The following is a 55,283-nucleotide window of genomic DNA, read 5'->3' on the forward strand; positions in this document are numbered from 1 at the left end:
CGGTTTTATGTATTAATATTTTATTTTATTTTGAACAGTGAAACTAAATATGCCAAAAATATGTCAAAAATCTCATTGTTTTATGCAATACTAGTTATTGTGATACTGAGGATAAATTAACACTTTGGTCCCGGATGTCGGGTTCGTGAGGTGATTTGAAAATATCCCTCACAGATTTATCTTTAACAAGTACTTTCTACAGGAACCATTGTCCAGTAATAAAACATAAAAAAATGTATTAAACTAGACTTAGATTGTGTATTTTAGTGGTAAGTTAATAATTGAGGCTAGTAACATTTATTTTCCCACTTCCTATTTCCTGAACTTACTACTCAGCATCCCGCCATAAATTAGTTCCGCTATGTCAAATTTCAATTTTATTTGTGAAGTTGTGAACTTCAACAAGTTCAACAGCCGTCAACTGTCAAGACAATGAGTGCTAGCCTACAAAAGTCAAAACAAAACAAATGAAAGTTAAAACTAAACACTATATAGCTAAAGTTCGATAGGATAAATATTGTTTAAACACAAAAAGTTACTATACATAAACTAAAGATAAAACTTGTTAACAAAGCCTACATGAATAAATTAAAAGTATGCTATATTTGGGACGAAAACCTTATTCAGCATTGCGATCGTTTACCTGCAGTTGTAGGTCGCGTAAGTAGATAAGAGTTAAATAAATAAAATCGTTAAATAAATTTCATATTTAAGTCTATCTTCTTATTAACAGGCCTCAATGGTGCACAATTTGATAACCGTTTATGGTCTTCTGAAGAACGTTCAAGTTGTTCGATCATCACCAGCTACTTACAATGACTTGAAAAGTTTTCACTCTGAATTATATTTGGATCACTTGAAGAAACTTACTGATGTTGACGATGACTACATTCCGGACTCTCAGGATGAGGAATATGGTATTGGTTAGTGATTTTATGAGTATTAATGTGGTGGTTGGCAATTTTCATTATTAAAATTCTCATGTACAAATATAATAGACTTATTGTTAAAGTTTAGTATTTTAATTTTTTATTATATAGATGGAGTAGATGAGCTTGTATTCCACCTGATGTTAAGTAGCTAAAGCCACCGATGGATATCTATAATCAGTCCCAGATAAGATTAGATTCCTACCTGAGGTTGGCTACAGAAAGTATGTCTCCTTTACCACACTAAATTATTTGTAAGAATCTTTTTTATGATTGCAGTTTATGACTGTCCACCAGTTTCTGATATGTACCAGCTAGTTACAACAATTGCAGGTGGTTCTATCACAGCAGCTAAGTGCCTGCTACTGGGTATTGCAGATGTAGCTATCAATTGGTGTGGGGGCTGGCATCATGCACAAAGGTATAACATGTATAGATTTATAATACTCTCTTCTGATATATCATACTATTTTATAATAAACATTTCTGTAAACTCTTATAAGTATAGTATTTTAAGTTGTTTTCTTCTATATATTGAACAAGTAGTGTTCAGAAGAAACTTAATTTTAGAAATGTATTATTATTATCCAGATCACAATTCATAATACACAAATGTAAGAGTCATGTTTGTAGTGCTTGTTAAAAAAGATGTTTATGTTTTAAGCCTAATTTTATTTGAGGAACTTTTATATTGGTTTTTTTATTTACTGTTACGTCTACTTACAGTTTACAACGACCAAATATGATAACGTCAAAGAATTATTATTTTCTCATGAGTGTATTTTTTTTAGATTTGGTGCAGAAGGGTTTTGTTATGTGAACGATATAGTATTAGCAATTGAAAAGTTAAGACAAAAGTTCCCTAAGGTGCTTTATATAGACCTAGATGTTCACCATGGTAGGAAGTTCTTATTTTATTTTTATTTACCTAATAGATATGATGATTTTCATGTAATCTTATAGTGTCCGAGCTTTTGCCCACGGCTTCACTCACATTACGAAGTAATATTTTCATCCCCTATTTTATCCCCTTGTGGGTAGAATTTATCAAAATCTTTTCTTAGCTGATGCCTACGTCATAACATCTACCTGCATGCCAAATTTCAGCCCGATCCGTCCAGTGGTTTGGGCTGTGCGTTGAGAGATCACTATGTCAGTCAGTCACCTTTGAGTTATATATATTTAGATAGCTTTAATATATCATAAAATAAATAGTCTTGTATAAAACATTCTCTAAATTTTGTTCTTCCAAATAATCATTTCGATTTTTGGTCACATAAATTTCATACGAATGAAAATTCAGAGTGATAAATGAGACAAGGATGATATTCCCTTCTTTTTCATTCAACAATATGCCCTGTAATAATATTGTTGAATATTACATCTGCAGTTCAATACTAGAGTATACTAATCTAATTTACATGTATATGTGCAGGAAATGGTGTTCAAGATGCATATAATTTGAGTAAATCTGTGTTTACTCTGTCATTCCACAAGCATGAACCAGGTTTTTATCCTGGAACTGGGTCAATTGAAGACACTGGCAGTTTATCTGGTAAAGGGTACAGCTGTAACTTCCCTCTTAAGAGTGGATACTCAGATACAACACTACAGTATGTTTTTGAAAAGTAAGTTCTAATATTTTTTTTAAAGTAAAGTAGCATGTTTACTCATATATCTTTATAATTGATGAATGATTTATTGATAAGATTCATTCATACATACATACATTACTCTTTTACCAAATAAACTGATTATATTGTGTAACAATGTTTTCTTACTACTAACTTATTTTTAGGACGTTTCCAATGATTTACTCCAAGTTTTTGCCTGATGCAATTGTAGTGCAATGTGGCGCTGATGCACTGGCGCACGATCCTCATGGCGGCGCTAGTATGACTACAGATGGTTATTGCAAATGTTTAAAACATGTACTTGATAAAAGAAAACCTACTATATTGTTGGGTGGTGGTAAGTTTTAAGTAACCTACATTACAGATATTTCAGAAATAACTTCCGTGCAGAAAAAAATGTAGTCTTTGTTATAAAACCATATTATTACCTTTTCATAGTAGACCTTTCAGAAGCATCTCATCAGTTTTCAAGAGTAATTTAAACAGAGATTGAATTGTAAAAAATGATCAAATTGTATCTTTATTTAAATTGCCATTTTAAACAAGAACACACTTGTATAGCTATATAGTACCTAATTCAGAACAGTTTTAAATTTATCATATCAATGATTGTCCTCTGGCCATTAATAGAACTCAAAACTATATTCAGTCATATAATAGTTGTATAACAATTATAAAAATTAAAAATAAAAGGGGGCTATAAGCACACAAATGCTGCACGCCTTTGGACTACACTTCTGGCGCTAGTGACAGGAGATGAATTAGATGAAAATATACCGGAACATGACCAGTGGCCAAGTTATGGACCAGACTATTCACTGGTTGTAGAACCTACACTCGCCAAAGATACGAACTCGAAGGAATACCTAGATAAATACATTGCAATTATAGAATGTGAGTAATACCAAAGAAACTTATCATTTTTATATGTATATTGTACGTATAATTGTATGTGTAATTGCAATTTCTTATGAATCAGCTCAAGTAGAGTGTATACAAAGATGTACAACTGTATTTAGTAACAATTTGTTTGTTTTACTGTGATTATATTCTCAATGATAAATTTACAAGATGTATTTTTTTTACAGCTAATTTAAACTGTATTAAGGGTGAATTTAACAATGAACCGTTAATAAAGAGACAGAAAATGGAAGATAAGAAATACTTCAGTTCTGAAAGTGATACTACTAAAGTCAATACAAATGACACTAAACACAATGAAGAAATGAAAAGGTCAGAAAAGGATGGATTTGCAGAAAACTGTAGTCTGCTTGGGCAAAGGATGTTTAGGGGTTCATACTCAAAATGTATTGAAACTCCTCAATTAGAAGATTTAAAAGATGTATATGAGTTTGTGGACTAAAATGTAATCTAATTAAAAATGTATTAAATCTATTTTTCATGTCTTTTGTTTTGTTCTTTGATCATAAATTCAAATGATGTTATAAATCTTTTGTTTAATACTTAAATGGTTTTGTGATTATTCTTGCAAGCATGTACTCAACACTTAAAATTTACAAAAAAAAAAATAAACCATTAAATTGGAAAAAAATATATATTCTCTCACTGAATTAACACACAGTAAGTTACCAAGTAACACATTTAACTTATAGAGGGAAATTAAATAATGTAGTTGGGAAAATTAAAGTAGTGGCACTCCAATTACCAAATCTGCATAGTGACAATTTAAATAGGGGATGACATAATTCAAACTAGCTACTACAGTTTAACAGTACCTGGTCAGTAACATAATAATTATAAACACTGAACATATGGTCTGGTTAAACGATACAAATGAATAGAAATAACGAAATGTGACAATCCCTTTGCAATAATGTGATTCATCAACATTCCATTATGTTCAGTTGACACTCATTTACATTACACCATCAATAATATTTTACTGTTTTCCATTACAATACTAATGCAGCTTAATTTTTTACATCATTTGATTCATCTACATTTTTAAATAGGTACTTGATCAGCTAAATTAATTAGATTCCAAAATCATAAATTACTTTAACATCTTAGTGGTATATAAAGTGTGAATCTTTACTTGAAACCCAACATAGATTCTAATAAAAAATAAGCATAAAATTTAAGCAGTTTGCATTTGCCAATTCCTAATTAACTATAACCCATGTTTGTCAACAGTGCATTTAGATTTGCAAGCAAAGTGGCTTATGAAATAATAATGTAATAATTTATTTAGTTTTGGATTTATTTTGAATCTACAGCAATATCAAAAATTTGAGTCCAGACTCATATGACTAGTGCACTCATATTAAATGTCTTGCAAATACTTATGTACTCTAGTATTGTACCAGCTTAAAATAGTATTTAAATGCAAAAAAATAGATGAGGTTGGAGGCCGTGCATCAATACAAGCAGTCTAGTCACATTTGTGTTAGACATCTCTGCTGTAAATTCAATGGTTGCATTGCCTAACTTAGTCTGTAGGCCGTTTTTCACTGTGCTTTTTAGTAAAGTCTTCTGCATTCTTTGTGAACTTTTTTCTATCCTTGAGAAACTCCTCAGCTAGTTCAGCACGTAATGGATGTTCTGGTTCAGGATCATTGACGAGAGCAACTAGAGCTTGAATAACTGAAAAGGGCAATGGAAATCTATAAAAATGTATAAAGAAACCATGGAAAAAAGACAGCATTTATGATTTAAACTTATGAGCTTTGAGAAAAGCATTCTTTTTTATCAGACAAGTCTCGTCAAATAATTATATTTTAAATTTAGTTAAGACTTCAGTCTTCGCATCAACGTCGTCTTCATCAGTTCCCTGCTGCATGTTATTTTATTTGGTATGAAAATGTTGACAATTTTGTAACTCAATAAATATGGATTGGGGAAACAATAGCAATACATATATACAGAGAGACAGCTTAATAATTAGGTTTTTAATTCAATTGATTTTTTTTTGTTTATACTCATGATCTGATTATTTGAATTGGCTCATAGCAATAGCAGATTCCTTATTGGGAATAAGTGTTTAATTATTTCATACCTTGATCAGTCTTAGTGGCAGGTTTCCAGTTTTCAGCACTGATGATGGGCAGGCACACCTGACCCTTCTCATCAATATTGGGGTGATAGATTTTAGTCTTGAAGCTTATCTTAGGCGGTTTGAATGGGTATTCAGCTGGGAAATTGATCTCAATGCGAAATGCTCCCTTATTGTAGGGAGGATTATCCTGGAAGATATAAGTGAGTATAAATTATATTCTTATTATGAGTTGCCATTATAGTCCTGTCATAATCACAATCACAGTTCTAACTACTTCTCTACAGTACAATCTTATTTTCAAGATTAGTTCTTAATACTGAGTTTGCAACATACTTTATTAGAATCACAATATATTACTTTTTGTCAAGCTATTCCAAACTTATTTCTAATATGGAGGTAACATAATATTGAAAAAAAATGTCAATGTATGAGTGATTCACTCCAAATGTTCTGAATTTAAAGTAGATTATGACCTACGTATTCAATTGGATATTATTCCAAGTTGGGAGAATTTAAATAACTAAAAAAAATATGTCACTACTAAATTATTGATTATTTGTGAAATGGGTGGCTGTGTATAAGGTATATGCACTTACAGGAACAATCAATCCTTGCCATGTTAAGATATTGGATTCATCCACTTGGATATCTCTGAAAGATTTAAGTCCAGATTGCCGAATGTCATGTAGTTCCTGAAAAAAGTGCACAATTAAAATTAAATCAGCGTTGATCAATTGCAAAGATTACGAAAGTATATAAATGTTATGTTGAAAAGCATAATATAACGCATTGCAGTGCAATAAAATGTATTATCTTCATAATCAACTGTCTCGCTTTTGATTTGATATAGTTATGACCAAATCCTTTATAAATATCGCTGATTTCCTTACTTTCTGAAGTCTTCTCGTCGCAGCCATTGTTATGAAATTCTGGTGAAATATAATACCCTACGTGTTTCGGAGTGTGAAATTCTTTGATATACCACTTATATGGATGCCCACAATAATATCATAATTCGAAGGAATCTTAGCACAAGGAATATGACTCAGTAAAACGTCAACGATACGTCGGTCCACCTGCAAAATCGGTGACCGCCATTACAATACAAATAGGGGTGTCGCACTACGGAACATCAGGGACATATGAAATGTACTGAGCACGAAATGTTCCTCCTTGTCTATGAAATATAGTTGCGACGTAAACGCAGTTGATACATGGTCTAAAAGCGTATAAATATCTAAACATGATTAGATCGCCAATTTATTCGCGTGAGAATTCATAATTTTCGTAAAACAATTTTTAGTATTTCCAAATCCACACAATAGCTATCTTAACGTTTATTTTAAAATTTTCCAGAGTGCAGTTTTAGAAACAAATAACCATAGACGAAAGTGATAAAATTAATTCAAGAATCAAGATTAGTCTCAGAGAATGGAGATTACTGTCATTAGGTTAAAATTACTTCCACTTTGTAATGTAATATTGTTTTCTCGAAAGCGTACCTTAACTCATACATATAATATTTTTAAAAATATATTATGTAAGAAATAAATGAAAACTTTTGTGACAATTTATTTATTGAAAAAGTTTGTCATTTAATATGACTGAAATTGATAAAACTACAAATCGAAACCGGTTTTCTTTTAATTACTTGGAAACCCATGAGTCTATATAAACTTTATATAAATATGTGAAAATTTCCTAATAATAGTTTGTTTACAATATTGCTTCCTATATATTGAAAAATAGCGAAATATACAAAATTAATTGTTTTAGAAAGAAATACCTATTGCTGTTGAAATAAAATCCTATACAAAAAGATATAAAAAAAGTTGGATATAATATATTATGTATCATGTATTTTTTCATAATAGGCTCCATAAAAATTACAATAATTATGTAAAATGATATTTGTTACAGTATGTATAAAGTTTCTGTACATTTTTTATTATGTAGCTACAATAGTTCACAATATACTATATATTATTTAAAATGTAGCAGAAACAATACAAAAAATTGAAGTTTTAGGGCCATGGCATGATAATATGAATAGTAGTATCGGCATTTTGACCTATTTACTGTAGACCTAACAGACATGCTGGACACATTGTTTTTTAGGAATATTTTTTTAGCAATTTGGAATCGATAATGAATTTTGCAGCCTGCGTCGAACACTGATTGGGGCATGTCGTAATTTAAGTTTTAAAAATAAAAATACAAAATAACTATTTTATTACAATAATAACACAGTATAGAACGGATGTCGAAAGTTTAAACGTGGCCATTGCTACGAAGGACTTTTTTATTACTTTTCAATATAAATCTATTTTTGTTTCTAATATGGTATGATATAGTGTAGTTGACAGACTCAAAATACAGAAATCCTATCCAACGCACAACGCAGGCCGCGAGCCGCTCTGAAGGCACACGCATAGAGATATCTGGTGTATGTTTGTCCGCACATCGTCCGTTGGGTGTACTGTAAGCCTTAGTCGTCGTGGCCGCGCTCGTCGTCGCGGCGGCGGTTCCGCTGGCGGCGGCCCCAGCCCTCGCGCGGGCGCTCGCGCTGCCGGCCTTCGCCGCGAGGCGCTCCGCCCCGCTGGAAGAACGAGCCCTGCTTCTCGAAGATGCGCTCGTTCGAGTCCACTAGGTTGCCCACCTGTTAAATTTTAATTTGACTTGTAATAATGTTGGCAACTAAAAGGGTAAAATTCAAAAGATGTGTGAAGATTTAGGTTTTAGAAGGAATTCATCAATCTCAGTAAAAATACATACTATGCATACAACATATGAACAGGAAAAATAAAATATATTTGTAAATGTTATTGCCGATCGAAAATAAAAAACTAAGATTATAATTTTGAGTTTCAAGTGGTTTAATTCAGCGGGGAACAAAGATCAGAAGGTGTCATATGTGTGCGTAGAATGTGTATCCTCACCTTATCCGCAAGTTGGAGCGCCAGCGCCTGCATGCGGGTGGGTTCAGAGCGGTGGAGGATGGCGCACTCGCTGGGATCGTCCAGCGACGCCAGCAGCTCCTCGTTTATGATCATCTTGGAGACGAGCGAGTGCACACGCTGACGGGGCAGCTCGAACATGTCGGCCAACGAGCGCAGGGACAGCGAGGCGTAAACGTGCGCGTACGTAAACAGGTAGGTACGGAGGGACTCCTCGCGAATCAGCCGACCCAGCATTGCGCGTACATTTTCTGCTCCGACCATAAGATCCCATACCTGAATAGAATGAATCAATAAATACATTGTAAGAATGGAAAATTAAAATAAAAGAAAGTACAGCAATTACTTAAGTCAAATCTGATAAAATCATCATTTGCTTATTTTTGTATCAGACTAGGACTAAAATATCACAAAAACTACGAAACAACACAAGAAAATTGTAAAAATAGGAATCTGAAATTATTGAAATCCCACATTTGGCACCTATCCTTTGTTATCTAGAAAGAAAGAAAATAGAATAGTAAAATGACTTAAGTTACCTTAGCATTCATCTTCTCATTGACAATAAAGTTAAGGCAGGCGCGCCAGTCGCCGCGGCGCATGGCTCTCGCGGCCGCTACGGCATGCTCTCGCATAGACTCTGGCGGCCCGACTAGCGCCTGCCGCTCGCTCGCACGCAGATTCTGGTAGAACGTCTTGCTAATCATGCGACGACGCGCGTCGAACTCGTGAGCCGCCATGTACGGTATCTCGATCAACATCGCGGACACCAGGTACACACATTCGAGCAGCTCCAAGTTAATGTGCATATGGAATGGCATCTGACGCTGCTTCTCAATCTTTTCTTGCTCCTTTGACCGTTCGTGTTGCCGCTGCGGCAGGAGACCTTGAGCCAGCAACTCCTTGGGTTTGCCAGTCATCATGAGCTCGGCCAAGCAGCCGTGGGCTTCCTTGACGTTGCCACGGCGGAACGCGCACAGTCCCAAGTTAGCCATAGTACGATTGTACAAAATTTGCGTGCTCGGGTCGGAGTGTTGAACGTTTTCTTGCAGGTGAGACATGAGAAGCAGGTCGCGTGCTTGGAACCAATTGTCGTGTAATGCGTGATGGTAAATATGCGAAAGAATAGCGCGCGTTCTGAGACGATCTGTGTCGTCGTTAGCATAAATGAATTTGCAGAAGCGCTCCATCTTTTTAATAGTTGTTTCTTCTCCTGGCGGAAGATCTTTCTTCACTGCACGCGGATCGAACTTATAGTAAAGATGATCGATCTTCCGAAGATAAGCACGGCATATTTCTTGCGGTGTACCGTCACGTTCGACAACTTGGCACACGCGGTCTATGAGAGCGGAGACCCTCACCTCATCCTTTAGTCTTTCCACATACTCATTAGAGTGAGGATCGCATTCCTTTAGCAATTTAGTAAATTCATCATCAAGTCTTTCCAGGGATGTCAATACACAACCGCGAACTTTGTACGGCGGTGTTACAAGTTGTTCATTTTCCTCTGTGATCGTTTCACTTAGAACCATGTCTTCATGGGCTAGTAGGATGGTTACCATCTGATCCACATTCTCTACTAGACGTGACCAGTACTCTGGTTTCATGGCATCAGATACCTTCGGGTTGTAATCGAACAGAGCGGCAACAGTTGCGGCGCGCAATTTAAGTTGTAAGGCGTCGCCAAGATTGTGTTGCTGAGCGACTGTACGTAATTCGTGTAGGAGTTCTAATTGCGCGCGACGATCCGTACGCTTGCGGCCACGTGCAGCGCTGATTTCACCGAGTTTTTTCACAACAAGAGCTGCATCAATATCACTGTCCTGTAACAATTACGATTACGTTATAAATGATAATAACAAATAAGTGGAACATTTGGAATTTTAATATCAGTAATACTGCTTTTATGACTTTTGTATCACTATTAATTCTGCTGTTCTAATTCGAATGATGTGGAAATGCAGAATTACTTATACATAATTAGTTACACTTAACACTTATGTACATATTATATTAGATCCCATCATTACTTCGATTGACTTAAATAGGTCAAAGAGTTCTATTTGTAGCTGACAACACCTGCAAAATTGTATAGAATTAAATGATAATATTCCTTCTATAAAAAGGAAAATAAGACATTTTTAGTACACAACAACGTCATAAGAAAACGTACCTTAGCAAACATTTTCGGCTTGTCGGACGTAGCAGCGCCTTTCCGTACTGTCTCCCATTCGCCGCCATCATCAGCTTGGTCTCTCTTGCTGATTTTTCCGGCTCTCTCCCGGCGCTCCCGTCTAGCCCTACGTCTGTCCCGTTCTTCGTCGTCATCTCTCTCAGTGGTTCGCTTCAAGAACCTCTCACGGATGGTCGCGGCGCCGCGGGCTTCGTCGTCGGAGCTTGAGCTGGAGTCAGAAGAGCTTGAGCCCCAATCCATAGAGTCCGAAGACTCGTCGTCTTGAGGCGGCGGGCGACGTGGCGGCTCGGGTGAACGACGCGCTTTCGGTTTCTCCTTAACTCTATCCTCGGATTCATCTGACGATGACGTGTCTATACATGGAATTATAAACATAATGAAAAAAATTATGTTTGAATTTGACAAAAAATATACAAAATGTAATATTGTAAGTTTAAAAAATTAGGTAAATTAAAATAAATACATTGCAAATTCAATTTACTTTCACATTTTTAATTGTTGGAACCATGTTTTACAAAAATTGTAGATGAAATTGTGCTAAAGCAGGTCAAATATAGCATGATTTCATATAAAATAAATAATGGATATTGTGATTCTTATCCAGTGTGTATTTAAAAAAAACAAGTCTAAGTAATGTCAAGTGTGCCATGGTAACACCTACCTTTTCTCTCATCATCATCTACAGGCTGATCAGGGTTCTCCCTAAACGATGAAATATCCGATTCAAACTCTTTAGTGTACTTCCTGAGTTTCTGTCTCAAGGATGTAAGGGCTTTGCTGTTGCCCTTAGACAGAGTCTTTCTGGCATCACGGTCATTCCAAGCCCCCACAACCCAATCATCCAATTCCGTCAAGGCCTTTATGAAGAACCTCGGAGCTACCCCATTCTCTTCCTTTAATACAACAGGAGCAGCTCTAGTGTACGCCTTCTGTAGCTCTTCAAAAGATGCGAGCGCTGACGAGAAGTCTTTAATCTTACGGTGGTTACGTAACGAGTGGATGATTCCCTCTAATTCCTCATATCTCTTCTCTTTCATAGAGCGCACCACACGCCTTGTTTCTTCCTCATCATCACTGAACTGTAAAAAAATAATATAATAACATTATGCAAAGGTAGTACATAATATTAAAGTTTGATCAAAAATGTAACAGATGTAACAAGTTTTGTTTTATTTATAAGTGTTATTGAGATATAAACATTTTTAAAATTCTTATTTTGTTCACATCTGTTATAAGATAAAGATTGATTTAATATGTGGTGATGTAAACACTCAATTTGATATTTATTTCCAAAATGTTTTCAGTTAAATTGTGTCTCCATTGGATAGCGAGTTAAGTGACCTATTACAGTTGGTATTTAAATATTTTTTTAAGTGATGGATGCTGATATTCATGAGCGGAAGTGACCATTTAACATCAGGAATACTACATGCTTGTTTGTCACTCTAAAATTGCAAAATCTTTTATAAATTGTTGTCAGAGATCACTAATATTGTGAAGGATAACTATTATTTAGTAGTATCTACAAATGTATGATGATGTATTGTGCAATTTATATACTTATTGTACACATAATAAATTTCAAGACATGACTATATTTTTTACACTAAAATGTTCTTACATTAATATATAACGACAATGCTAAATAGGAATACTAATAAACACCTTATAGGACTACAAACTTTTTAATATTATAGTGTCAACTTTGCTTGCGTTCTTCAGTACTTGGGATGAATAAAAGGTTATAGAAAGTTGATGATAGATTGCAATTAAAGATTAAAGATAGATGTATGTTTTCTCACCGTGTAGACGGGCGCTGGTGCACGGACTACCTGTTCCTCCTCACTCGAGCTCTCGGACTCGGAGTCCGTGCCCGTTGCAAAGAATCGACTCATTTTGCCAACGACTCACCAAGTCACCTGCAAACAATGCTCATAACACTAAAACACTCAATATGCTAACACTTATACATGATAAATACTTGTTATATTCACGGAAAATAGCAAAATGTGTTATCGTAAGCAACGTTTAGGTTAGAACTGTAACATTCTTCGACTGTAATTACTTTGATACCTTATTACTCTAATTCGAACTGCAGTTTTATTAATAACGATTAATAACAGTTGCTTCATGAAACTAATATGAATTTCATTAAATTCAGGGAAAGCCTACTCGCCCACGAAGCACTCCACACGTCAAAGAAATTAAGAAAGGCCGCAGCCCGCAAGTCAAACTAGAGTAGAGTTGATAGTTTATGGTATGCCGGAATTCCGAATGGCACACATTCGATTTCACGGATACGTATCGGAACTGGACCTAGTGGTACGATCCAAAGATTACAGTATAGTATACAGTTCTGAGTTAATGATTCCAATGTTCAAAATAAAAGCAAAGCTGTTGAAAAAGCGTTTGAGTCGAATTAATTAATTAACTTATCAGGTCCGATATGGACCGGATGTAGGACCGCGGCTCCGGCTGTACCCATCACTATTGTTCTGACGGGAAACAATGCGTTTGGCTTAGGCCGAAAGGACAGAATCCAAGGCTGTGTTACCATCAAACACACATAAAAAAGGGAATTTATGTGTGAACTGTGAAATGGCGAAAGAGAAGCAAATGAAGCAAATACGAAATGTATGACGATTCTTTATGGCTAAGGAATCTGAGATACCTTAAGTAGGGGGTATGGTGTGCCAGAGAGGAAATGGAATTAATTGCAGACATTGCAGCGGAGTGTTTGGATAGAGATCATAATGGAGTTTGATAATCTAATTTTACCGTTGACGAAAAATATATGTCGCACTTGCCTCGTCGAGTCGGATTTGTCAATGTTTATGAATATACAGGACCTAATTGAACATGAGATGATTAAGGTTAAACTTATAGACATATTGATCTTTCTGAATTGTTTTGAGGTAAGATTGTGTTGTGTGACACCTGTTTTATACATAAACAACATTTTGATGATTATTCATAGTTAAATCTTACTAATTCCAGAATAACGATGAAGAGAACTGGCCTCAAGGAATATGTGCGTCGTGTGTATCGACAGCGCTAGTAGCGTATAACTTCAAGCTGAATTGCCTGAAAGCTAACTGCACCCTCTCCCAAATATTAACTGTACAGTCATCGCCTTCCAACTTGCAAAGATCAGATATAGATTCGATTGATATAAATGTTGTATATCAGGACCATGAGTACGATGTTCCTTTCTTCAGTAATCAGCCTGCTTTAGATTTCGATTCTAGCTTATCAACCAATAAAGAGCTAACCCCTTTACCCCCAGTAACAGAGATTACTTCAACTGAACGCCCACCGCGGAAAGAAGGAGAGAAGAGATATTCCTGTACCTTGTGTTCCAAGTCATTCACTAGGATATATGGCCTTCGCTGTCACATGGCGAAGCATAGTAATTTTCGCAAGTTCTTATGTTACAAATGTGGAAAGAGTTTTCATAATTCCAATGGTTTGAGACAACATTTGATTTCACATAAAGATGTTGCTCAGTTCAAGTGTGGTTTTTGTAACAAAACATATAAATCTAGGCAGTCTCTGAAGGAACACTTCCGTGTTGCACATTCAAGTAATAGAATGCTGTTTGTGTGTGTAACATGTGGAAAAAGTTTTACAGCCAAATCTACACTGATGATGCATATGAAAACTCACAGCGGACAGAAAGAGTTTGCATGCGCTCATTGTCCTAAATCTTATACCAGGGCTTCCTATTTAAGAGTTCATAGCTTAGTTCATCTGGGCCAAGAGAGACCAAAACCTTTTGTATGCAACTATCAAGACTGTGATAGAAGTTTTTCAACCAAACATTCCTTATCCATTCATATTGCACATTCTCATACTCTGGAGAGACCTTATAAATGTGATATTTGTTCAAAAGGCTTTGCTACGACACCTGGTTTGAAAAATCATAGAGAATCTCACATTACAAAGGATATCCCTTGTAACATTTGCAACAAGAAATTAGCAAACAAGAGGATATTACAGAAACACATGAAAGTTCATGAAGTGGACGATAAGACCATCTTGAAACAGTAGAAGACAATGTAATTTTTTTATTGAAGTATGTTTGACAATTTGTCATTAATTTGTGATAATAAACTTTTGGTTGGTTTAAACGGTGTATTACTTTACGTCCACAATGAGTATGAAATTAAACAAATATATTGCAATTACAACCAAAATCATGAAATTAAATTATATATTATGCGAGTGGAATTTGTTTACAGTTATTCCTATATAAGTTAACTGGTCTAATAAAATAAAATATTAAAACTAATTGTCAGGAGTGAATACTATGATGAAATATAATGTAACAGTTATTTCAATTAAAAGGATTATATTATAGCAATTTGCATTGAGTGAATAAGTTAGAAATGTTAATCCTTATCAGTTCTTTAATTTTATAATTTCTTGTTAAGTTAATTCATAATTCATACTTAAATGAAACTGGAGGTAATCAGGAGAATTTGCAATAATAAGAGACCTATGAATTTATTTATTAACATACATATAAATACAAAATAATACAAAGCATTTTTACACATTACAGTATGTTATATTGATAAGCATGTGTTTGAATAACTAATTACTACTTATATAGTATTATATACAGATAAAATTTATCCTTGAACCATTTCACATAGTTTTTAATTACTAACTGGATAAACATTAGGATATTATCATAAAAATTTGTTTACTCACTAAAACTTTTAAAAATAATTAAAACATAACTCTATTTATATGTAATTGGGATATATTATAAAACAGTATAAATGTACCACTTGGGACTTGTTTATACAAAAAATATTTTGCAGCATGTAAAATGGTTACATACATTTTCCAAATACACTCTTGCACTGCTCATAATTATAACGAATGTGCATAGAACAGTGGTCATTTACAGTATTTATAAAGAAAATTTGAAATAGTTTTGCAAAAAATGGTGTTGATTATTTTCTGATAGAAAAGCTAAAAGTCTAAAATGCAAAGGGGGCACTTTGTATTTTAGACTTTTAGCCTTTCCAGTGACAATATAATGTACAAAATCATGTGACATTTTGGAAATTTTTAAATAATATTCTACACTAAGTAACACTGTGAGCGCTATTATATACAATATCATTGAAATGCTCTACACCCAACAATTAAATCTATTTAACAAAAAAACTATAAAATTTAACTATTTCCCAAGTATTTTGTTCATCTGTTTATTCTGTTTACCAATTTTGATGTCTGCCACCTCAACTTTATCCTGCAAGTTGTCTATGAGATGGTTCTGTGCATCAATTTCTTCACCGAGAGCTGTGCCTAGACCTTTCAACCGCGATATGTGGTGCACCATTTCTCCCAGGTTGGCATCTAACATATCATTCATACGCTGGCTATCTGAAATTGGCTCAACAGTGGCGGCTTCATCCAGGCCGCGCAAACGTGTCGACGGGTGATAATTGTAGCGCTCCTCAGCACTAAACGATGGTGAATTACTTATAGTGTCCTCCAATCTACTGCTTGTACCAGCTTTCATACGACTGTCTGGAGATGCTTGGCTTCGAGGCGGCGTCGGATCAGATTTACCAGATATGTAGTTTTTTATGCCGTAAAATACAGATTTGATGCCATTCAGATGTTTTTGACTGTAGTTCAGATTCGTGTTAATTTCGTCGAGCCTCCTGTTAGTGCTTTCCAGTTGTTCACGTTGCCGAACCAATTCTTCGGCCGTGGCGATACCAATCTGCTCAGACTCGCGCAACAGACCTATGCTTCTCGCTGACGAGTCTAAGGTACGTTGTTCTATTTCTCTTTGTTTTTGCAACATAACTTGCCTTTGTCTTTCGAGTTCTCCAATGTGTCCCCCATAGCTTGGAGCAGTAGGTTTTGGTTGAGGCGGAGGGATCCTTGACCTGAAGCTGTTAACAAAGGTATCGTCGTCGACATCGTCATCACTAAACAAAGCACTGGAGTTCGTTAAATATGTGTGTCCCGACATTTTAAAACCACTGAATAAAGTATTTGTAAGTCAACCTTGGAGATACTGACACCAATAACTAATTAGATAAGGAATTTCCACTTTGTTCTCGTAGTCTTATTTAATTGCACAGGAAATGAGGAAACTGGGTGGCGCTGACGATTGGTGATTGTTGGGTGGATTTCCCTTTTATTTGACAATGACAACAGCGAAATGACTGAGATGGAAAATAAAAGTATATTGCAACTCGTCCGTAAATCGGACCTAGGAAAATAAATATAATTAGAAAATAAAAATCATTTATCTCATATACTATATACGAATCCTGCATAGTTCACATCTATTATTAAATGAAAATCACTATTAAATTAATTAGTTTTTTTTAATATATATAATCTGCGGCCACATTGACATTGACATTTTATGAAGTTAAAGTTTGTTGTTGATTTATGTTGTCAATGGAGTTGGAGTGTTCTTTTATATCTGAGTTCGCATTATTTCATTTATTATAATAAAATCGGTACCTGCACTTTAAGCTTAGGCTTTGAAAATAAAACAAAATCTTTATTATAGTTCGATTATAAATACAGTTCTTATTCAAGATGATGGCAGGAAAAGGTATTTAGAAACTTAATGTAGTAGTAGTACATAATTCTCAGACGAAAAAACTAGTTCTTTCTTTCATTTTCAGTTATGACGGAAACTGATGAACAGAGCAGGATAAGGTTCCAAGTGGAACTGGAATTTGTCCAGTGCTTGGCTAACCCTAATTATATTCATTGTAAGTTAATTCCCTTACTTTTAGCATAACTGAACATTAACATAACATTATTGAAATGCACGAAAAGACGGAAATAAAAAGCTGTTGTTGTGTGTAGTAAGGTAAAATTTGGAAAATTAATTTCACATATTAACTATCTAATGGTGTAAATGGTGTATCGAAGGTGGTAGAACGCTTTGTGGCTCGACTCCGTCGGCACCACCGCCACACCTATTTCTACCTAATAACAGCAGTGTTAGGCGCTGCTGTGTTCCGGTTTGAAGGGTGTGGTAAGGGAGACAGACTTTTCCGAGGCGTTCCAGCTTAGCCCTCAGGGGTAGCGGCGCATCTGTGGCCGACCTCGGGTAGGAACATCTAATCCTATCTGGGGTTGATTACAGATGTCCATGGGCGGCAGTAGCCACTTACCATCAGGTGGACTGCATGCTCGTCTGCTACTCTTATATTATAAAAAAAAAAAATAAGTTTGAAATCTACTGATCTATAAAATAACTAAGCATGGTAGATTGGATTTGGTTTGATGCATTAACATTTTTTATCCCTTCATCGGTCGGTGATCTGAATGAGGTGGCTTGTTACTATGGCATTTGGATAGATAGATAGATTTACTAATAGATTTATATTGAGACCTGAAGTGTAATAATAGTGAGCGACCAATGGGTTTATATCATTTTAAATTTTGAGTAGAATTTGACATCCATTCCATTCCATTTGACTAATATATTAATATTTATTCCAGTTTTAGCACAACGAGGCTACCTTAAAGAGCAGACATTTGTAAATTATTTAAAATACCTACAGTACTGGAGGGAGCCTAAGTATGCACGGTACCTTAAATATCCAATGTGTCTGCATTTCCTAGAACTACTGCAACATGAGGCTTTTAGAAGAGAGTGTGTTTCAGCACAAGTAAGTATTGTTTTATAAGTAGTTCTTTATAAGTAGAAGTATTCTATTAACATTAGGACTATCAATGGAAGATACATTTGCTGGTCATAGTTGTCATGAGTGAAGCTGCAAATAAAACTGTATAATAACTCAAGGAAATATAACATAACTAAAGGTCTGTGAAAAATCCGTGACATTATTTTTGTCATTCAACTTATCAGATTTTGGACGGTAAATAGACTTACTATAAAGTCTATACTATCTATATATCTACTACTACTACTACTTATGTCATATTGACAATGACCAGTGATGTAAATCACCCGAAGTTTAAAGGAATAATGGGAAATTTCATATGTTAATGACAAATATTAAAGAGGTTCTTAGTTTGCAATAGCTATAAACAATTTACTCAAATTGTACTAAAAACAACTTCCAACTCTAAAAATTTCACAATTTATTATGACTTAATTAAATGTTTACTTATTTAATATAGTACAAATTACTCATGATTGTAATAAACACAACTTCCAACTCTAAATTGTAGGAGAAATTTATTACAACTTTACTTAAATGCTTACTTATTTAAAATAGAACAATTCTCTCATAATTGTAATAAAAACAACATCCAACTCTAAATTGCAAGAGTAATTTATTACAACTCTAATTAGATATTTACTTACTTAACATAGAACAATTTACTCATAATTGTCATAAAAGCAACATCTGATTTTAGACTAAAATTATCCCGAAATTGAGACATTTTATTTTTGAAATTATTACAATTATTTTATTTTTGTTTTTAAATTAAAAAACGCATATCGTGAGTACCCGTTACATAATAAAATACAACATCCTACTCTAAAATGCAAGAGCAATTTATTCCAACTCAACTTAAATGTTTCCAGGTGTGCAAGTTCATGGACGACCAGGCGATCCTGCTGTGGCAGCACTACACGCGGCGGCGCACGCGCACGCTGCAGCCGCCGGACGCACCCGCGCCCCCCGCACCACCTGCACCCCCCACACAGGCCCCCAGGCAACAGTCATGAAATAATATTTAAAAATTCCTTAGTGTTAGTTCTCTAGCGGCTTAAGGGGCGCGGAAGGGGTGAACCGCCCCGGGCCTCCGATCCTGGGGGGCCTCCAAACACAGTTGTTAAAATAAGGTCGTCAAAACCAAACAATATATGAAATGTGTATCACTCAGAAAACAAGGTAACCAAATCACAAGCGAATTCAAGTAAACTTTTTACACTTTTGGTGGCCTCCATTCAACTATCCACCCCAGGCCTCCAACGACCATAGTCCGCAACTGGTTATGTTGTAATGATTATTGTAAATTAGAAATAATAATGTAAATCAAACATTTCTTAAAGGATATAAGAATAGACTTTTAATCTATCAGCATTAGTTATGTAGTACTATTTACTGTAAGCTAATGAATAATACTGTTAGGCAAACATTTCTTTAACAATATAGGACTTTGATTATTGTGCCAGTTCTCATTAGGTTGGACCGATTTAGTATCATTATATGAAAAGCAAATTCTGACAGTTGGCATACTGTTAAACTGTGAGCTTATATTAACAGAATCCACACATATTGCTTTATGTGAACGGGAAGATCCTGCATTCGGCAAACAGTAAAATGTTGCCACATAGACAATAAGGGTCATTCCTACTGCAATATGCTAAATTGCCCCTGCGGCAGGTGTGTGAGTAGCCTGTTTAAAATTAAAAGGCCAACCCCATGTTAATTGCCACATTGTCAGAAGTTATAGAATAAATAATACCTTTATGTGAAGTATTATTCTTTTTACAAATATCATAATAGTAGAGTTTGTTAAAAGAGGTAATCTGAAAAACTAATGGACTGACTCATTTTTTTTTTCTTATTAGAAAGTTGCGTTAATTTAGATATAATAAAAAGGTTATGACAATATTGTTGTTTATAATAATCCCTTGTTTTCTAAAAGGTTGAAATTTTGTATAATAACGTGAAAATCTATATGATATTTAATGTATTGAATCCCTCATCAGAATACCAATGGGCATGATGACAAATTTTGAAGTCCCCTTTTATAATGTAGGCACATGTCTACTGATTCCAAAAATCGTATTATTTCGGCTATAAATTCAGTATTAACGGAAATATTACCATTTTTAAAACAAATTTTGAATGAAGCGCGAAAACGCTCACGGGTGTCATGGCGTCCGCGAGTGACGTCACGCTTCAATATCCCATAGAAAAGTTCAAGCAATACGGTGACACGCCAAAAAAATGATGACGTCATTTCGCCCCGATTAGCGTTTTAGACAAGATGGCCGACTCCATTATTTTATACTTTTATTTTATTGAAAATGTAATGAATCCTAAAGTTTTTGTTAAAACTGGGCTATTTTTAGTTTTTTTTATTTTTAAATAATTTATTCTTCGATTTTTACCCGACTGCCAAGGAAGGGTTATTCAATACTGTCATCATGCCCATTGTCAGTGTAATTGAAATAGTTTTATGACTGCTTCTTTATTCTGTAAAAAATATGATTAGTAGTAATATTGTGATATTTTAAAGTATATTAAAATTGGCTATCATACTTTGACTATTATTTAAATTCACAAATGTCTGGTAACTTTAACTCAAGCGGGGTCTATAAATTTCGTTTTTCTACTACTACTCCATGATTTTTATGTATGAAAACAATTATTGTTTGTAAATATGTGTTTCTACTTACGATTACTTAAGGAATGGGCGTGTAGAACGTCCCCTTCTCAAAGAGCATAAGGCTCGTAGGGTGAGATAGTAGAACAGCTCTACCGCACTCATCACACTGAATCCCATGCAAAGGCCAAGTAAACCACCGGTGTTCGCTGTAGACATATTTTCGACCAATTACATTTGTTGTGGACACCTATTTTTATTATAAATTTAAACAGAATTATTAGCTTTTTACGGATAAAAATGCAGCCATCATCGCCTTTCAGAAAAGATTTAAATTATCACCAAAATTATAGTGGAAGTTTTTTAACATGTAACAATTGAAAAACTAGAAATAATATGTATAGACCATAGATTAGTAGTATAGATTAGAATTTTAAATAGAAAAATGAAATGCGCAAGAGTTCTAAGTGGGTACTTACAAAGAAATTCGGTGAGGCCAAATATTTCACCTTTTGTTAATCTCATAAATGCATTGTCTTCGAAGTAAAAATGTATAACTAACATATTGTTTCTGCAAAATTTGAAAGTATGGATTAAGTTTTAATATCTTAAGACTACTTATAATCAGGCGCTTCATGTTTATTGGGTGCTTCAATGTTATAAAAAATTAGAAAGGACATTTATGGTACTCCTAAATTTAAGAATTACCTACAGGTAGGTAGGTACAAAATATATATTTTTTTGCTGTAGGTTCTTATTTAGGTCCATTCAATTTGAAATTATTATAAAAGTTGATTCTTATTTAGAAAGAAATATTAAATTTCAAGTAAATTACGACTTTCTCTGCGGGAAAACTAGCTACTTTATTCTAAAAACATTACGCATACGGACAACGGCAACACTAAATTATCATCATCATCGAAGTTATTAGGCAATAATTTCCTTACACAAAATACTCCGGTGTCTTGTTGGTAAGGTATTGCGCGTATTGTCCGAAAAGCGCCTTGTTGAGTGGAGCCGAGCTTAATCGCTCTACGTATGAAATCTCTGTGCACGCGGGCAGACATTCCTCGCACGCGCGCGCACGGCCTGCGTATTTCATGTATTTTTATGGGTAATCGTTTAAACATCATCATAAAGTCATTAAATAACCATTGAGATTTTGCCTGGTCGGGAATCGAACCTAGTATCTGTAGTACACCTACTGCTAGTTACACAAACGTGGCATGTAGATTTATAGCTTATGTATGTAGGTATCTTAGTGGTAGGAAACTGAACTGACTTAGGATTTGTTTACTTTAGGATTGTGTTGCCATTTCGTGCTTACTGACCTTCCGGCATATATTTTCTCAAGTTATTGTAACATTTGGCGTCCGCTTTTCCACATACACGTGTGGTTTTGTTTTCTGAAAGATAAGATTTCTTACTATTTGCAAGTTCGAAGTAGGATTCATGATATGTATGTAAGGGTTTATTAAGTGCTTACTTGGCATATAATACAGAACGCATTTGCACAAATCCAGCATAATTCGTGCTTCGCATTCCATTTCACAGTTTTTTAATGTGTACGTTCTGTAGAAGAAATTAGTATAATTCGTTTACTTATATTATATTGTTTCTAGTTAGTTTTATTAAGTACTAGGTAGGCACTACCGTTACTACATGCATTTTCTAAAAAAATACCTACCAATCCACGAACTAGCTTTACGTAGGTACTTACTTGTGTTTATTAGCAACTTAATGCTTTTTTTAATATTTAAATGTTCCTATCAAGTTAGTTATCAAACTTTACCTATAGAATACTAAATCTATTTCGCTAGAGAACAGACAGAGTCGTTTGTCGATGTCGATGTATCGGAGCGCGGGCTGGGCGTCCAGGATCCTCGGCTGGATGGCGGCGCGAGCTTCGATGCCGGGACCGTAGATCTCGCCAAGTTTCGCTATCTTTGGGGTTTCGGTGGGATTGTGCAAAAGTATCTGAAATGTTTGGCATGAAACATTTAATGCAACGTTGGTATTGGTAATTTAAATAGGTCCAACGAATTTTCCAGTTACCTATCTACCTATTTAAGAGTACTATGCTTAATCGTGTATTTCAAGAAAATCTTTAAAATTATCAGTAAATCGGAGAACATTTTCTAAATAATAAATTTTAATAGAATTGAAAAACAAGAATATTGATTTGCAAATTAAAATGCTTTCTAAATATATAAACCTACCTTGAAGCCTGTACTTTTGGTTGAAGCACAGTAGTATTCAGCAATATTAGCATCCAACACAAGCGTCAAGCCATGATCAGTGCCTACACCTTGATTGCATGAAATAAAGATTTTTTCAATTATTTTTATTAATCCAATTTATTCCAATTGATTAATCCGAATGCATCCAATTTTATAGACATTATAATGGCTGGTAATGAGTACTTGCATAGGGTTACCTTTCGGTTTCCATGGAAATCCATCAGAAGGAGCATCATCTGGGTAACCGTGTTCAGCGGTCCAGTCTACCGCGGGAGACGGGAAGGTTAGATTAAGATCATTTAAATCTTTTCTAAAAAATATACAATGCTCTGTCAGGAATAATATTAAAAACAAGTTTAGAATTTGTGACGGACTACTATGAATCAGGACCTAGATGGTTTTTAGGTAGCCCCAGTTACACATGTATGAAATGTAGAGTCCGAGAGGACTAAACCACTTGCCTTATTATTTAAAATTAGAGATATAAAGGTTTAGAGAGGAACGGAAGCTTGAGTCGACGAAGTGGCAGTAAATTACTATTATCAACGGTACTTACGGGTTGTGGAACATCATTTCGCGGTGAACTACATTGAAAGTGCAGCAGAGACCTTCGTCCGTGAGCTGGGCGTTGAATAGATCCTGGCAACTCATTTCTACAGAATCCCAGAAACACCTAGCTAACATCTCGTTACACGGTTGGGTTATCTATAAACATTTGATAGTATTATCATCACTGCTACGTCATTTTTCTAGTTCTAGATATTGGTAAAAATAAATATTGGTGGAAGTAATAAAATTTGTTTCATCTATTAGTCTACCGGAATACGTCCGCGTCTATTAATGATTTACCTACCTTACAATTAATTTTTAGTAGGTATTAAGTACGAGGATAAACTTAAATAAATATTATAACATCCATGGAAATTTAGCTTGGTTTTATGGGATCTATGTGGTGGGATGTCAATTATATACTAACATTAATGAGAAATGACCGTGTGTGGTCCCAGTCAGCACTTTCGGCTAGTTCATCTTCAAAAAGGTCAACATCAGCCTGACTCGAACATAAACTCTCCAGCAGCTTCTTATCCACTGATGATCTACAAATATAATAAATACAGTAATGCGATTTGTCCCAATACCAGGTACACCTTCCACCAACATGTTACGTGAGATTTTATTAGTATGTGCAAATATCTATTATTCCCATCTCAATTTCTATGTTATGAATAAGAATATCCTCGACGATTTCAAAAACACTGTATACCTATAAAATAATTTTAAATTTCCATTATGCTTCAAGTGCCATAAAAACTCTCTGGTGCGGGTAAGGCAGCTAGATAATGATATAGGTATCATGGATTTTAATTTTAGTCTCCAGGGTTAGCACCACTATTCAGCGATACTGAGTCTAAATGTTATCCGAGTGGTCTGTTTAACATAGGTATTGTGTAAACGACCCGGCTATTTTCTCTACGTACCCGTAATGTCTGTAACGTTCTGCTACTGATTTCTTGGCCTGGTTTATGTTACAGATGGTTAACGCTGGAAAAGGCAAGTCCTTGAGCGGCATGTTCTCAGGATTGATGCTCACTATCATCGGCGTCATGCGCCATTTTGCGTATACGTTCAGGATGAAAAAAGCCGCACAAAATAATGAACTGCCGAATGCAACCAGCCAGAAAAATCTGCAAATATTTGACAAATAAGGACAGAGGATATGCATGTTATTTATAAGTTAAGATTTTTCGAATTATGCTCGTATCTACATCAGAAAGTGTAGCCCATTCGGTAAACTACTTCGTCTGCTGAGGGTCTGTTGATTGTCAGCGTTGGTTAAGATTAAAGTCTATTGCCATCTATTGCGAACGACTTCGGTAACCAACTTGCATATGCTTGCTACTCGGACATAACGTTCGAGTCAGGAACAAAATTTCTTGATCAATTTCCTCTCCGGACTACTCATAAAAAGGATGCTTTTTAATGAAGCCTTGCGATATAACGAGGTGTGAGTAGCCTTGATCGTGATTATTACTATTATTAAAACGACTAGGTTGATACGCGCTTTCGGGAAAGCAAATTTACCTCACGACCTGGTGTAAATGAATATGTAAAATGTATGCGGTCGGCACGGGTCTCATCTCGTAATATGGACAAGTCTGAAGTATATCGGTTGTGGTTCAACAGTCCTCCAGGAGTATGTGTATCGTGAGCTTTAACTTAACATGTGACTGCACTCCAAATACTTCCAATATATTTTCTAGAAGTTTTGTTAATACTATTAACTTACCTTTCAAACCAGGTCAACTTCTTTTCCCCAACATATCGAAGACCGTGCAAAGTGGAAGTGCTTAAATACTCCCGTAAATCGTTGTTAAAAGTTTCGTATCCTGGGAAGGAGCGTGATGGTCTTTCCTGCATACAATTCACGTATTAAGTACGATATTAAGTAGATATTATATATGATATTGATATTTATTTTAATATATGACCTCACGCTCATACTAGGAAATAAGTATCTTGCTAAGTACTAAATTGGGAAGTAGCAACTCTACCTAATGTAGTCGTTTGTGTTCATGACTACCGTATAATTATTAAAAAAACTTTAATGTGAAATTATGGCTGTGTAAATATGACATTATGAGACTATTCTTGATTTTTAAATGCAGGTGCATTAGGTATACCTACAGTTTAAGTAGGAAGGCTGATATTTATATTAATTAGGTAGGTATTTATTTATTTCCTTTATTGCCACGTGCTTAAGGCTTGCTTGCATAGGCTTATTTCTTTAGTCCCTACCTATACTTCATCGAGTAAATATTTTAGTAAATTACAACTAAATAAGCGGTGTAGTTTAAATTATGTTTGATTACCTAAACTATATTTGATTATGGGAACAACAAACAGCTTTTAATACCTGTAATTCATTAACATTTTGCGACTACCCTTGAATGTTCAATCTTGCTAAGTGTGCTGCGTTATGGATAAAGGAATTTATGACATGAAAAACTTACTTCACTTTTGCTTCTACTCTTTGGTTTGTAGACATTCCAGTTGTACCATCGTGTAGGATTTGCGTTTTCATTTGTTAACCAGTAATTTTCCTTATATAGGATTTAAAAAAAAAAACAAAGAACATACAGTTTATCTTTTATCATTTCTTATTATCATTATATCAGTAGGTACATAGCAATAAACTTACCTTTTTATATGAAGTAGCGCCCGAATACGGTCCTTTGATTCCATGATTCATAGTTTCAAAGCTTACCTAGACGTTTCAGTGCGCTTGAAGTCGAAAGAACTTTAAAATGGTTGCCCGTAGGTAAGCAATAAATTAGTTGGCTGTAACCTAATTTCACATTGTCAATGTTTACAGCATGATCGGTTGATTGCGGTGGAGTGATAGATCGTCCTTGCGCCGCCTCTAACGCTGGCTTTCGAAGGCAAAATTACACATTTCCAACCATTCGTCGTCCGATCTTATCCAAGTAATTATTAGCCTAGTTAGTTGTAAATTACTTTGAGACCTCTATTATCAATAGGTTTTGATTTGGAATTTCAAGATTGAAGTAGTAAACGGGTATGCTGTCCACCTGATGGTAAGTGGTCACTGCCGCCCATCCTTGACCAACTTCACATACAATAGGGTTTATCTAAAGCCGATCACAGATGCATTTCTTCCCATGTAATAATTATTATCCTGTAATATTAAGTCAATATTTTAGGTTCATGAAGACTAAGATTTGCCTCATAATATGTAAGTCAGTCGTCAGTCGTGTTTTTATAAACTGAAAATAGAGCCTTTATATTCTACCTGTACAATAAATAAAGAGCTTGTAAAATTCTTTAGACTGATCACAATTTAAAATTCTTAAAGAATTCCTTTAAGATTTTATTTTTTAAAAACATTCTTTACGGTACAGTTTCTAATTAAAAGTTTTTAGAACAGTCTTATGAGTGTTTGAGATTTTTCTTGTACAATCACGTAAGACGTTAAAAATCATACTGTATAAAAATGTATTTGTGTGCTGTATCAGAGAATACATAATAATCCTCTACATAAAACTCTACATAAATCTATAGATATATTTTTACCACTGACATTTTAAAATAGAGACACACCTTCTGATAAAAAACTTGAGAGGGGACAAAGTATTCGAGGCGATTTATAATTATATATTTTAAGATTGAACGACGACTAAAAATAATACCTAAATTCGGTATGTACTGATCGACGGCTGACGTTTACGCAAGTAATAAAGTATTTTTACTAGGCAACGTTCCGTGCATAACTGTATGAAATTATGACCAATTTGGTGCCATTAAAAAGCGTTAATTTTGCATATCGATTGAGTTATCATAACCATCGGAATAATTGGATCGTGGTATTTCAGTGTGTCGTGTGTCATACAGTTTTATTCCATTAAATAGACCGGCACGAAATGTTTTATCATAACTATTATTATATTCAAATGTAACTTAGACGCCAGTATTAATTATGTATCAATAGGTGTATATTTGTGTCTTACATTACGCTTTTAGATATTGACACCTATGTTTTAAGATTACTTAACATTAAGGTTTTGATAAAAATGTAAAGTAATCGTTGGAACATGGCTCATAGTAATATTCCGCAGCAATGTTTACCTATTGTCAGAGCTTTTTGTAAAGCTCTTTCTGCATAGGGACAAAGTGATAGTGTCCTTCCACCTTCGAAGGTTGATGTTAAAAAAGAGTTTTCTAGCGATTTTGAATTCAATGCTGAATCCTTAAATGACAATAGAATTTGAATCTATATCCAATGTTATTTTTATTATGAATGTTGGTTTGTTTTCAAATTGACTCACTAGGTGCTTAACTAACATTGCCGCAGTCCTTACAGCTCATCAATAATGTTCATTAACTGTAGAATCTAAACACAAACTATTGTTGATTTAAGTACAATTTGTAGAGTGGACCTAAGCACCTAAGTACTGCATATTAATTAGTTTTTTAATGAATGGACCTGGGGAAACTTTTGTAAGCACATAGTATTTATGTACTAAATAATAACAAGTAATTAAATCGTTTTCCGTTTCATATATTTCGTTTATTACGCATACATATAATTATTTATTATGTACAAAATGTCCGTATAATAGAAATTTCTATATAAAAGTAACAAAAAGCCACAAGGAAAGGATAGGCTGACGCACTTGCACTTTAAATTTTCTAAGGAAGAGGAGATCGAAGGAAGAAGTGGGCAACCCGACGCGATCTAGGATAACACGGACTCGCGATCACCGGGACCCGAGTGTTGAACTGAGGAGAGTCTAGTGTGCCCGAGGAAGGAAGGGAGAAGAGTTTCACCAGTGGTTCTGGGGGTGGGCTGGGGCACCGTGGCCAGCTTGCGCGTGGGCGGCTAAGTGAGCGGCGCGCGCGGCGGCGACCTCGGGGGTGTCCAGGATACCGCTGCCGTCATGGGCCAGCCTGATCTCAGCGGGCTGGTGGGAGGGGTTGCCTTGCCATGAGGGAGCACCGTTCCACTGGTTGTGGGAGGGGGCGTTCCATTGGTTGTTAGCGGGAGCGTTCCACTGTTGGGCGGGCTTGGCGGCAGAGAGGGCGGCGAGGTGGGCAGCGCGGGCCTGGGCTACTTCGGGGGTCTCGGCGACGGGCGCGGGGCCACCAGCGTTCCATGCGGGGGCGGCGGGGGCACTGTTCCACTGGTTGTGAGCGGGGGCAGAGTTCCACTGGTTGTGAGCGGGGGCGTTCCACTGCTGGGCGGGGGCGCCGTTCCATCTGCCCTGGTCAGCGTGTTGCCAGTACTCTTCGTTGTCCCAACGGGGGTCGTAAGAGCCATCGTCATGGGGGTTGGGGTTGTTCTGGTTAGCCTGCTGGAGGGCGGAGAGGTGGGCGGCACGAGCTTGCGCTACCTCAGGGGTGTCGAGGATGTTGCGGCCATCCTGGGACAGCGCAATGTTGGCCGGGGGACCAACCCAGCCGGAGGCATGGGCTCCACACACGACAGCTAAGACGACCACCTGCAAAATTGAATAAGTGTTAAAATACTGTTACGTTTCTAATAAACTATTTATTTATAAGTTTTAAGACATGGTCCCGTCGACTATTGTATTGTAGTCGACCTCGAGTTCTAGTACTTGGAACTTGTTATATCCTTCATTAAGGATATATTATTCAAAGGTATTACTGCCGTAAAGGCTCTAATTGCTGGTTGCGTACTAGTTAAGGGCACTCTTATTATATCTGGGGCTTATCGTTATATTTACGTAATTGCAATTCTCTTAGATAAGTTGCCCTAGGATCAGGTGTCTTTTGCGCTATAGGCAGTTATCTGTCGTATTAAATCACGACAATTGGACACAAACATAGATCGCCTTTTGAATAAATTTGGATTTATGATTGTTTCTTGTCATTTATCTCCACTATAAATCCTTCGTCGTTGTCGTAATGACCCTCTGAGTTGACATAATTTTCGGGAGTATTTTCATGAATACTTTTTTTCAAAGCTCTAACATCTTCACTATTCCATAAATTCAACGGACAAATGCAAATGACAAATTTTCCATCGAAGCTTTTTGGAACTCGTAAAAGTCTTATAGTCTGACTCTACCTGTGTGTTCTAAAATTTGAACTAAATTGCTAGTAAATTTTGTTATAAACTGACGGTAATTTGTAAGATATCAATTAAGAGTAAACGTTATTAAAACAGTAATTACTATAAAGCTATATTAAAGTTGTTTTAATCCACTCTATGAGTTCATTTCCCGTCAGTAATTCTAATAAACTTACTGTATTGAAACTACTCAGTAGTTTGATAATTCAGGCATGGCGCGATACGATGATGATATACATCTATGTTTTACTATCATTGGCTAACAAAGTAACAGATAAATATGGTGGTAGACCACATATATAATGGTGATGTGATTAATACCAAAATTAAGTGTACTTTTGTTTAAGTAATATAAGAGGGAATGAAGTTTAGGTAGGCAAACGATACGCCAATAACATTGTCTAGTGTAAGAAAAATCATTATATCTGTAAGTACGCACAAAAATGTGCAAATTGAAATAAGTACACGAGCCGCTCTACGCCGCATTCCAACAAGACTAATTACCTCGAAGCAAGTGACCGCAAAAAGGCCCTTGATACACTTATAGATATCAATCAAATGCTAACCAATAGGTATTGACTTTCGAACGAGATCGAAGGTTTACCCGCTACATCCATAGTATTCAGAGCGTAATAAAATTGATGAAAATTTAATGAGATGAGTGCATAAGTATGGAATTTGCGGCGAGCCCGAGTTCAGAATCACGTAATGATGTCATGGCTTGCGGTTGGCTGAGCCCTAATTCTAATACCGAACGACTTGAATGCAACTTGATACGCCTTTGTTTACGTTTCGTATTGCTTGCTGTTCGTGACACTGAAACTAGCGATTGATTTACGATTTCAGACAAAAAATAACACATTTGCAATGACTTTATTTATTAATATGATGCTGTTTTATTTGCTTACGTTTATTAGGAATGAAGAACGGGGATTTATTTAGAAGTATACTTGTTTTGGTTACAGTTTAAATATAGTTTGAGTAGGTTTTTGATATTTATGCATTTTTAAAAACTATACCTTTTGTTTCTAATTGATTTAGATATACTCGTATGTACTGAAAAGTTCATCACCTTTATATTTTATCGAAATTATAATCTCTAATAACGTGGCCAAATTAAAGTTTAGTCAAACAATTTGTCGACATTGAACTATAATTACTTCTAATGTGTGCGTTGAGTACGCGCATTCTTGGAATGGGTATAAACGTGCAACAATTTTTATTATTAGATATACAATTACCTGTAGATTGTAGTACCGCACTTTAGAATTGACTTACTACTGAACTTTACGCAGTTAAAGGTATATTTTTATTTTCTTACGTTATGTAATTTGTGTTTTGGTATTTGGTGTATTTTACCAGTCATATACTTCATAAAGATATGGAGTAAAATGTTGTGAAATTGCAAAAGGTTTTATCATTGAATAATGGCTATGTACGGAGTACGTGTCGTTACATTATTTGTGATAAGATCGCTACACAATGCTTTAAGCTTTTAGAATACAGAAAAACGCAGATAGAGCATGAATATAAAGTTAAGTAGGAAAAAATACACTCTTATAAATAAGCTCAAGTAATTATATTTTCATAATATTTTATGTAATTTTTATTAATGTCATATCCTATGTTATCCCTAGTAATTATTCTCAGTCGTTATAACATCTATCGAATTTAAACATTATTTAGAAAGTTTTTATTTTCATTTTCATGTAGTCTATCTAGTTTTTTTTAATCTTTGTCTAAGCATATGTAGGCCGTTCTTGATTCGGTATGAGTCACGCATGGATAATGCATGTGCATGTCTCTGCGTGGACTGTCACATTTCATTTACTTAGGGAAAGCACGTTTCTGTTGTAGATACCTATATTTTGTTAGAAACATGCTGAATTTACGTGAGATCAGAATAAAATGTACTGTATAAATATTATATTTATCTTTTTCAGTAACCTCCGCTAGGTAATTCGAATGTGATTTATGGTGTCTATGTGTAGTCTTATATGGTTGTTAACTTTATATTTATCAAAGACATTTAAACCGCAATTGTTATTGAATCTCTTTGATATCAAAAGACGGTTTAATTCAAAAACATCATAAGGTGACAACATCGCACATAAACTCATATAATACCACACGTAGTCACCAGTACTCCAAATAAAAGTAAGTAAGCGTATAAGTGAATGGTATCAAGGTCTTAAGGCTGGTTGAAGGTCACGGAGCAGGAAGCCAGCCTTCCGGACCTGCCCACAGTCACATTCAGCGACTGGTTACCCTCGCATGTCAATTTGACATTTGCACATTGCTTTTAATTTCCTTTTAATATATGTAACAATATTTTAGGTTGATCAGGTTATATTGTTTATGTTATAGCTACGGCTTTATGAGGCATAAAAAGTAGATTTGTTCTGTATTACGGGTATTAAGTACTTCAATCGCATGTATTTTATATTCTACAGTAAAATAAAAGCTTATAAGGATAATAAGCTAATAAACAATGCAAGTAATTACTTGACGACACGACTATTCTCTTTTATTTAACCGTAAATTTTAATCGGAACATTAATCTGTAAACCGTGAAAATAGATTTTGTTACGTTTCATTGTTCGGAGTAATTCGTCAATAGTGGTGGGCGGTATAAATAGGTACAGGTAATTGGGATATCGACAGTGCGGGGCGGTGCGTGGGTTTGCCCTTCTAAAGCGGACTGCGGTGGAATGTAGACAAAAAGCAGTGAGTGGCGAGGCAAGCGACACCTAGACGTGATCCGGTAGGTGTGCCTGAGGTGGACCTTAAGGGTCCTCTACGAATTTACAATGATGATTACGTGATGCTGTCCATCAGGGCATAGTATGAAACGAAGAGGGGAGATTCTATCGTACAATTTGAATTTCTTTTTTGAAGGAGTTTCACTATTATTCGTACCCACAAAATTTTGCTCCTAGGAAAAGGTTTAGCTTAAGGTTTATTAAGTTGGGTGCGCTAACGGGGGATAAAGTCAAGCTATATTCTTTCTGTCTAGATTTTTTACCTTATTTTGTTATGCCTTCATATTTACTTATTACAAATGCATATTATTTCAGTTATGAAGATTAAGGCAGGAAAGTTTCTTTAAAAACAAATAAAAACGAATGGACTTTATGTCGAAAGATAAAACCATTTTGCGTTTTGAATATAAGCATCGATTTACAGTACTAACGAGCATTTTGACCCATCTATTAGGACGATGCAAATCGATAGACACGAGAACATCACTGGCAAATTGTTGACCGATTTTACATGCTTCGCGTGCAATCACGTCGTTACATTGTTTGTGCTATATTATAAAGAGGCAATCTTTGCTTACGTCACAATCAGTTAAGAAAATGAGTTTCAAATCAGGCGTTTTATTAACAAGATACCGAGATTATTTAAGACAGACATTAGCGATGATTTTAACGACTTCGAAAATGGAATATGATGCAGTCTAAATCATAACTAAGGAATTCATGCTATACGGAAGTTAATTTGAAAAAATACCGCGAGAAGAAAGATAATAAGTTACAACTGATAACCTTATTTCTTACCTTTTACGATACAAATGAAGTGAATAATAATTTCTAGGTGATTGTGAAGAGGTAGACCACCGGTCCAGTTGACATTGTAGGCATAAATGGAGCATGATCACTCGGGAGGATTTAATGGGCGATAGCTGTTTGCATTACCTTACTATATTCGGAGTTATTACGTAGGTGTCGTGCTTGCACCGTCAATTTTATTAAGTTTAAGTGCAGTGGCAATGACATTTCTTTATCGGAAATTTTATATATCTTTAATCTCGATCTTTAACGATACAGTATACTTTAAAAGTGACTTATATAATTTGATATACTGATATCGAATATAGATGACATTAAAAATGTAAGCAGCGTTTTTAGTTAATAATAGATGTGAGACTGGACCTTCTGCAGTTAAATTAGTCCGAAAATCTTGGGTAATGCATAGAGATAAGAGTGATTTAGTTCTTTTTACATAATAATGCCCAATATACAATTAATATATTTTAATTTAGGTATTTACCTTCTTATTCTGAGAGGAGACCCGTACCCAGCAGTGGGACAATAATGCGTTGATGACATGACATGACATACAGTTAATAATTAATATAACAAGAGTATAAAGCAACCATTGTTTATATAAAGGGAGAAAGTGGTTGGATAAATTAAAAAGCGGTACGTAGGCAAATTATAAAAATGCCTACGAAATTAAATTGGTGCAAAACTTAGATGGAAAGTTTATTATTTGTGGTACCTATATATTGTACGCATAGTTTATAGATACCATGCATACAACTAGATAGATAGTAGAAACTTTACTTTTACGGCACAAAGTATGCTTTTCCGATACTTTGACGTATATGGAGAGAAGCGTTTATACTAGTTAGTCGTGCTCTAGAAAAATGACAAATAAAGCGTAATGTGAGATACAAGCCAATTAGGTAAAAAAGGCAATAAACGGATTTCCATTATTTATAAGTGCCTATACGGTGGCTTTTTGCGAGAATGCATAGTAATAGGAATTTACTACGATATGTTGCCAGAATATTTAATATGCATAACAAATTGCTACTGTGGGCACACATATTGCATTTACACGTTAATTCTATGACAAAGAAAATATGCACAAGACATTCCAAAACAGAAAATTTTCTTGGCGGAAACAAATCATTATTTTACCAAGTTTCGTAGAGACGCTACGTACTACGTACCACGTAGAACGTAGCTGAAGATTCTATTTATGCATAGAATTGTCAACGTTCTTTATTTCTCATATCAAATTGCCATTTTAGTGTATAAGTTTTCCACATATTTATTATTTTTACGAAATTATTGTAAAAGTGAGTTTCTGGATAAAGTTACATAACAATATTTATAACTTATAGCCAAATTGGGAAACAATAATGCGTTCTAGGTATTTTATTACATTTCAACGGCATTTGTAGGGTCTAATAAAAGGGTGTTAGTGTAGATAAAATGCTTGATGGAACGTTGATAATGTTCTTACACAATTTAACTGTGAAGCATGACAAGATGTGATATAAAGATTAAACATATTATGACATCAAAGTGCCGTAAACAAGATGTTAGGCTGATTAATCGGACGGTTTGTGGGGCGAAATATCACGTTCTATTAATTTTTTTTTGTCTCTCAATTACTTTTTAGTTAAATGATAATATTAGGCGACACCATAAATAAATTTATGGAGCAGAAAGAAAATGATATTAATTTGAGCGGATTTCTAGTTATTATTGTTTAAGTTACCGTGGAAGAAATGAAAGTTTGGATATTTCTCTACGTTCTCTACGCGCTCTTCAAAAAACTTCTTTTACGTTATTAAAAAAAAATCTAGTGAATTATAGCAACCATTATTATATATTTAGCAACATATATACATAACAAATTTTAATGGTGCAAATGAAGCCTTGTTATTGCAATTTTTATCTCGTAGTTGGTCAACTTTCAGTGACATTGACACGTGTATGAAATCGAAGCTTGCTTGAAATCGATTTTTGCTCTGATTCATTTTGTGATTTAAGCCTTGTCGCAAAATATAACGAGCCAGTGAATTGAATTATGATGACAATGAGAATTTAGTAGTTTACTGTTTTTTCTTGTCATTTACAAATAGGAAGAAAATGATGGATATACAAAATTTAAAATACAAAGTAAGTCTTTCCATTGATATATTTCGATTTATAAAAATATATGGATCAATTTTAGGACGGTAAATGTATTATTTTAAGCAATTTAACTATTAAGCAAAGTAACTAAAAATCGTGACTGATATTGAATATTACAACACGGTAACGTGTGAAACAACAAGTGACAAGACGGTACAATTAATTACTATGTTAAAAGTGCTCCACATTGTCAGTATAATAATTAAAACTAAGCAAATATGAGTGATGCAAGTATCACAATGGTAATTTCGTGAATTTCGCACATGAGGAAATAAGTTTAGTAGAGCGCGTAGACCGATCGCAATGACAATGACCCGTAGTCGCGTGCGTCTACTGCAACTGGTAACTTATTTTTTCTTTAACAGCACCGCCTTCGTGCCGTACCATTTAACAACAATTATATTAATTGGCATAAACCGTTTATAAATGTGTAATCCACAAAATGACTGCAATGTAGATTGCACAAAGAAAATTTTCAAACAGTCTAATTTTTGACGACGAATTTACTGATTACGAATCATTAAAAGACGCGGAAAATATGAAATGAGAACAAAAGAAACATTGATACTAAAAAAATATAAGGGGATGTAAGAAATTATATTAATTTATTGGTCCGCCTATTTCATATGTCATGTTCCTCATACTACGCGGTTGTGAAAGAAACTGTTAGTGCATTTGTCAGAAATTAGGCTAGATACTTGTTACAAACGTAACAAGCTGGAGGTCAGGTATCCTGCGGCGTGCCCGCGTTGGGCAAGGCCCTGTTTGAAAACAAAGTGCAGCACAACTGGTTTTGTATATCAGATTAACAACTATAGATTAACTTATCGTAACCTGAAACCAATGCTGGCGCACCGTTCATAAATCGAAACTGTTTCGTTTTACTAGCCGATCTACGACACTTAATTACATTGTTTGGTTGTCAGAACAAACAATAACTTTACTCTAACGTATTCACCAAATTCACTAGTAACTTATAGAAGTAAGAAAAGCGTTTGATAGAAGATTACTCACCAAGAATTTCATTTTGTGATTAGTGATAAAGCACAGAAGGGAAGAGAAAGAAGAATTTATAAAAAAATAATATGAAATTTAACGATTTATAGCGCTACTGGAAGACTAGTATCTTCCAGGACTCGCTATGTCGAAGTGCAACTTGCGTCTGTTTGAAATGAGGGCGGGAGCGCGTTTATATACTTCGGCGCGTGCGCAGAGGGGGTGCGCGCAGGCCGTAGTTCTCGCACGTGAAAGTATTGGGACATGCCATTGATAATAGGCGAATATCATAGGTAGATATTTCAATGGCACTGATTTTGGGCTCGATTTATTGTATAATCTTAGTGATAGTATTTGTGCACGTTTGTATACATCATAGTTATCTAGCGACCAAGTTGTAAGGTCGTAAGGCTCTAAGTAGTCGATAAATTGCGATGTCAAATGTTATTTGTATTTCAAATGATAAGCATGTTTCCATTTTATTTTGAGCGTGTTGAGCGATATAAATTCAATTTAGAGTTTTGCAATGTGTTTGTGTTTAGGTAAAACTGTTGCATTAAAATGATGAAAGTACAAAAAAGGTTGTGAAAGTAAGGAAAATAGTTGTGTATTGCCCTTAATTTAGTGTTCTTGGCAATAACTCTTATGTGAAACTCTCATGTGTATTACGTGTTTTGATACATTCTTGTTAATTAATTACACAGATGGTATCTAAAAGATTAAGCATTGATGTATAAAGATACCTACCTAATAATTTTTAGTTTAAAAATCCACTACGCTATGTAGCAAAAGAATTTCTAAGCTATAATTTACTTAGATTCCATCATTAGTATTAGCTTCGTTTAGACTGTTTGAGGTGTTTAGAATTTATTTTTATTTTTGTAAGATAATTTATATTTTAATGTGAGGTAAAATATAAATAAGCATGCTTTTTGTAGGTATATTCTTTATGTTTATGATCAATTATTTCAAAAGTTTCTATATCCGTATTTTTATAGGTATTACAATAATTTTTGGTTGAGAAAACATATATGTAGCATATTAAATAAAATTATTTGTTTACTGTGAAACAATTAGGCTTTTTAGTATTTGTATGTTCTTTTTCCATTTATTTTATATTTTTACTCGACTGCCACAGACGGGTAATATTTTACAAGCGGCATGGGGTAGTGTAGGTATATAATATTTCTTGGCAAGCTTTGAGCTATATCTCATGGCTCAACGGACTTTAACAATATAATTATAAGAAATCCTACCGATATTATGTTTTCTACAGCGACCTGTACTTCATATTTTTAAAACATAAAACTATTAATTTCATTATCATACTTCTTCGTTTGTCCTTTTCAGTTAATTATTTTAATTATGGCTTCGCTGTAGGCATATCTTACTTAACTGGCATTGGGTCCACTGGCAATGCCGTAACACAGTAACATTGATCCTTTCATTTCGTCCGTGAATTTGGTATGTGGTAGCGACATTAACGTCGAATAAAACAGCAGTAGGTACAATAAAGTTATCTGCAGATAATAATACATTTAATCAATTGGTACAAGTGAATGAACGTGTTTATGAAATGCTTAAATCTGATAGTGTCATTCAAACCCAAGGCGTTAAAGCACGAGTGTTGCAGACGGGCTAAGGGACTCCTAGTGTGTGTCTATTATACACGATATCTGATAATTCGGATTAGCTTTCAGATAACCTCAATAATCAGTCTTCATAACAATAGTCGCTACGGGAAACAGTACTAAGTATTATAAAGTGGTATGCTATTAAGAATTACAATATGAGCTAGTTTGATTTTTGAGTCCATCATTTTGTTTTCATATTTGTCCATCATTTCACTTTACTTTCATAGCTAAAAAGTGATTTTTAAAACTTATTTTGAGTTTAACGAAACCATGACTTAACTTATGAAGATTGTAAATTCGATAAGTTTGTAAAAATATGTATAATTAACACACTTTTTTCTTTTACAGCGGGTAATATATACAAAGTAATAAATTAATTATTCAACTCACGTACACATACGAGATTGTTAATTGATTAGTGCACTTGTGTAGTTTTTCTGTGGCGTAGTATTTTAATCGAAGTTGTAAATTAGATTTCAGTAGGTGCCGTGTAGATCTTGTTAAATATGTTAAGTTAATTATACTTCTAAGGTATTGAGTTTGATTGCGTGAATATTTTTGTTTCGTTTATATCGATGTGGGTTTTGATTGTAGAATAAGTTGATTTTCTCGTCCCGGGGAAGATTTTATTGTAGAACCCTTGACCCTTGACTTGTAGTTGTACTCCGGAATCACCCCATCACCCTATTCTTGCCTAAAAAGTAGTGTTCAGCACTGCTGTATTCCGGTTTGAACGGTATGGGAGGTAAAAATATTAATCCGGAACGGAAGGTAAAAATATTTATCCGAGGCATTCCATCTTAGTCCTGGGTAGCAACGTCTCTGTCGCCGAATCTAGGTAGGACTAGGATCTAATCTGAAACTGATTATCCATGGGCGGCAGTGTCCATTAAACATCAGGTGAAGGGCATGCTCTTTTGCTTCAAGATTACATAAAAACAGTTTAATACTAGTCAAATACTGGTTGGTAGATTTCATACGTCATTGATAAGTTAGTCTTAGCCTTAGCAAGTTAGCTTTAGTCATTTGAATCACGTGGTTTCATTAACTCTGCTTTCATCACCGTCGATGCAAGTAGTAGGTACTTCATATTTTTTTTATTATAAGTGCTTGGGACTCTACCTTCCGAAGCTTAAGAACCTGTAATTCATACAATGGTATGAATTACAGGTTAGCTGTCACTGTTTCAGTTAATGTCTACTTGTTACGTAAATTTCCTTACCATCCAAATGAAACGAGATAATACTTAACAAATAAGTTGTGTTAATATGATATACGTAATTAATAAAACGTATCCTTTGACTGTCATTAAAATAATTGCAAGATATTGTGATAAACTTCACGAAAGATAGAGCTTTCAGTAATTATAGTGCTGCCAGTTTATTTATTTATTTATTTTTGTACACCTTAAACTAAGGGTTACAAAGGGTAAACTTAATGCCTAATGACAGTTTGTATGCGTAATATTTTGGGCAAAACACGTTAGTGCGGAATACGAGTGACATTGACTCCACTACGTCTGTAACATTACGAGTGAGGCTACGTGATTGACAGGGTGTCGACAGAATCTAAGGGCTCATTCAGACGAACTATTTACGGTCTTAGTAATGCTGAAATTATTGAAGGTTCAAGATCTCCACAATTAATTTTATCTGATATAGAGCATAGGTTCTAGTTTTGGTTGTCCCACATAACTCCGTGTCGCTCCCATGGCACCGGGTACCTTTTGAAGGTTTCTCCCTCGAGAAAAAAAAATGGTTCTACTTTTTGTTAATTACAGATACATTGCTATGATCGAGGACTAAGTTGCAAGGTACTTCGTAAGTACATCTGTTTTACAATATACTTAATCTAGAGAAAAAAAGCTTACGTTTCGGAGCACCTGTTTAAAATAGGTACAGAAAAAAGTGTAGAGGTAAAATCGCTTTTTGGTGGTACTATAACTTTAAAAATTCAAAGTCCATGTAAGACCAATAGTGGGATCCATTTTTGAACGAGCTCACAAAAGAGCTAAGTTTGTAAATGATTGTAAGTTTTACAATTTGTTGTACACTCTCTTTGCTATCTAGTTAGACATTTCAGTACTTTCAGTTAAGAGTATTGTAGATTGTACGTGATATGGATAAGTATCACCAAAGAATAATTGTTCGCATTTGGTATTACGACCATCATAAGTCTAGTAACTATTAAAGGTGTGTGGTTGTCCCACGCGTATCGATCGATCACCGGTTCCCGGACCAACCCAGACCTCACCCAAAGCGTACAAGTTGAAAATTTCATTAGTGCCTATTCACACATACCACAACAAATACGTGGAAGCACACAATATGTATTTTTTTGAAATATTGACCACCTAATGGTAAGTGGCTACCGCCGCCCATGGACACCGTAATTAACACCAGATAAGATTAGTTTCCTACCTGAGGTCGGCCACAGATGCGCTGCTACCAATGAGAACTAAGCTGGAATGCCTCGAAAAACTATGTTTCCAAACATACACATAAATTAGTAATTTTATTTACGAGGACTACATTTTGCCATCTAAATCAAACTATACTGGTCATATAGCAACCACAACGCTAAACTACAAGTGACACCACGTAAAAAAGATCGTCGAGGCGTCTACTCTTATCGAAGACATGAATGCAGCTACAAGTAGTTGTAGTGAGCTCTTCGTCACATAATGCTTGTCGTAATTATGTCGCTGTCGTATGTCGTGTAGTTGTGGTACGTGTGAATGGAATTACAAAAATATCAGACTCACCTGCTAAGTTCATTACGCAGGTAAACTATTTAAATCGATATCTATATCGACAAATTTATCGCACGTTCAATGGCGGATAATCGATAACCATGTGCCAATATTGTCGACGTCGCGATTAATGATGCTTAAAATAGATATTTATTATGTTTTCGGCACACCAACGAATTGACAGCGTGTATTAATATTACGAATATTTCCCGGTTATGTTACAAAATGTATAGTAATAGTTTTGTTCCTTAAAGTATTACAGAATACTACAGAAGATATTATTCAACAGTACATGGGGTGACTTTCTTCTATAAATATTTTTTGAAGTTATACTTCTTTAGGCGCGTTATGAAAAACTGATGAGAGTGAAATTTCAAGATGCGCGCGCATCACTGTAACACAAAATTAACAGGATGAAGTTGCCCACTCAACCGAATTCATTAAGTCTCGGAAAAAAGCTATTTTTAACATGTAAGTGTTTAATTAACATTCACATTGTGTGGGTAGATATGGAATTCGTCAGAAAAGTAAATGACCATGAACTCCACCTAGGCGTGGTAATTACTAAATAGGTTGTTTAGATAGATAGACTAGAAGTCTCAATCTTAGCCTCTAAGAGTAGATACCTACTAGAATTGTATATAACGCGATTTACTGACTCGTTGATTATTCGCTACGAAATTAATTTGAATTTGAATTGTGTTTTAGTACATGCTATAAGACTACACTATGTTATACCAAATCAGAATAGCGATGCTATATCAATGTTAGGTAGAATTTAAAATAATAATTACTATGATACTTTTAAAGTAGGTGTAGGAAGCATATGGCAAGGGTCAGAAAAAAAGTTTTTGAGAAAAAGACAAATTTTGAACTCACGCTACGCTACTGTTTTCGACCCTCTCCTAAACAGAGATAAAGCTTCGCCCATGATAGGAAGTTGCAATGTTGAGGTCACCACAATTTTTTAATTTTATTTTATATCACTTCTTTAATGTCAAAACTGTGCTCTTATTAAAAGTGTACTCTTATTTAGGCTTGCGAGGTAGGAAATGAGTTAAGTACATAAACATAATCAATTACCTGGTCAATAAGATTCCTCATTATCACGTCGCTCCCGCTGCGGCTGTGACACTGGACACGATTTCGCTGCTTGATATTTATTTCCTTTATTAAACACTGATTCAACTCGCCATGATTTATGTTTAAATATCCATAAATTTATGACGAGCTTCCGTCCGCCGCTACGAAAGCGATCACGCCCGTGGAAGCTTATTTTGACATGAAAGGGACGAACAATTAAAATAAATTTTATAAGTTACGGTTAAAGTACCTCGCAGCGATCCGTAATCTGCTGATCAGAAAAACCTGCAACGTATACCTTCTTCTATACCTAGTATGTCAAACTATTGAAGTAAACGGTAAGAGTCAAATTTACATGACGACTAAAAAGGACAGAAATAGGTACTTCAAAACCTCCGATGGGTTCATGACAGCAGCAATTCAACGCCCGTCCTCGTCAGTCTTTTCCCTAGATTAAGTTGTAAAAAAACATGACACTTAAATTATTAGCGATGTCCTTTAATTAATTTCGTCACAGCATTCATTTAAGGAAACCAGTTCTTAAAAGGCGACGCAATTTTTCTCATTGGTACAAGTACGTATTTCGGCAAGAATGGCCCAACATCGTTGAATGAAGCTGCGCAAACTATACGGGATATTGCATCCAGGCGATTTATGGCAGAGGTTAAGTACATAGTGCTTACTTTAATGTTAATTAATTGAGTAGCCGTACGATCTTTCATTACCAACCTCCACCGAACACTACAGGGACCATGACACTTGGCACGTCTTTCAATGCTTAAAAACTGTTATTTAAATTAATGTACTACAATTCATGTATGTGTGATTTATTACATTTTCCATATATATCTTGCTCGTACTATAAATTAAAAGAAAAGATTTTTTGTAAATAATGTGGCGGTAGTTATATATAGCCTCGTATCGTAAATAAATAAATGATTAAAGGGGACGTAGCTCCGCTTCGTTTTTGGAACAAAAACAGTAACCAGTGTTTAATTTATTTATGAAATAGAAATTTTAAAGGCTATTGAGATGCAGCTTGTTTAATAGAAAGTGGGTAGGTACTTCATTATTTAAGTATTATTGGCTATTATTAGATGGTACAACCTTTAATATATGAACTAAGATAGTCAACCAAAAGGTGGTTGTGGTGAATGTTGCCTTTGTTTTTCACTAATTTATGTTGTTTCATAATTGCGCGTCGTATAATTCCTTAGTTTATTAAAAGTAAAATCAACGAAAGAGTTCAATAATAAATCACTTCATTATTTTATTAGCGTCCTGCTGAGCTTTATCGCGGAAACATTTCTCGAAATGGATTCGAAATGATGAATTGTTAACGTTCAAAGATAAGTAAATACATTGTTTTATTATTAAAATAATATTGTATAATGCTTGTAAGTCATTCGCTGAATGAGACTGTCCCGGATTCTTTCAGTTTAGTTAAAATAAACGAGACGAGACGAGACGTGTCAGCTAAGATTAAAAATATTCTTCTAGTCTTATCTCGAATTGATAAAACATATCCTTAAGCCATAAATTATATTATGTCCTTGTTACCTTACTTAGTATATAGAAAATTCTTAAGAAATTCATTATTTTATGACACTATTAAGTTACCGCCACAATCCGTCGTCCAAGACACGCAGAATTATCTGCACAATTCGGGTGTGTGGGAGGGGCGTCGGGACACTTACGCAACGCGGCGCCTGCATCTACACTTATCGTGACCGCATACTCCAATCCCAAATACAAGCCAATTCTTACAATTACCTATCAAGACATGCACCGGAACGGATCGCAAATTTTATCGACCCTACATTACAGTTATGAAGGATGACCGGTAATCTCCTGTCTCATAAAGACGACGGGACATTTTTATGAAAGGCTCAACTTGACTCTATATTACGGACGCCTTATTTAAATGAGGTTTCGACTTGTTTTAACAACATGCATAATAACATAGTAAGTCAACCAATGCTGTAGGCTTATTAGAATGTTATCGTAAGCGCTAATTGCCCTACTAAGAATAATAAGGACATAAAAGTCACATTTTAAAGAAATATCCGACGATTAAGTTCTGTTTTGTAGACTTAGTAGCACCTAGTTATAGATAAGGATTAGAGAAAACAAGTATATTATCATTGTAAAATATTACTGATATGAATAATAGCTAGGTTACTGCTTAATATATTGTAATAAAAGCGTAAAGAGAAAGTCCATGGATATCATTTCCTTACCTACCTGTAAACATGTTCAAGATCGCAGTATTCATTGTTTTTAAAATTACTGTCGCAAATAAATCAATGACACGTAATTAGTACAAAGATGCATTTGATTTACAGATATAATTTGGTAACTTAGAATAAGTTTTCATAGACATAATTTATATAAAGTGACACTTAAATACGGCAATAAACATAAAACAGACATTGTACTTCCAGTACGCATTATACCTCCGAAATGTTAGCAATAATAAGGCTACACTGTTACATTTTCCACTGCCTACAATTAATAATAACGAGTAACGACTTATTGTAATTAGAGCTATTCATAAAGCTAGCCAGATTGGTAGAGTAAGTGCATTTCGCTACTACTTCTTTGAACTATACTATTCGAGTCCCGTTTTCAAACTAGGTTTTGAATTACTGATAGCTAAATACGTAAAGTTATTAATCAACCAACTTGTATAAAATGGAACTAGAAACTTAGAATATATAAAAGTAAGAAAAAGTATTGAATGAAAAAAGCAGTGCCGGATTAGACACAATAAGATGTAAAATTATAAGATAAGATAAGATTACGGGACTGGTGTCTCGGAAGGCCCTGCGCCTATTCCCAAAAAAGCTACAAACTAAATTTTTGATCTTAACTACAATCCTCGCTGATAAAGAAGGCAATAATTCTGAATGTGGTAAGACCCTATGTAACTCGACTGCGTCAGCATCATCTCCATGCAATTTTTTGCTTGAAGTTTATATTCGTTCGTCATAACTCATTTTGACTGATTTCTTCTTGAGTTCTTCTTCAATATCAGTAACAGGAACCACTCTTATTTGCTTCTTAAATTACATAAAAAACCGATGTTTATTTTATATTTATTTACACCAGTTTGAAGGGTAGATTTTATTTTATGTTTATTTATATGTATGTGCTGTAAGTTTTTGTATTCTATGTCCAGAACACGAATACTGATCTAATATTAAAACGTTGTCGAGTTCCGGAATTCAATTATTGGGCTTAAAATTTTCAAAATAAATGGAATGATCACGATTTGTACGTTTAAAATTCTTTGAAAGCAATGCCAACATTTATTTCGAAATAGCACGCTTACCTAATTCGTAACTGCACCTACAAAATAAAAAATATCCGAGAACCTACAAGCAACACAGTTAAGACAAACAATTTGTTACAGATAAGTACGTCAATTTCATGTTAGGGATGGCAATATTTCCGGAATATTAGCGAATTTGTAATGGGTTCGAATCGAAATCTGAAGAATCGATCTATAAAAATTTCAAGGAACACGATCGATACCTTAAAACCGATCTTCGAGTTATTTTATTGCTGTTCTTAGAATATATTGACAGATAACTCTACTGCCTTACGTATCGCCCAGAAATTTGATCCGATTAAAATGAATAATGTTTGTTTTTTTATGTAAGTAAAACAGCAAAAATCGAATGCCGATTTCTGATGAGATTTCCGATGTTTGATCAATCGATACCAAAGCGCCACCCCTAATTCATGTCCACAATAAGTTCACATTCCTCAGCGTAATATTTATTAGGTACAACAAGGTGCTCTTGTTGAATACATTACACCGCAATTACTGACCTATGCTGCTCTATTAATACACTTTTCATCATCGAACCTTCACTGTCCCACTGATGGGCACGGCTCTGAATACGAAGCTGCTATAATCTATACATCTATACATATAAATAAAACTGGAGTGTCTGTTTTTAATACTGAAATACCGCTTTTTACTACATGCATATCAATATACATACGGTACATACCCCAAAATAACATTTTTTACAGTTTTTGTCTGTCTGTCTGTTTGTTCTGGCTAATCTCTGAAATGGCTGGACAGATTTTGACAGGACTTTTATTGGCAGGTAGCTGATGTAATAAGGAGTACCTTAGGCCACTTATATTTTAGAACTAGCTGGGCCCCTGTTTCTTTTTAACGCTGGTGAAACCGCGGGGCACAGATTTTACTCAATATAATACTAGTCAATATGCCTTTTGCTGATCGATATTTTATCTTATTTCGTTTAGCAGATTGTAAAGTGCTCTGACATTATACTAATGCAATGAAGCCGTTTATCTCACGGATTTAAATAAATAGATACGTTTTCGAACCGAAATCAATGATATTTTAGTTTAACATGTGCTTCAAATAGTTAGGCGTACACACTGATTTAATGCAGAATATTGATAGTAAATCGAGTAGATAAATAATTTCGAATAGTGGTCTATCTACTAGTAAATATATTTAAAATACATAATGGATGTACGAAAATTACTGCAGACCGTATTAAAGTATCTACTCTAATATTTTCATGAGTGTAATATTAGAGAACAAGTTTACATACTTTTTTTACACTTTCTCGTATAATTTTTGATTTGAATAAAGTAATCAACGTAAAAACGACAAAATGCATTGCATTGCAAGGCATACTTGTCATTTTAAATCCATGTTTAATCTAAAAGGACGCTGGACATCGCCGTTGGCTCACCGTCGTCCTTGCCGTGTCTTTTTGGAAGAATTTAACCGGTAAAGTATGTTAAAATTGGTATTTATGGATCCGCAGATAAGTCTGATATACAGCTAACAACAAGAACAAGTCGTTAGCGTTTATTTATATCTCCTTTAACATTACTTACGTCAACTTGTATATGGGACGCGTACTGCGGTTTTGATGTATGGACATGCATTGTTGATATATATCCCAGACCTTTACTAAATTCTTATCTCATTACATATTCTTCACGGAATTAGAAAAGGCGACGGAATGTAGGTCTTGTTACTTCCTTCTTGCCTTGCATCCAAGTGAGTTCCGGATTCAGTTGGTCAAATGTCAATTAAGTCGTTCAATAATAATTTATAGATGATAATTTTTACCCTAATCAAGCTACACATCTTCTAATTTAACCTTCTGGGTAGAAAGAATAAGATAATTATTTGTCATATGGCTATGCACTATGTTTGGCTGATGTCACTTGATGAAAAGAGGTGATTTAATCTAAGAAGTTCACTTGTTTGAAATAGCAGTCAAGACTTAATGCCATGAGAACTACTCACAAACTAATAAAAACGTCAGAAGAATCTGACGTCGATACATACCTACTCTACTTATGACGCTCTAAGGCATTAAGGTATAATTTGTTTTCATAGATTTTTTGTTACAAAATATACTTGCTCTTGTTGAAGCAGGTACTTTCATCAGATATTTCGTAGCTAAAAGGTAAACTAGTTAAAACAGGTACTCTATATAGGTTAAACAAAAAAAGGAAATAATTAAAAACCTAGAGTCATTCACTTTGTAAGACCTGTTTATAGGAATCTGAAAATTGCAAATTATCAGTGAAAATGTTAATTTAATTAAACTTAATCGAATTTAAATTAAGATGGTATTTTAATCTGTCTATAAAAGAATATAAGCCATTAAGTAAATGGTTTAATTGTTATTTAAAAGAGATCAAAATGAAAATTTACGTTCGCCTTCATCAAAATTAAATCTTGTAGGTAGTCTTTTAGTCTGATTAGGTCGATAACATATTTTGATGATATTATTTAATGCTAATTTATGCCCGTGGGTTGCATTTACAAAAAAACACGGGCGTGTATTTGTTACTTGTCCAAATCAACAATCGCCTTAAAACGGAAGCAAGTATCACGCATGCGAGAAATGTACGCGAGGTCGGATTCGAGCTTCAACTTTGCCTTTCAATCTAAATGACTCGAACAAGGCGTCTCATAATGCCCACTTGCTGACTTACTCGTATTTCGTCAACCGTAAGCCACATTTTAAAAGTATGCGCGAAAGGTAATTGCGGCCTTAAGGCTGCTCACACAAATAGCAACAAATTGTTACTTAAAATATGCGAGCTTCTGTTCTATGTCCAAAGCTTTCGAAAAATTCTTATAATACAGAACGAAAAGGCATAGATTTTTGTAATAACCACTGTTAGTTCACAATAAGTTAATCTGAAAAGTATTGGCTACATTTTATGGTCCGAACTTTTTTCCATTGTATGAAGATATGTATGTCCAAATATAGTGTTCAATCATTGTATCTAAATCAAATGCTGTTATATTAGGTACATGTCGTTTTGTGCTGACTCAATACAAATTTGATGTCAAGGAGCCTTTTAATGTTTGGATTTATAGCAATACTACGACTTTATAAATATACAATATCAACGGTAACCATTACAAAAAGAAATAATACTTTTAATTTCATATTTTAATTTCATTAAAAATACTGGTTCAAAATTGATAATCTTTTATTTATATTCTCTGACGGAGAAGTTTGCTCGATTGCGTCAGTTCGGTTTCCATTTGTAGTTCTTACTCGTAATACCTTGACTAGTGGTTACCAATATTTTACTCATGTGCCGCTTCAGTACGCTTTATCGTAGGTCGTCGTACATTTTACTGGAATGCAATTTTTGTGTTTAAAAACTATTATTCTGTAAGTGTACGTCATATTAAAACAATATTTCTTTATGTTTCACTGCGTCTGAAGAGACGACAATAAAATTGTATAAGCGTTCCATAAACTTAGATTAACGTTTAACTTAGAAATTATTTTCTACAATCTAGATTTACACTGAATCTACATAGAAACTCTTCACGTAGAAATAGGGGAGCTTTGTGAAAAATATTTTTTAATTATTAATATGAAAATGAAATAGTTTCTAAGTTTGCGGGCCCTAGCTTGAGAATACTTAACCAAGCTTTATATTTATCTTTGCAGGGAAACTTCATCTCGTATTGCATCTTGTCGAACAAACGTGTTCAACACCGAAGCTTAATAAACATGCTCGACAATCCTAGCTCTAATGTAGAAATGGTCAATACAAATGTTAGGCTTAACTCACTTATCAAATTGGATCTCTGGTTCCAATTCTAAGTAAATGTAGTCTAAGTCGGGTAACAACGAATCTGAAAATTCAGTTATAATTGTAATAGATGCATCTGTTGCGTTATTGCTAAATGACTGTGTTTTAAGATTGTAGCGTGTGAAGGATCTGTGCAAATAATCACAATGATATCAATTACCAACGAAAAAGTTACAGGGAAGGAGGTCAGACTCCTTTCTGTTCATTTAATATTTGTTTTAAGAAATGCGCAACGCTACAGGTCAACAGGTTCGAAGAATGAAGAATGATGAGAGTTAGATGATCTTTCTGTAAAAGTCTGTTTATAGGCTGTCAAAGCGAATAAAATGTAAGTCGTTGACTCTATATTGTATTTATTATACTTAGTACAATACGAGTAAACTTTGCAGGCTTTGCAACTTTGCAAAAAAATATTGAGCATTTTTTTTAAATTATTGGCACTTGATTGTACCAACAGTGTTCTGTATAATACATATTATAATTATAACTCCGATCAAATTGTCTATGTCGTAGTAATTATTATATCATTATTATATGTATCTTGCGCTTATCGACAGTGTCATTAGTATTTTATTTATGTATTTATTTTTATTTTATTTTATTCGGAAAACATATAGTGCTTAAAAACCAAGTTACTTACTATCTACTAGTAATATAATTACATACAACACCATTTAATAGTTTTAGCATATTACAGCTAAAGTGCTTGTTTACTTCAAAGTTTTATAAAGTTATAAAAAAAGATAATGAGTAGTATAGGAATGTGTCACGTCAATTGTGACAGCTTGAAACTTTACAGTGCCTGTAAACTACGTAACGGTTACGTCATAGCTGAGTGAAAGGCTGAACGATCTTAGACAAGCACACAGGGTGCGGTGAGACAATCAGGCTTTACATCCTTTGTGGAAACGTCCTTTGTTGAATATGCTCGAGAATTTTAAATAGGTTTATGTCAATCATTGACTGGAGCACTTGTTTCTTGATCAGAGACTGATTATAGAGAAAAAAATTCTTCAGGTTATTTAACTTTCAATTACCTTTTTATTACATAACTGATTGCATTATTTTTGTACACAATGTCTGTTTATTTGTCCATTTGCGCGCTATGACTTGAAAACGGCTTGTCTAATTTACCTGAGAATTTTCGTATGAAAATAATTTATCAGACTAGATTTTAATACAGCTACGTTTGATTAGGTAAGTAATTCAGCTACTACCTACAAAGTAACACTTTTTATACGAGGAAATAAGAGGAAAAATCACAGTGTAGGGCTCGTTACACAGTAGTGGCAGCAGACATGATAGTAAATAGCAATCGAAATTTATTGTACAATAAAACTATTACCTACAATAAACTATTTATTTTAAATAGTTTATAAATAATTATTAATTATTTTTAGTTCATAAAAATTTATTTATAATTATTTATTTTTAATAGTTTTTTTTATTTTTAAATAGTTTAATATTTATTTTAAATAGTTAACGCAAGCAAAACTAAGGGTAGTAGATAAAAAATAAGTCAATCGTTGCAATTAAAATTTGATTTCAGTAAAGCTCATAAGCGACATGTTAGCTAGTAACAATTGAATCGATTATATAAAATTGTTCTCAATTTCAACTGAGATTAAATTTTTTTCACTATTTATTTTAATCGACTTTTACTTTTAGGTTCCGGCTCTAAATAATCAATAACTCGTTTAATCTCATGGTTCCGGTTCGAAACGAGTGGATTCGCGAGTAATAACTAGCACTGTATATAATAAAAAGTGTGTACATACGTTATTATGTATTTCGCACACATTATTGTATACGAGTGTATGCTCGCGACTCCGCCCGCGCTTTCCTTCTACACTTTAAGTGGGTGGTCACATTTTTGATGTGAAACATCTATAGCCGCACGTAAAACCGATTTCTGGCGTGGCGACGCACGCTATACGATGGTATATATATACAGTCTATATGCAGTAGTGTGTACGGTGTGGCGACGCGTCGCCATGCGCAAAAATCGTAATATTTTATTTTATCATTATGACATATTTAGTTCCTATCACAATATGTTATTTTCTACATATTACTTTTACAAAATAATGTCGATGTTTCACATCTGCCAGGCGTCCCGTGACGGCTCACATTGTTTTTTTTTAATATTTGTATGTATAGTTATTATGCAGATAGTCCTCGTATTATTAATACATGGTTTACTTGCAAGTTTTCTTTAATAGTTTTAATTTTTCGCACTAAGGGTGATCGAGTGACCGCCGATTGGTTACTATTGCTTGAGCAACTGTCAAAACTGTTGACAAATGAATTGGCATTTATTTAGTACCTTATGCATTAATACAAATGCGTAAATAATCGACTGTCGACAGACTTTTCGAATAAAATCAAAGATGTATCGTTAGTCGCTTAAATTACAAATTAGGTATACGTTACAGTGGCAGCGGTAGCTTAATTTTTAAAAGATTGCCAACATTCTTTACACCTTTACATTTTCAATTAAACATTACAATAAAGTCCAAAGTTAGTGCTAGAATAATTATAGGCAACGGCAGCATGAAAAGAAGACATCATATTACATAAAAATAATCGTCAATATAATTACCACAGCCGGCAACTATCGCGCAAACGACAGTAGCCAATGGGTGGTCAGCCACTCTAGTATTTTCGATAATTTAGATATAAAATGTATTTAATATATCCTACCACAAAGTGCATTACTGTTCTATAAAAATCCCTTTAAAATCAATTCAACCTTTTCAATATTAGCACGAATAAAGCGAAAACCTAATTGATTGTTGTGAAGGAACTTACATAAATCACAGACAATTAAATTTTACTTATATGTATAGATGCCCTGTCAAGCTCTACCGTGACCAGCCACAAGGGCACCTTGTCCACTAACTGTTACTGGGAGGCTGGGGAAAATAAGCTCCAAGTCCAACTTCGTCACCTACATTGTCATGTTCCTGTTTTGGTCAAGGCCGGTTCGCATTTTTTGTATGAGTATATATTACTCCGGTTGTAAAGGACTGATTTTTTTACGTAAGGATAATGCAGTTACACAATTACGGTCGTAGTTAAAAATGTATTTAACCTTGGCTACGTTAAACAGTTTTAGTTTTATTCCTTTTAGAATTAACAACCATTGGTTGTTTAAGTTAAATGTTCATGTAAGCCTTTTGCTTAAATATTTTGAACGTTTTCTCATAAAAAGAAAATATATCAATATAAAAAGTTCAAAACTAAATGATGGCGAGTTACGTTTGTCGCGATAAAAATTGTAGATTTAATAGTTTTTTCCACATTTTCTCATTAGTATTGTCTATTCAACTGTTATGTTTAGAGAGTACGTATGTGTTAATTTATTAGTTGTTGTTGTCGCATTAATTACTTCGTTAAGAATTAAGTTAAGTTTGTTGTCGAGATAATAAAACAGCTTTATCATTTATAAAATCTGATGTTGGTAGATAGTTAATATCAGATTACGTTTTAGTATGACGTATTCAAGTGACTTATTTCGACTAATTACATAAATAACGGATTGGAATAAGTTCTATTAATATAAAAATAATTACATTATGTCCAATATAATTCTATGTACACCCAGGAATTTCTAGAGGTCCACTGTTTAAGTTAGATCTAAAAAGCGGGGTTTGCAGTTGTTATTTTTCTTAAGTTACTATTGCTAATAATAAAATATCTATAAATGATGTCACTCTGTTATCATAGCATCTACTACAACGGAATATTAGAATATTTAATATAATTAGAATAAAACGTATGCACATTATATAAAAAAAGTATAGTTTTACTCGAAATTACGAAGTTACTATATATAGCTTCGTATTTCTTCCTATAAAAATCTTTAGAACTTGTAACCATTTTATGGGCTCTAGAAGACAATGTCAAGCACATCACATCAAAACCATATTCTCTACATAAACGGAATATTCCAGTATCTTAGCTGACTGAATAAAATTACCTACTTTATTTACAAATAGATCACTACAAACAAGGCATTGCATTCGTACGAGTGATGTTTTTGCACCACATTACAAATACAACCTTCTATCTATATAGAAGACTTAGAAAATAATACAAACTACATAATGTATTGGTATATTATGTATAGTGGAGGTTCATTGTTTTCATACGTTTAAGGTAGAACTTCGTGATTTTTGATTCAAGAGCGCTAAATATGCTAGAAATATTTAAAAGTTCTGTATTGCCAAACTTATAAGGAGGTAATTTTCGTGATTTATGACGTCACATACTCGTAATGACAAAAGTGAATAAAATGCATTTAAATGTAGTAACCAAAATGTTGTTAAATGTTTATCAAATTTTAATTACTACGGGGAAAATATTTAATCAACCAAAGTAAAAGGTCTTTTGTCGTTAATCGAGATCAAGTTTGGATACCAGATAACGTTCGTCAGGACGGAAATTGGTCGTGAATAATATGTAAATGGCGAACCGTGAATAAATTATGTGCAGTCCTTTCGAAATGCATTACATTGGTGTGTTTATTAACTTTTACTTATCAGTCAGCTGATACAATAATTAAGCTTGTGCGCGTGGCTGTCTGGTTTGACATTCGCTTAGTTCAGGAAACTGATATGTACTGAAATACTAGGGTTTGCCTGTGGCTCCGCTCGCATAGGCCTCATTTACTAGACTAAAAGAGAATTCTATATATTAATCCCGGTACTAAACTACCTGTATATCAAATTTCGTTCAAATGCGTTCAACTGTTTTTGTGTGAAAGCGTAACAAACATTCATCCATCCTGATAAACTTTCGTATTTATGATATTAACTAACTAAGAACTAGGAAATCAGATAAGATTGGATTTTCATTTTTATGTTATAAATTGTAGCTGAAGGCTAGCAGGAGTACCCATTTATCTTCTTGTAGTCGTATCTAACGGTCGTCAACTTACTTATTCGTACTACTAAGTAACTCACTAACTTACTAAAATGATCATACACATTTTTTTATATACAACATAAGGCTATCATATCACATTTATTGTCTAAAATATATGTATTACGCGCCGGTGTGAGAGCGGCTGCTACATGAACTTGGTCGCAGACTTGTGGAATGTCGAACGCCTTCTAAAAAGAGTCAAGTGTGAAAGGCAACGTGTCACTAGGCACGGCGCGGGCACTACCAGCGATTCCACCGAATGACTTGAATCAATCATAAATCCAGCTTTTACCATATTTGCATATAGATGTTTCCTACCTATGATCTACAGTTGACGTCAGTCTGTGATCCATAAAACAAGTATTTTCCGCTGGCTTTGATCTTCGTCCCACTCTGGTATACATATCTATTTATTTATGCTTTTGACCTAAAAAGCAACGATACAAAATAAGTATTTTCTACCAGTCATTATTTGGGATTATTTTCATACGTTATTAAGTATCAGAACAGAACCCAGTATGTAAGGATTTATTGCGGAAGCGTAGCTTTTTCAGTTCCATTTGTCAGCTTTTTTATGTAGAACCCTACAGATTCCCGAGGAAAGAATATACAAAACTAACGGTTTTATTCTTTGTTATGTAATTGTTTATTTCTTTGGTTGTTGGGTTAAATTTAATTAAAATAGACTGGTGAATCATAGTGTGCTTTATCATAAAGAGTGTATCTTTCTGACAAATTACGAACTGAATACTTGTCTATCTATTCTTAATCTAGCAATTTATTCGTAATTGTATAAGAAGTATTTTGTTTAGACACATTGTCACGTAACCTTTAATGTAGAGCGATTATCAAGTGTCGGAGTATGGTCTTGCGGTTTGTATATCAGATACTTTCAACCTAGTTTGGCTAAACATTATTTAAAACCTAATATGACCTATGACATATGTAGGTGAATGAATTTATTCAATACCTTGTTGTTATCTAGGTTATTATTAGCTAGTTGATGAAAATATATTTGTTAAAATATACCACGTAATAGGTTTTGTAATAGGATATCGATTTCGATAAATTATACACGTTATTTATACCGTTTAACAATTATTTTTTTCTCTATGCCCAATAACAGTAGTGTTAAGTGCATCTATGTTTA

At 34.4% G+C, this 55,283-nt stretch overlaps 8 protein-coding genes across 9 annotated transcripts; 3 read left to right on the forward strand and 5 right to left on the reverse strand.

Moving 5' to 3' along the window:
* Positions 1 to 296: 296 nt before the first annotated feature.
* On the forward strand, positions 297 to 3,969 carry LOC140746275 (histone deacetylase 8). Of its 2 annotated transcripts, none has more exons than XM_073078354.1 (8): positions 297 to 660; positions 734 to 917; positions 1,209 to 1,350; positions 1,721 to 1,827; positions 2,365 to 2,557; positions 2,728 to 2,900; positions 3,257 to 3,457; positions 3,652 to 3,969. In XM_073078354.1, exons 1-8 carry the CDS (start codon positions 580 to 582, stop codon positions 3,924 to 3,926), a joined length of 1,356 nt encoding a protein of 451 aa, XP_072934455.1. In that variant the 5' UTR covers positions 297 to 579; the 3' UTR covers positions 3,927 to 3,969. The 2 variants fall into 2 exon arrangements, with proteins under 2 accessions (XP_072934455.1, XP_072934454.1); XM_073078353.1 differs by having other exon boundaries at positions 301 to 660; positions 734 to 923.
* A 130-nt stretch (positions 3,970 to 4,099) lies between these two features.
* On the reverse strand, positions 4,100 to 6,697 carry Ubc10 (ubiquitin conjugating enzyme 10). Its single transcript, XM_073078356.1, has 4 exons — positions 6,470 to 6,697; positions 6,176 to 6,271; positions 5,580 to 5,766; positions 4,100 to 5,167 (listed from the first exon to the last, which is right to left on the reverse strand). Exons 1-4 carry the CDS (start codon positions 6,494 to 6,496, stop codon positions 5,013 to 5,015), a joined length of 465 nt encoding a protein of 154 aa, XP_072934457.1. The 5' UTR covers positions 6,497 to 6,697; the 3' UTR covers positions 4,100 to 5,012.
* Positions 6,698 to 7,138: 441 nt separating this feature from the next.
* eIF3c (Eukaryotic translation initiation factor 3 subunit C) lies at positions 7,139 to 12,965 on the reverse strand. The gene is made up of 7 exons (XM_073078357.1): positions 12,804 to 12,965; positions 12,533 to 12,649; positions 11,392 to 11,809; positions 10,710 to 11,083; positions 9,076 to 10,359; positions 8,519 to 8,812; positions 7,139 to 8,238 (listed from the first exon to the last, which is right to left on the reverse strand). Exons 2-7 carry the CDS (start codon positions 12,623 to 12,625, stop codon positions 8,068 to 8,070), a joined length of 2,634 nt encoding a protein of 877 aa, XP_072934458.1. The 5' UTR covers positions 12,626 to 12,649; positions 12,804 to 12,965; the 3' UTR covers positions 7,139 to 8,067.
* A 290-nt stretch (positions 12,966 to 13,255) lies between these two features.
* Positions 13,256 to 14,860, forward strand: LOC140746278 (uncharacterized). Its single transcript, XM_073078358.1, has 2 exons — positions 13,256 to 13,645; positions 13,728 to 14,860. The coding sequence occupies exons 1-2, from the start codon at positions 13,484 to 13,486 to the stop codon at positions 14,778 to 14,780; spliced, it is 1,215 nt and encodes a 404-aa protein (XP_072934459.1). The 5' UTR covers positions 13,256 to 13,483; the 3' UTR covers positions 14,781 to 14,860.
* A 365-nt stretch (positions 14,861 to 15,225) lies between these two features.
* On the reverse strand, positions 15,226 to 16,915 carry Snap29 (Synaptosomal-associated protein 29kDa). Its single transcript, XM_073078359.1, has one exon. It carries the CDS (start codon positions 16,729 to 16,731, stop codon positions 15,925 to 15,927), a length of 807 nt encoding a protein of 268 aa, XP_072934460.1. The 5' UTR covers positions 16,732 to 16,915; the 3' UTR covers positions 15,226 to 15,924.
* A 235-nt stretch (positions 16,916 to 17,150) lies between these two features.
* On the forward strand, positions 17,151 to 20,646 carry MED31 (mediator complex subunit 31). Its single transcript, XM_073078387.1, has 4 exons — positions 17,151 to 17,328; positions 17,402 to 17,491; positions 18,231 to 18,400; positions 19,288 to 20,646. Exons 1-4 carry the CDS (start codon positions 17,313 to 17,315, stop codon positions 19,429 to 19,431), a joined length of 420 nt encoding a protein of 139 aa, XP_072934488.1. The 5' UTR covers positions 17,151 to 17,312; the 3' UTR covers positions 19,432 to 20,646.
* Positions 20,647 to 21,087: 441 nt separating this feature from the next.
* Positions 21,088 to 26,531, reverse strand: LOC140746487 (pickpocket protein 28). The gene is made up of 14 exons (XM_073078639.1): positions 26,481 to 26,531; positions 26,293 to 26,382; positions 25,569 to 25,693; positions 24,760 to 24,966; positions 24,258 to 24,378; positions 23,838 to 23,986; positions 23,479 to 23,591; positions 23,261 to 23,349; positions 22,834 to 23,018; positions 22,528 to 22,613; positions 22,373 to 22,447; positions 21,989 to 22,130; positions 21,521 to 21,612; positions 21,088 to 21,250 (listed from the first exon to the last, which is right to left on the reverse strand). Exons 1-14 carry the CDS (start codon positions 26,529 to 26,531, stop codon positions 21,117 to 21,119), a joined length of 1,659 nt encoding a protein of 552 aa, XP_072934740.1. The 3' UTR covers positions 21,088 to 21,116.
* A 1,806-nt stretch (positions 26,532 to 28,337) lies between these two features.
* Positions 28,338 to 36,780, reverse strand: CPH31 (cuticular protein hypothetical 31). Its single transcript, XM_073078386.1, has 2 exons — positions 36,620 to 36,780; positions 28,338 to 29,298 (listed from the first exon to the last, which is right to left on the reverse strand). Exons 1-2 carry the CDS (start codon positions 36,629 to 36,631, stop codon positions 28,624 to 28,626), a joined length of 687 nt encoding a protein of 228 aa, XP_072934487.1. The 5' UTR covers positions 36,632 to 36,780; the 3' UTR covers positions 28,338 to 28,623.
* Between the last annotated feature and the right edge of the window lie 18,503 nt (positions 36,781 to 55,283).

The sequence above is a fragment of the Epargyreus clarus genome, unplaced genomic scaffold, assembly GCF_041222505.1.
Source record: "Epargyreus clarus isolate Ecla_fem2 unplaced genomic scaffold, WU_Ecla_fem_2.2 ptg000012l, whole genome shotgun sequence".
In the NCBI taxonomy this organism is placed as follows: Eukaryota; Metazoa; Arthropoda; class Insecta; order Lepidoptera; family Hesperiidae; genus Epargyreus; species Epargyreus clarus.

Bases quoted from the DNA above. Each gene is read 5' to 3' on its own strand.
- eIF3c (XM_073078357.1), bottom strand. From the start codon at position 12,625: ATGAGTCGATTCTTTGCAACGGGCACGGACTCCGAGTCCGAGAGCTCG. The intron at 11,810-12,532 runs GTGAGAAAACAT...ATTTTTTTACAG, and splicing joins CACCAGCGCCCGTCTACACG to TTCAGTGATGATGAGGAAGA. The intron at 11,084-11,391 runs GTAGGTGTTACC...TTCCATGTATAG, and splicing joins AGATGATGATGAGAGAAAAG to ACACGTCATCGTCAGATGAA.
- MED31 (XM_073078387.1), top strand. The intron at 17,492-18,230 runs GTAAGTTAATTC...TATTTATTCCAG, and splicing joins TAACCCTAATTATATTCATT to TTTTAGCACAACGAGGCTAC. The intron at 18,401-19,287 runs GTAAGTATTGTT...AAATGTTTCCAG, and splicing joins GAGAGTGTGTTTCAGCACAA to GTGTGCAAGTTCATGGACGA.
- Snap29 (XM_073078359.1), bottom strand. From the start codon at position 16,731: ATGTCGGGACACACATATTTAACGAACTCCAGTGCTTTGTTTAGTGAT.
- Ubc10 (XM_073078356.1), bottom strand. From the start codon at position 6,496: ATGGCTGCGACGAGAAGACTTCAGAAA. The intron at 6,272-6,469 runs GTAAGGAAATCA...CACTTTTTTCAG, and splicing joins CGACGAGAAGACTTCAGAAA to GAACTACATGACATTCGGCA. The intron at 5,168-5,579 runs GTATGAAATAAT...TGCCCTTTTCAG, and splicing joins TGCCACTAAGACTGATCAAG to TTATTCAAGCTCTAGTTGCT.
- LOC140746278 (XM_073078358.1), top strand. From the start codon at position 13,484: ATGGAGTTTGATAATCTAATTTTACCGTTGACGAAAAATATATGTCGC. The intron at 13,646-13,727 runs GTAAGATTGTGT...TACTAATTCCAG, and splicing joins TCTTTCTGAATTGTTTTGAG to AATAACGATGAAGAGAACTG.
- LOC140746487 (XM_073078639.1), bottom strand. From the start codon at position 26,531: ATGAATCATGGAATCAAAGGACCGTATTCGGGCGCTACTTCATATAAA. The intron at 24,379-24,759 runs GTACGTAGAGAA...TTATATTTGTAG, and splicing joins GAACGTTACAGACATTACGG to ATCATCAGTGGATAAGAAGC. The intron at 22,614-22,833 runs GTAAAGTTTGAT...TTTCTTCTACAG, and splicing joins ATAGATTTAGTATTCTATAG to AACGTACACATTAAAAAACT.
- LOC140746275 (XM_073078353.1), top strand. From the start codon at position 580: ATGAATAAATTAAAAGTATGCTATATTTGGGACGAAAACCTTATTCAG. The intron at 924-1,208 runs GTTAGTGATTTT...TTATGATTGCAG, and splicing joins GGATGAGGAATATGGTATTG to TTTATGACTGTCCACCAGTT. The intron at 3,458-3,651 runs GTGAGTAATACC...TTTTTTTTACAG, and splicing joins ATACATTGCAATTATAGAAT to CTAATTTAAACTGTATTAAG.